Source organism: the organism of the source record quoted next, unplaced genomic scaffold, assembly GCF_019419815.1.
Source record: "Pyrus x bretschneideri cultivar Hongxiangsu unplaced genomic scaffold, Pyrus_bretschneideri_v1 Contig56, whole genome shotgun sequence".
NCBI lineage: Eukaryota > Viridiplantae > Streptophyta > Magnoliopsida > Rosales > Rosaceae > Pyrus > Pyrus x bretschneideri.
Genome location: NW_025999794.1, coordinates 1131567 through 1203655, shown reverse-complemented (window position 1 = coordinate 1203655; position 72089 = coordinate 1131567). Strand labels below are relative to the sequence as shown.

At 37.3% G+C, this 72089-nt stretch overlaps 2 protein-coding genes across 14 annotated transcripts; one reads left to right on the top strand and one right to left on the bottom strand.

Moving 5' to 3' along the window:
• Nucleotides 1-13362: 13362 nt before the first annotated feature.
• Nucleotides 13363-16733, top strand: LOC103941108. Of its 8 annotated transcripts, XR_007253356.1 has the most exons (8): nucleotides 13367-13734; nucleotides 13816-13904; nucleotides 14141-15062; nucleotides 15188-15266; nucleotides 15437-15541; nucleotides 15656-16447; nucleotides 16544-16628; nucleotides 16713-16733. XR_007253356.1 is itself a non-coding variant. In XM_048570958.1 (7 exons), exons 4-7 carry the CDS (start codon nucleotides 15025-15027, stop codon nucleotides 16400-16402), a joined length of 969 nt encoding a protein of 322 aa, XP_048426915.1. In that variant the 5' UTR covers nucleotides 13367-13734; nucleotides 13816-13904; nucleotides 14720-14838; nucleotides 14931-15024; the 3' UTR covers nucleotides 16403-16500. The 8 variants fall into 8 exon arrangements, 5 of the variants coding, with proteins under 5 accessions (XP_048426915.1, XP_048426913.1, XP_048426914.1 ...); XR_007253358.1 differs by having other exon boundaries at nucleotides 13363-13734; nucleotides 15390-15541; nucleotides 15656-16628; XR_007253357.1 differs by having other exon boundaries at nucleotides 13363-13734; nucleotides 15178-15266; nucleotides 15390-15541; nucleotides 15656-16628.
• A 26661-nt stretch (nucleotides 16734-43394) lies between these two features.
• Nucleotides 43395-47760, bottom strand: LOC125471066 (bifunctional 3-dehydroquinate dehydratase/shikimate dehydrogenase, chloroplastic-like). 6 transcript variants are annotated; one of them, XR_007253350.1, is made up of 12 exons: nucleotides 47577-47760; nucleotides 47091-47353; nucleotides 46593-46698; nucleotides 45490-46055; nucleotides 45315-45378; nucleotides 45068-45176; nucleotides 44823-44990; nucleotides 44363-44511; nucleotides 44110-44272; nucleotides 43953-43997; nucleotides 43795-43876; nucleotides 43395-43695 (listed from the first exon to the last, which is right to left on the bottom strand). XR_007253350.1 is itself a non-coding variant. In XM_048570933.1 (11 exons), the coding sequence occupies exons 1-10, from the start codon at nucleotides 47595-47597 to the stop codon at nucleotides 43954-43956; spliced, it is 1653 nt and encodes a 550-aa protein (XP_048426890.1). In that variant the 5' UTR covers nucleotides 47598-47760; the 3' UTR covers nucleotides 43395-43876; nucleotide 43953. The 6 variants fall into 6 exon arrangements, 4 of the variants coding, with proteins under 4 accessions (XP_048426890.1, XP_048426888.1, XP_048426889.1 ...); XR_007253349.1 differs by having other exon boundaries at nucleotides 43795-43997; XM_048570933.1 differs by having other exon boundaries at nucleotides 43395-43876.
• Nucleotides 47761-72089: the final 24329 nt, after the last annotated feature.

The window sequence follows — 72089 nt, the reverse complement described above, 5'->3', positions numbered from 1 at the left end:
TTTGTAATGGATAGCTTATGCTTGAAGCAAAAGGAATGGACGAAATTGAAGACCTAAAGATGTTAGGATTCCTAATCAAAGAAGGATTCCTAATCAAAGAAGGTTTCCTACTTGAAGTAGGAAAGTTAAGCCAAGGTTTCCTATTTTGGTTTGACCTTTCCTAATCCTAAAAGCCCTTAGTTCCAGCAACATTTAAGGTTTCTTATGCATTTTAGGACACAAACTAAACCTTCCTTGCACCATTCTAACCCTTGTTGTGGCTTGCCTTAACTTGTCCCTTCCTAACCGTGCAAGGGGATAGCTTATTCCCTATTTTGTGTCCCAAGATCACATTCCTTTCTAACCATATTCAATGCCGCACCTTACCTTCCTATTCTATCCTAAATCCTTGCCTAATTTCAGCCTTAAATCACATTCTCTTTCCTATACTTCCTTGCCGCAAGTTCCCTTCTTTTTCCCTTTGAATTCTGACTTTAAGTCTCTTTTTCGTTGTGGATTTGGGGTCTAATTCTTTACTAAACCATTTAATAAAAGTTAAGATTCTTTCTCTCAAATAAAGAACCCTTTGCCACACCCATAGAGAACCCTATTCATTCATATACACAATTAGCCATCCTTCACCTTGGACACCACTTTTTGTCGCAGCCTTCATTCACTCTTACACCATTCCCATACTTTCATACCTTCAACCATACACTCATACATCATTCCTCTCCTTTGCCGCACTCCCTTACCAACCCAAATCCACTCCTAACCCAGAAACACATCCAAAATCATCCCCAAACCTTTGTGCCGCAGCATAGCAAGGAAGAAGAAGAGAAAAAAAAGCTTTGGACGTTTTTGCATTCAAGTTGGATTGTTGGAACGTTTTTAGGTGTAATCTATCTTTTGTTTTCAATGTTTAATTCAAGTTTTCTTTGTTTTGTTGTGAACATGAGAGGCTAAACCTATTTTAGCTAGGGGAGGCTTTGAAACCATGATTATGTTTGTGATATGAATTGATTAATTTCAGTTGTGATTTCATAAATTGTGATTGCAATTTACTTAACCGTTTGATTGAGAACTTATTCTTGTATGTTGATTAGGGAGGCCTACTTAATTTGCATGCTTGAATTTGGTGCTAGAATATAAGGGAGTTTCGCATAATCGTTACAAACTTATATTCACAAGTAGTTAAGATTGTTTTCACAATCATGTTAAGTTAAATTCCTAGCATGAGTATCATGATGTCATAGTTACGAACGCTTTGTCAATACTTATGATTTTCATAGAACGTAATGATCATTGATTGTATCTCTATTATGATGTCATGTAGGGAACTTTTGAAGAATGCTTTGGGTTGTCGAATGATGTCATCCAATTCAATAACTAAAGGAGAATCTGAGGGTTAATTAGTGATGTCACGGTTAATCTGGGGTGTTGAGGTTCATAGTTTATTGAAAAAGCAACTGGAAATCAATTTGTGTTCAAATGCATCATGTGTGGAAAAGAATCCTATAGCTAGCTAATCATCCATAGTTTTTCCCTACATTCGTCCAAATCTTGTTTGAGTCTTTAAGTTACTTGTTTTCACTTTAAATTCGTCCAAAAACCCAATCCCCTTGTCTTTGTTGTGTCTAAATAGCTAGAATATGTCCAAATTGTGTTTTTAAGTGTTTTGAGTCAAAACCAATTCTATTTTTATCCAAATTAAGTCCTAGAGTCTAGTTTGAGTCTATTTGATTGCTTTGTGTTGTTTTAAGTCTTTGTAGTTTGTTTTGAGTTTTATAAGTTTAGTTAAGAGTCTTTGAGTCTATTTGATTGTTTTTAAGTTTAGTTTTATGTTTTTGAGTCAGTTTTTATTAGATTAGCAATCCCTCCTAATCCCTGGCCTATAATGATCCCTACTTACATCTTTACTACAATTGTCAATAAGAGGGTTTAATTTGAGTACTATTATTTATCACATCAAATTTTTGGCGCCGTTGCCAGGGATTAGCAACTTTGCTAATCCCCCGTTGTTTCTTTTTGTTTCTTTTTCATATATTTTGTTTTAGTTGCTGTCCTTGTTTTCTTTTCTTGTTTGTAGGTACTAGTTTATGACTCGTAGCTCTCAACTTGTTCGTGCAAACATCTTGGACTTTGATGACGATTTTGAGAGCACTTTGAGAAGGAAGAGGAAGGAGCTAGAACTTAACCCACCAAGTTCTAGCTCGAAATCTGATTTTGAGGAGGAAGAGGAGCCCACGGCAAGAGAGGAAGAAGAGGTACAAGTCATGGCAATGGACAATGCCGCACCATTATGCATCCAATACCCTAGGGCAGCTCAAGATAAGACCGATGAGTTTGAATTGAAGTCTAGTTTGTTGCACCACATCCCAAAGTTCTATGGGCTATCCATGGAGGATCCAAACAAGCATTTAAAAGAGTTCGAGGTGGTGTGTTCAAGCATGACTCCAATTAATGTTGATAGCAATATTTTGAAGATAAAGGCCTTTCCATTCTCTCTTTTGGAGAAGGCTAAAGATTAGTTATACGAATTAGCACCTGTCACTATCACTTCTTGGGAGAGTATGAAGAGAGCGTTTCTAAAGAAATTCTTCCTTACTTCAAGAGTCATTCTCTTGAGGAAGAAGATTAGCGGAATCCAACAAAGCCAAGGAAAGTTTTTTCTGGCATATTATGAGCGTTTTAAAGCCCTTGTCGCATCATGTCCTCAACATCAAATGAAGGAAGAGCTTCTACTTCAATATTTCTATGAAGACCTTCTTCCAATTGAAAGGCAAATACTTGATGCTTCAGCAGGAGGTGCATTGGTGGACAAAACTCCTATGGCAGCCAAGACCCTAATTGCAAACTGTGCTTTAAATGCACAACAATACGAAGGAATTGGGCAAAGAGACCCCCCACGACAGCAAGTACATGAGGTAAGTTCCACATCCGACATTCAATTTCAATTAGCTAATCTTACTTCTATTGTGTCTCAATATGCTCGATGGAACTCCTAGCCAAGACCCTAATTGCAAACTGTGCTTTAAATGCACAACAATACGAAGGAATTGGGCAAAGAGACCCCCCACGACAGCAAGTACATGAGGTAAGTTCCACATCCGACATTCAATTTCAATTAGCTAATCTTACTTCTATTGTGTCTCAAATGGTCGAAGGAATAAGGATACAAGGACCAAGTGTATGTGGCATATGTTCTATCCAAGGACACCCTTCTGAAAAGTGCCCTCAATTGATTGAGAATGGGGGATGGGAGAGTGCAAATGCTATTGGATTTCCAAGCCAAAATTAGCCACGAAATGATCCATATTCCAACACATACAATCCGGGTTGGAAAGATCACCCAAATTTCAAGTGGAGGGAACCTCAACAACAAGGAGGATTTAGGCAACAACACCCGGGCTTCTATACCAAGCCATACGCACCAAATCAAGCCCAAACACAACCTGTCCAAACAAGCTCATGTACGTCTTTGGACAATGATACACTTATTAAGTTACTTACCAATTTGTCTCAGGGGCAAGAGAATCAAAACAAAGCAATGCAAAATCAAGACAAAAGGGTGGACCACTTGGAGAAACAAATTGGGCAGATAGCGGAGTTTGTAGGACAATTCCGAGACTAAGGCAAGCTCCCTAGTTCAACCATTATCAATCCAAAGGGAGGATTCGAATCTGCCAAAGCAATCATATTGAGAAGTAGAAAAGAAGTTATCACTATTCCAAAACCATCCAAATCAAGTCAAAATGAAGATGGGAAGCTGCAATTGAAAGAAGAGGAGCAAAGCAAAGCCACGGCAAGGGTAGAAGCACCTTTGCCGCAGCCACTTAAGGACCCCAATTCATCCAATTCATCTAATTCGGCCAATATAGGTAAGTTGGGTTCAAATTCTTTTAATTCTAACCCTATTACACCCAATGTTCCTTTCCCTCGCAGATTTATGCAAGCAAAGAAAGAGGAGAATGATAAAGACATTCTTGAGACGTTTAGGAAAGTACAAGTCAATATTCCGCTCCTCGATGCCATCAAGCAAGTTCCCAAATATGCCAAATTTTTGAAAGAACTTTGCACCACAAGGAAGAAGGTTTCGAATAAAGAGGTGGTAAGGGTAAGTGAAAACGTTTATGCTGTTTTACAAAGAAAGTTACATCTAAAGTGCAAAGATCCAGGTAGCTTTACAATCCCTTGCAATATTGGCCAAACTAAGTTTGAACATGCTATGTTAGACTTAGGAGATTCAATTAATGTCATACCATACTCTATTTATGCATCTATGAACCTAGGAGAACTGAAAAATGATGGGGTGATTATTTAATTGGCTGATCTATCTAATGCCTATCCAAAGGGAGTTTTGGAAGATGTCTTAAGTGCAGGTTAATAACTTGATCTTCCCGGTGGATTTCTATGTTCTTGAGATGGAAGAGACCACCCATTCCACATCCTTGGCTGCTGCTTCTTGGGAGGCCATTCATGAAGACAGCCCGCACCAAGATCGATGTGTTTAAAGGGACTTTAACGATGGAATTTGATGAGGAAGTGATTGATTTTAATATTTCTAAAACCATGAGATTTCCTAATGATGATCATTCATGCTTCTCTATTGATATCTTTGATTCATTGGCGCATGAACATCTTGACCAATTACATGAGGATGCACTTGAAACGATCATTACAAGTGGAATAGAATTGCAAAATCAAATGGAAGCACCAATTGCACCCCACGACACCAATCTGGAATTCCATGCCGTGCCCCTTTGTGATGATGTACTTGAAGTGGTGGCTGCCCTAGAGTCATTGCCACGACTCAATTGTAAGTCCTCAATCCCAATTTCAATTCCAATTTCAACTAACAAGTTGTTTCCTTCCATAGTACAACCACCTACCCTTGAGCTTAAACCGTTACCAAACCACTTGAAGTATGTTTTCTTGGGCGAACAAGAGACATTGCCAGTCATTGTAGCTTCCTCACTCATGGCACAAGAAGAAGACAAGTTGGTGAGGGTTCTCAAAGAGCACAAAACAGCCATTGGGTGGACTTTGGCCGATATCAAGGGAATAAGCCCAACTACATGCATGCACCGTATACTCATGAAGGAGGGGGCTAAACCATCTAGAGAAGCTCAACGCTGACTCAACCCTCCAATGATGGAAGTCGTGAAGAAGGAGATTATCAAACTCCTTGATTATAGCGTTATCTATCCCATCTCAGATAGTTGTTGGGTTTCACCAGTCCAAGTAGTTCCAAAGAAATCCGGAGTCACAGTGGTGAAGAATGAAGACAATGAGCTTGTGCCCACACGCATCCAAACAGGTTGGAGAGTGTGCATTGATTATAGGAAGCTAAACGCCATTACAAGGAAAGATCACTTCCCTTTGCCATTCATTGATCAAATGCTTGAAAGGTTAGCCGGTCATTCTTTTTATTGTTTTCTTGATGGTTATTCGGGATATAATCAAATTGTCATAGCTCCAGATGATCAAGACAAGACCACTTTTACTTGTCCATTTGGTACTTTTGCTTATCGTCGCATGCCATTTGGTTTAAGCAATGCACCAGCCACCTTTCAAAGATGCATGGTAAGTATATTTTCTGATTATGTTGAGAAGATTATTGAGGTATTCATGGATGATTTTAGTGTGTTTGGTGACTCATTTGATGATTGTTTACATAATCTCACTTTAATCTTGAAAAGATGCATGGAAACTAACCTTGTTTTAAATTGGGAAAAATGTCATTTCATGGTAAAACAAGGCATAGTTTTGGGTCATATCATCTCTGAAAAAGGAATTGAAGTTGATAAATCAAAAATAGATCTTGTACATTACTTACCCTCTCCTACTTCAGTGAGAGAGGTTCGTTCTTTTCTTAGACATGTAGGATTCTATAGGCAATTTATCAAGGATTTTTCCAAGATTGCACAACCCCTTTGCCGTCTCCTACAAAAGGAAGTGTCCTTTGAATTCAACGAGGAGTGTGAGAAGGCATTTAAGCACCTTAAGGAGATGCTTACCACGACACCAATCATAGTCCCACTAGATTGGAGCATGCCTTTTGAGCTAATGTGTGATGCATTCGATTATGCATTAGGGGTTGTTTTAGGCCAAAGGAAGAACAAGCAACCACATGTCATCTATTATGCATCCCGGACCTTGAATGATGCTCAATTGAACTACTCTACCACTGAAAAAGAACTTCTTGCCGTTGTGTTTGCTTTAGATAAGTTTCGTTCATATTTACTTGGCACTAAAGTTGTTGTATATTCTGACCATGTAGCTTTGAAGTACTTATTCACCAAAAAGGAGGCCAAGCCAAGGCTAATTCATTAGATGCTTCTCCCCCAAGAGTTTGATATTGAAATTAGAGACAAGAAAGGGAGTGAAAACGTGGTGGTTGATCATTTGAGTCGTTTGGTGTGCAATAAGGAGTCTTTACCCATCCAAGAGACATTCCCTGATGAGAAATTGCTGTCCATTAAGGTAAGTGAACCTTGGTATGCCAATTTGGTGAATTATTTGGTGTCAAAACGAGTTCCAAACACCATAACCAAGCACCAACGTGATAAACTCAAGAAAGAGGCACGATTTTATGTGTGGGATGACCCATATTTGTGGAAATATTGTGCGGATTAGATTCTTCGTAGATGTGTGCATGATTGTGAGTTTAATTCAATTTTAACTTTTTGTCACACTTATGCATGTGGATTTTATTGGCCTACAATCTTTAAAGATGCTAGAACTTTTTGTATGACTTGTGATCGTTGTCAAAGAATGGGCAATATAGGTGCAAGGGACCAAATGCCGCAAACCCCTATATTCAATGTTGAAATTTTTGATGTTTGGGGCATTGATTTCATGGGTCCTTTTCCTTCTTCATATGGTTTCACTTATATTTTGCTTGCGGTTGATTATGTCTCAAAATGGGTGGAAGCAAAAGCCACTTGTACTAATGATTCTAGAGTGGTTGCAGATTTCATCAAATCTAACATCTATTCTAGATTTGGGATGCCTAGAGTGCTCATTAGTGATGGAGGGTCTCATTTTTGTAATCGCACCATCGAGGCGTTGTTGAAGAAATATAATGTCACACATAAGGTTTCAACACCTTATTATCCTCAAACCAATGGCCAAGCCGAGGTTTCCAACAGAGAAATCAAGCAAATTTTGGAGAAGACTGTTGGGCCAACAAGAAAAGATTGGAGCTTGCATTTGGAGGATGCATAATGGGCATATCGTATGGCCTACAAAACACCCATTGGGATGTCCCCCTTTGAGCTTGTCTATGGCAAACCATGCCATCTTCCAGTGGAGTTAGAACATATGGCACATTGGGCTATCAAAACATTCAACATGAACATAGATGCGGTTGGAATGCATAGGAAACTTCAATTGAATGAACTTGAAGAGATTAGGCTTGAAGCTTATGAGAATGCTTGCATTTACAAGGAGAAGACCAAGGCCTTCCATGACAAGATGATTCGTAGCAAAACATTCTCCATAGGGCAGAAAGTGTTACTTTTTAATTCTCGCCTTCGTTTGTTTCCCGATAAGTTACGTTCTAAATGGATTGGCCCCTTTGTTATTACTAATGTTTTTCCATATGGTGCAGTTCAAATCCAAAGCTTAAGGATTGGCCAAGAATTCAAGGTGAATGAGCATTGTTGGAAGCCATATTATGAAAGTGTTGAAGGGCAGATTGTGGAGGAGGTAACCTTCCATGCCGTGGGTTCCAATTGAGCCTAAGAAGAGGTTTCGTCCGGCTGTAAGACATTAAAACAAGCGCTTCTTGGGAGGCAACCCATGCATTCAAATAAAGAGGCCTTAGGCAATCCACAACCAGATTTGCGTTCCTAAACTCCTCTCTTTATTGATTTTATTTCGTCATGCTAGTTAGTTTATGTTGTTTGTTTGAATGTGAGTCTTTGTTTGAAACATTGAGGACAATGCTTGATTAGAGTGTGGGGGGGGGGGGTGTAAACAAGCTATTTGTGCATGATTTTCGTGGGATTTTATCACCTATCACTTCTAATGTTGTTTCTCACTGTTTTTAAGTGTTTTTAGTGTGTTTTGAAGTGTTTTTATATGTTTGGATCAGAAAATACGTAAGTTTTGAAGAAAATATTGAAAACAGTTTTGAAAAACCCAAAAAGAGTTGTTTTAAAGTTGTTTTTGTGTGTTTGTTTGTGTCTTAGGGTACCTTCCAACACAATGATGAGGATTTGGTTTTTAATTGCATGACTATTAAAGAAAGTTATAAACATGGATGGAAGTTTGATTTACTCTTTGGTTTATGCTTGGTTATAGTTATAGTTTACAAATTCACATGTAATCACATGAAAAAAAATCAGTTTTTGTAACATGGATGGAACTCAAACTAATGCTACATCCCTGAGAGACTTGAGCCTATAACGTTCTTTGGAGAGTTATAAATCTGTGATTTCTTGTTTTCTAAAGTCGTTGCATGATCTCATCATTCTTTACTTAGTTGCTACTTAGAATGCGTTTCATCATTATAGTTCCAAATACTAGAACTCATGCCCATTTCATTCAAAGCATGATATTGATTGCATAACATACAATAGGATGAAGTTGTTTAGTTAAACCAAAGCCAAAAAGCCTAACCCTTTTGCATATGTATTGTAGGATTACCCCTTTTGAGCATTACCAAGCCTAATTTCTTTGTTAACCACATTACCCTCACCTAGCCTAGATTAGGACTTTCCATACCCTTGTTCTTAAAGGATAGTGAAGCATGACTTAGAATGAATTCCTTTTGATCAACATATTGCAGAAAACAAGTGTGGGGGAATGTAAAAGGGCACGGCAAAGAAAGAAAACAAAGAAAAAAAATGAGAAAAGTTGTGAAAAGAAAGAAAAAGAATTGAGAAATAAGTGAGAATGAACTCACAAGTATTGGTTGTTGAAGAAAGGGTCCAAAAGTTTGAATTTGACCCTAAGTTTTGTGTCAATCTTCCCTTTGTGTTTAAAAGATGATTTATGCCATCAAAAGTGAATTTAGGTGTCAATTTCATTACTTTGCTTCCTATTGCTTTAAGAACCTTTGTTTATCCTTTACCCTTCTTTCTTAGCCAATACCTTAGCCTCATTACAACCCTCAACTTCTATCTTGATGTTATGTGTTCAATATGTGGAGTTTGAAATTGGTATGAGCATATGGAATCCCTGGTTCTCATTCTAAGTAGTAGCATTCCATTCATGAGATCATATACATGTCATTGTCATAGTTCCAGAAAGTGCTTTCTTTGTTATAACATATGTGAGTGCTAGTCTACATGTTTACATCAATCTTCTCACATATACCTAGTGTAGGGAGTGTAGTCAGAAAATCTGTGTGAAAATAGAGAGTATTCTAGTGAGGAATTGAGGAAATTCTCTAAGGCATGTTATTACATTCAAAATGTTGTTTTAATTGATTAAATGTGAACTAGTAAGTGGTAACTATGGTTAAGTGTTTGTTCAAGTGTAAGGAGAGCTAAAAACCGTGGGAGTAGTGTTCTTTAATGTGTCATGTTCATTGGAAATCCCTGAGGTAAATGTTGGAAGGTCTAGAGTGTTTTGTTTTATTTCTTTTGTTTTGTTTTGCTCGAGGACTAGCAAAAGCTAAGTGTGGGGGAATTTGATAGGAGCATATTTAGGCGACTTAGTTAGCTTGTTTTCTTACATTTATGTTGTTAGTTCATAGTTATTTTAGTATTTTTAAGCTATTTTCGTTTGTTTATAGGTCCTTATGGTTAAAGTAGCAAGAAGGTGCATTTTGGAGCCTTTTGGAGCAAAATTGGACTTGGAATGGATAGCTTATGCTTGGAGCAAAAGGAATGGACGAAATTGAAGACCTAAAGATTTTAGGATTCCTATTCAAATAAGGATTCCTAATCAAAGAAGGTTTCCTACTTGAAGTAGGAAAGTTAAGCCAAGGTTTCCTATTTTGGTTTGACCTTTCCTAATCCTAAAAGCCCTTAGTTCCAGCAACATTGAAGGTCTCTTATGCATTTTAGGACACAAACTAAACCTTCCTTACACCATTTTAACCCTTGTCGTGGCTTGCCTTAACTTGTCCCTTCCTTGTCGTGCAAGGGGATATCTTATTCCCTATTTTGTGTCCCAAGATCACATTCCTTTTTAACCATATTCAATGCCGCACCTTACCTTCCTATTCTATCCTAAATCTTTGCCTAATTTCAGCCTTAAATCACATTCCCTTTCCTATACTTCCTTGCTGCAAGTTCCCTTTCTTTTCCCTTTAAATTCTAACTTTAAGTCTCATTTTCGTTGTGGATTTGGGGTCTAATTCTTTCCTAAACCATTTAATAAAAGTTAAGATCCTTTCCCGCAAATAAAGAACCCTTTGCCGCACCCATAGAGAACCCTATTCATTCATATACACAATCATCCATCCTTCACCTTGGACACTACTCTTTGCCGCAGCCTTCATTCACTCTTACACCATTCCCATACTTTCATACCTTCAACCATACACTCATACACCATTCCTCTCCTTTGCCGCACTCCCTTACCAACCCAAATCCACTCCTAACCTAGAAACACATCCAAAATCATCCCCAAACCTTTGTGTCGCAGCACAACAAGGAAGAAGAAGAGAAGAAGAAGCCTTGGATGTTTTTACATTCAAGTTGGATTTTTGGAACGTTTTTAGGTGTAATCTATCTTTTGTTTTCAATGTTTAATTCAAGTTTTCTTTGTTTTGTTGTGAACATGAAAGGCTAAACCTGTTTTAGCTAGGGGAGGCTTTGAAACCATGATTATGTTTGTGATATGAATTGATTAATTCTAGTTGTGATTTCATAAATTGTGAATGCAATTTACTTAACCGTTTGATTGAGAACTTATTCTTGTATGTTGATTAGGGAGGCCTACTTAATTTGCATGCTTGAATTTGGTGCTAGAATATAAGGGAGTTTCACATAATCATTACAAACTTATATTCACAAGTAGTTAAGATTGTTTTCACAATCATGTTAAGTTAAATTCCTAGCATGAGTATCATGATGTCATAGTTACGAATGCTTTGTCAATACTTATGATTTTCATAGAACGTAATGATCTTTGATTGTATCTCTATTATGATGTCATGTAGGGAACTTTTGAAGAATGCTTTGGGTTGTCGAATGATGTCATCCAATCCAATAACTAAAGGAGAATCTGAGGGTTAATTAGTGATGTCACGGTTAATCTGGGGTATTGAGTTTCATAGTTTATTGAAAAAGCAACTGGAAATCAATTTGTGTTCAAATGTATCATGTGTGGAAGAGAATCCTCTAGCTAGCTAATCATCCATAGTTTTTCCCCAAATTCGTCCAAATCTTGTTTGAGTCTTTAAGTTACTTGTTTTCACTTTAAATTCGTCCAAAAACCCAATCCCCTTGTCTTTGTTGTGTCTAAATAGCTAGAATCTGTCCAAATTGTGTTTTTAAGTGTTTTGAGTCAAAACCAATTCTATTTTCGTCCAAATTAAGTCCTAGAGTCTAGTTTGAGTATATTTGATTGTTTTGTGTTGTTTTGAGCCTTTGTAGTTTGTTTTGAGTTTTATAAGTCTAGTTAAGAGTCTTTGAGTCTATTTGATTGTTTTTAAGTTTAGTTTTATGTTTTTGAGTCAGTTTTTATTAGATTAGCAATCCCTCCTAATCCCCGGCCTAGAATGATCCCTACTTACATCTTTACTACAATTGTCAATAACAGGGTTTAATTTGAGTGCTATTATTTATCACATCAAGGAACACTTGACTTTGGGATTGAATATGTGATTGGAAAATCTGCCTTGTCGATTGGCTATTGTGATAGTGACTGGAATGGATCTAAGGAGGATATGAAAACCTCCTCAGGGTATGCTTTTTCATTTGGGAGCGGAGCATTCTCATGGGCTTCAGTTAAGTAGCACAGTGTAGCACTTTGAACTACAGAAGCAAAGTATGTTAGTGCAGCTGAAGCAACCTCTCAGGCCATTTGGCTTAGGTTTGTGCTCGAGGACTTTGGAGAAGAGTAAGCTGCTGCAACTTCCCAATTCACTTCAGCTATATCCATGTCTAAGAATCCGGTGTTTCATCAAAAACCAAGCACATTGGCAGGAAGTTTCATTTCATTCGAGATTTAATTCAAGAAGGTGTGGTCGATTTGATTTACTGCAAGAGTGAAGAACAGATTGCAAACATCTTTACCAAGGCTCCTCCCAAGGACAGATTCAACTACTTGAGAAGCTTACTTGGTGTGAAATCAGTTAGCAATTTAAAAGGGAGTTTTGAAAAGTAAATTGCTTACTAATTTCTTGTTAGTAAATGATTTACTTATTCAATTTATCTTTGTCCTATTGTATAACTGTTTTTTGTTGTGCAACTTGTGCTCATATGCCAAGTGTAGGGTCTTAGATCAGTTTTCATTTTCAATGGCTCACATGCCTTGTAAGTGCCATGTGTCATAATCACAATGGCTCATTTATTTGAATGGCTGTGATGACTGATGTAAGAAAATGATCTATATGAATGAAATGCATCATTCTGCAACGGTTAGAATGTTGCAGGGATTATTCCATTTCTCACTCTAGCTTTTCACTCTCTCTCTACATTCTCTTGCTCCCTTCGTAATCCAAGAGTTCATAAATGAAAGACTACTCAAATCTCAACAATGGAGGGGTTTGACAGTAGGCCCAGTACGGAAGTATTCAAGAGACCCAATATAGGGTTTAGGTGTCCCAATATGGGTTTATTAGTACTGTCATATCAAATTATGATTACAATTACCATAAACATAAAATAGTGGCTATAGTTCTATATGGCGTCCAAATTTCAGTTATTTTTTCAAATTTCCCAAAATATTGTAGCCACTGGTCACAAATGGACAAAAATTTGCTTGAAGAGCAAACTGCATTATTTACACACCACACACATCTGGTGCAGGTGCTAGAGTGTGATATGCATGTGTGTACATAAGGGTCCACCTATATGCGTTTTTAGTCAAATTAGTAGGGTTGAATATCCAAATCAAACTGATCAAATCATAATAATCGATAGATATTTAATTGAATCAAACCAACTTTAATCCAATATAAGTTTGTTTTTTTTTCCAAATTTACACCTTAAGAGAAGAGAAATTAAAAGAAAACAATTTTTGCACAAACATATATGTCTAATACACCTTAAGATGATATTAATCTGGAGGAGACCATGCATTAAATAATGAAGGGATAAACCGAAACACTGGTGGGACTAAGATCATTTTCAGATAAGAAGATGAACAATTTTGTGTATGAAAATCACGTGGGACTCCATGGTGTTAATCCTACTTGGTGGGCCTTTCTTGTCCTCAACATCGATCAATTATATAGGGTCCATTACATTTAACCCTTGTATCTATAAACATCTAATATAAACCCAAATTTAAAATGTGTAGCTCAATTGAAAAACAATTGACCTAGTAATACAATAGTATTACACTTCTACCACTCATCCTCAACATGCGTTTCAGAATGCAACCCCCAGGCGTTTCAGAATATCATCCCATGACCGTTTCAAATCCAGCCGTTTTGCAGAAAACCATCCATAACAACATCATTGATTTCAATAATTACTACGTTTATTGGGAGAGATTGACAATCAGAAAATCGAACCGTTTTTGAGATTTGAATCGCACCATTCAACTTAAATGGAGATACTTTCAAACAACATGGTGTGTAGTGGGTCTTCAATGAATCCGATCATAATCTGTGCATTTAAACAGGTGATTATGATACGTTTTTACCTATTTATTTTATGAAAATTTGTATGGGTTTCATAGTATTTAATTTCGTTTGTTTCGTAGGTACATTATATACCGTTGGATAATGATAAAAATTTGGAGGAAGTAATCTATTCCAAATCGTTCATTCATATTCGACCAGAATTTCACTTGTAAGTATACTATATTTTTTGGTATGACGATTGTGTTGTTTACATTTCGGTGTGATTCTATATTGTGCGCTCATAATGTGTTTGAGGAAAGTCCTGAATGAATTTTATATGCCATGTTGGTAAATTGGCATAGTCTCATTCAATTTAACTAGTCTTTTGATTGTAACATGGAATATATCTTGTAGGTACATTCATTGTCTAACTGTTTTGGCTTTGTTTTGTCTTTTTCACTGTAGATTTGGGAATGGAAATAAACAGGAAACAGTTTGGAAAAATGCAATACCGAGCTGCATTTGGTCCATTTTTGAATGTTTTGAATGTTTTGAATGTTTTGAAATTGAAAATTCAGGAAGAACATCGAGACATTATAAAAGGAACATCATTTTGGGGTCTTTTCAAAGCTTATGATGGAGGGTTGGTTAGCGATGATATGTGTAGGAAGACTTATGTAGATATAATTAGAATAATTAATTGTTTCATTGTCGAGACATCTGAATTCAAATTTGGTGATAGGTGTGAAAAGTTAACAGGGTTTGAAGTTGAGGAGTTGCTTGGATTACCTAACTTTGGTCGGGATATAAATCTTAATGAACGTTGTTCAAAGTCTGAGGAAGGTTTCATTAAAAGAAATTTTAAAACAGTTGACAGAGTTACTAGGCAAAATATTGAATCTGCTATGATTACAATAGTAACAGGGAAAACACAACAGAATCGTGAGGATTTTGTATGCCTAATGTGTTTGCATCTTTGTATTACATTATTATTTTGTAATAGTGGTAGTACCATCTCTTGGAACATAACTTCCTGTTGTCAAGATGTTCGAACAATGGCGGGCTACAATTGGGCAAAAGCAACATCGGATTGTTTACAAAAACAACTGGTCAAGAATTTTGGAAAACCATCACATGTATCTGGATGTGTTGTGCTGTTACCGGTATGTATTGTACACTAATCGGGTGTGTTAATTTATAATTCATTCTTTATGCTTTGTAATTCGATGACCAGTTTATGTTTGTGTGTCAATAGTTTTGGTTTTGTGAGATAAGTTCATTGGTTGAACCTGTAAAAGGAAGAATGGATTTGGCACCCAAATTTGTGAAGTGGGATCTGCAGGTACTGCATGAGGCCATGTCAGCTATTGAATTTGATAGGCTACAGGTACGTTAAAATTGAACTTAACATTTTTTTTTTTTTAATTATTTTTTAATGCATGTTTGGTGATTTTGATATTAATGTTTTGACGATGGTTATCATTTTGGCTATTTTAAATTAGCGTGCATCAGAGTACACATGAATAGAAGTTTGAGGTGTGAACTTCACATTATGGTGTCCCCACACAGAGACAATGATCAAGACTTTCAGGTATGTCAGTTTTGGTTTTAACCTTTTGTCTCATGTTTTTAACGAATGCGTATTGTAATTTATTGTTTACTATATATCACAATGTATATATGTATTTATACACACACACACACACACACACAGAGGATGTAAATGATGTGCATAAGACCCCCGCCATTTGAATTTTGAAGAGCAAGTTTCGTAGCTATGAATCTCAACAACCAATTGCGGCCCATAAGTCTTTAGCGAAAAACGTGACCTCGTCAGTTACAGTTGCTAGTGTTACATCTGAAAAGGTAAAATTACTAATTTTGTGGTGGTATGTTGTTTGAAATTCGTTATATATAGAATAGTTGTATGGTGTAATATGTGTAGTAACTTGTTTACACTCTTACATGTTGGAACACCAGAAAAATTTTGATGTTGCGAATCATCGTTTGACAACCAGTGTGAGTGGTGGTTCTAATTTTGATGAGATTCGAACGAAAGAGGTGGTGAGTACTACTTCCAAAAAAGAGTTCAACCCGTCCAAAATGTTTCAACTCATCAGTTCACAAGACAATCTTTTCCACAAAGGTCTTAGCGAGTGCGAACTCGTTGAGGCACATCATGTACCGAAAAATTCTGAACTTAGTGTGGAACGACGACTGGAAAAGCTACGTTCAGAGAATAAGTCATTGAAGGAAGAGATAAAAAAGTTGAAAATTGAAGTTGAGGTAGCACAAGTGCATTCTGTTGTGTACCATGAAATGTGCTGCGATACTGAAGCTCTTGTTGCAGATGCATACAATCAGTATGATGATCTGTTGTCGGACCTTACGCATCTATTAGAATGCATAGAAAAGGAAATGGGTGAAAACAAACATGCCTCATCCCCTGAGATCGCTACATGGATTGTAAGGTTGAAAAGGAAACAAAGGAAACCGAAACGCTTGACTGGGTTTGTTTATGATGAGATGAAATCTTGGAGGGAACCCAAAAAGGCGAAGCTTAATGAGATAGTACCTAGTGTTGTGAATCCCGCCGAAAATGATGAGATTGTAGACGGCTCAGATAGGATCAGAAGCTATTGGTCGTCACACAGTCAAAGGGAAACAAAGAATTGGTATAACACTCGACCCTTCATGCATGTCAGTGTGGATGTACTTGTCAAATGAAGAACAAGATAGGATGCATCAATATTTTCTTTGTGCTGATTCTGGGTGAGTTTAAACGTCATTATAAATGTCTTATATATGATAATAATATTTTTTTACAAGGATGGGGTAGTGAAGAAAAAAAATATACTACGAAAACAGGGTTCCCTTCTGGAAAGGATCATACTCGGCTGTATATAAGGATGATTTGAGGGACCTGTTAACGGGGTCTGCTATAACGTGTAATGTAATTTGGATTAGTTAGTTTAATTAATATTAATTGCACTTATTTGATTAAGTTTTTTTCTTTAATATTTATAATCTTTTGTAGGTCATTGATACTTTCGAGGAATCATAAGGGTAGGTAAATTAAGAGTTGCCACATATGCAATCCATGTAAAATGAGAAATGATGTTAAAAAAATACGAAGAATCATAATTTACCGACAAAACGCAAATCCCTCTATGCAACCATGGAAAGATACGAATATCCTTTTAAATCGGGAAGATTCCGATTCGCACTCCAACACACAATGTGAGCCAGATTTGAACTTTCAATTGCTCTGATGTACCAAGCCAAGTGATTGTATGACAATGATTCGTCACCATGCATCATTTTTTTGGCTGATTCCTTCCCATACCACGCATTATAGTACGAAATATCCAATCCATAATATTTCTTAAAATCCTTTACGATCTCAGTAGGCTTCAACATTGGCTTGGAAGAAGCTTGCTCCACGAGAACGGATGAGACCACTTTGGATGACATCATGCCACCTTTCCGTTCACGAATCAACCCGCTGCAAGTGTGTGTGTTGTTCAACGTACGAATATAAAAAAAACCATTGGCATGACACAAAGTGGCAGTGCACCCGCCACATACAACCTTCAGATAGTTTTTTAGAACACTCAGCTATCACTCTCTCCTTTTCATTTTTTAAAAAAGCTATCCTAAGTTTGTCTCTAAACTCAAAGACCACCACCCCCCCCCCCCCCCCAAAAAAAAAACCTTTGCCCAACGTGATTAATATAGGTTTTCCATGGGTGAGATAGATAAGTTTGTGGCAGTGGTGCATCATATTTTCCAATGAAGTCATTGGTATTACTAGGTGTAGCACCATCCCAAACGTTGAAGGAAAATCCATTCCTATTAACACCACTATTACCTTCACATGGTGATTGACACTCGTTAACAATAATAGTCACTGAATTTTGCTTGTTATTATAACATGACAAATGTAACACACGCACATCTAAATCAGATTTTAACAAGTAGGGAGGATGGTCAGGGACAACATAAGTCATTTGGAATTCCCCAACTATGAGCTCATCAAACCATGAACACACTTCAGAGCACAATCCCACGAAAGAGGTATCGGCATATATTAGAATTGCTGCTGATGTGTTTTTGGAAACACATCTTGCAATGATGGGTCCCTCCCTTTTACTCCTAATAGTAAAACAACAATGAAATATATGTCAGTTGGTGAAATATATGGTAGGTTAATTAACAAACAATATGAAGAAAACAAAATGAACATAGATAAAAACAAAGGATACAAATACGTTGTATCTTTTTTCTGCCTAATCCGTATTTTGATAACACAATCACTCAAAAACCGCACTGGACTCAAGTATAAATGATCAAAATATAGAAAAAAAACCCAATGTGAGACCAACCTAATAAACTTTCGAATTTATATAGAACTAGAACTACACTAATTTCAGGATAAACACATGCAATAAAAGCAAAAAAACCAAAATTAGTGCCTTTTCATGTTTTAAATTTGGTAAGAAGATAAAAAATTGAAATAAAATGCCTAATTTTATGAAAATTTAAAAATATAGACAATGAATTCAAAAATATGCATAAATATTCAAGTCCTACCTTTATCTCAAAACACTCCTTATATGGAGTTTGGAAATGGTAAATAAAATGTATTCCAACTATTATGTTAGTTTTCAACATGATATATTATGAGAAAAATATGCATAAACATTCAAGATTTAATATATCTGATTCTTTAATTTCTTTATTATTGAAATTGAGAAAAATATGCATAAATATTCAGGATTAAATATAGTCATTTAAATTAATAAAGTCATTCAATACATAAAACAATTCAAAAATCGTATAGTTTTTAAGACATTCATTCTCATATTCCATGTTAATATGTAATTAGTTTAAATGAACCATTGATTCGGCTATATCTATATACACATTATGTGACAGCCCGTCCGAACTTTTCGTACCGTAGGGGTGAAATGATGGTTTTGCCCCTAGTAGGTTTGTTTCGTTGTGTGGTCGTTTTTGGGTTTTGGTTGGTTGATTTTGGACCACACACACACCCACGCTCATTTCTCTCTCTCTCTGCCCTGTCCTGAGACCCTCTCTCCCCCCCTTTCCTATCTTCTTCATACGGACAACACCCAAAACCCTTGAAATCGTCACGGATTGAGGAAACAAACTACATATTTGTGCTCATGAGGTCCTTAGGAGTTCAACCATACCCATTTCAGGTAAGGGAACCTTCATTTTCACGTCGAACCCGAGAGGTGTAAATCGGGTATTGTTCATGCACACGTTAATTCTTATGTTTTTGGAAATTTCAAGCTTGTAGGAAGCTTGGTGAGGTCCTTAGGAGGCTCGGGGTGGTTCTTTGAATGTTTTGGACGTCGGGATCATGAGTTGTAGGTTTGGTCGAATGTGGTGGAGTTCTGGCGAGATTCCGTTGGTTTTAGTGCTTGAAAGTGGTAAGGATTTGTTCCTCTTGTTGTAAGCTTCATTTTGTTACCAATTTTGTGAAATTTGGTTGAAAAACGAAGGAGATATCAAGTTTTGAAATTTTCCCGGTTTTCTGGCACCGGTGATGGCGCCAGAGGTTGGCCGGAGAAGATGATGGAATATTCTGTCAGTTTGGACGAAATATTCCTAACGGCGTTAACAAAATCAGTTAGACTTAACGAAATATTCCTGACGGCGTTAACTGACGCTGTCAGTGTGCCAGACACGTGCCTGCGTGTGTGGCCGTGCCTTGGCCGGCGTGTGGGGGCTTATGCGGTGTCAAAAAATTATTTTAAAAATATAGGGATGTTCGTGAGGTTGAGTAGATCACATTGGTGTATTCATACACCCCATTTGAGCATTGTACGAGAAATTATTTCGTAATGTTGGTTATGTGCTTTAAAATTAACGTTTTTGTAGTTGTTTCGCATATAGGTGAGACCTATCCCAAGGACGAGTGCGGTCACTCGAGGTAAGGGGGTTACGACTGATGCGAAAATAGTTAAGCACACAAATTAACCCTCTTGTTGTCAAATTGTAGTAAGGATGCAAGTAGGGATCATTCTAGACCGGGGATTAGGAGGGCTTGCTAAAACCTCTAAACTGACTCAAAAACATAAAAACAAAGTTGAAAACGTTCACAAAGACTCAAAGGACTCAAAACAGGTTCAAAAGACTCAAAACTGCCTAGAAACACTAACTAGGCAGTTTCTGACCTTAAACACAATTTTTGACGAATTTAAGATTATAAGTTGATTCAAAACACTTTAAAACACAAACTAAACAGATTCTAAACACTATAGAACAAGAAAGTAAAGGGGGGTTTTGATTTGACGAAAATTGAAATAACAAAACAAGTTATAAAACTAGGCAGATTGTAAAACGAATTCCTTGAAAACAAGATGATGGATGGATTAGTTAGAGGTCCATTCTCCACACATGACACATTTGAATATGAATCGATTCTCCAATTGCTTTTCACTAACTATGATGCTCAACACCCCAAGTTAACCGTGATGCACTAATTAACCTTCAAATTTTCCTTATGTCAATGAATTGGATGATGCATGCGACAATTCATATTATTCTCCAACGGTCCTCAACATGAATGCATAGAAGAGATACAGTGAGAGATCATTATGCTCTATGAAAATTATAAGTGTTGACGAGGCAATTGTAACTATGAATGCATGATACTCTTGCCAAGAATTCAATTAACGCGGTTGTGACTAGCAACCTTCACTACTCATGTTTATAAACTCGTGACAATTAGGTGAAACTCGTTTATAAACTAGCATCAAGTTCATGCATGAAAACTAAGTATGCATCCTTAATCAACATACAAGAACAAGTTTTGAATAAAACAGATAATTGAATTGCAATAACAACTTAACAAATCACAATTGGAAGAAATCAATTCATATCCCAAACATGTTCATGGCTTCAAACTTTCCCCTAACTAATTAGGGGTTTAGCCACTCATGATTACAGCAAACTTAGAAGGTAATAACAAAGTAAACATTGAAAACAAGAACAAAGTACACCTAAGAACGCTCCAATCTGCAAGCATGAAACGTTTAAGGCCTCCTTCCTCTCCTAGTTGCTGCGGCACAAGGGATTATGGTGAGTTTAGGGGTTATGGATGATGTAGAAGGATGGATTTAGGGTTGGGATGGATGTAGGGGACGGCAAAACTTAGTTTTGGGCAGAAAATATGGAGAATTATGAAGTATGGATGTGTTAGAAGGATGGGATGAATTTCTGGCGTGAATGGTGAATGAATGGAGAGTTTTGTGGCTGCAACAAGGATGTTTATTTATATGATTTCAGGAATTAAAACCCTAGGTTATTTAGGTAATTAGAAATTAAGTCAAAGGCTCTAGAAATAGGAAAGAACCCTCTCCCTTGCACGGCAAGGAAGAGGAAAGTTTAAGGGAGGTGCACGGCAAGGCTTGCATAGGAAATAAGTAAGTGTTTAATTCCCCAAATCAATTCTAAGAATCAGGAATTAAGTTAAATCCCTCTAGAATAGGTAATTGAAATCAGGAATTAGGGGAAAAAGGGCTAAGTCTTGCGGCGCAAGGAGGAAAAGAAAGGGAAAGTGCAAAACTTGCAGATTTTGGGTGAAAGGGAATGTATAGGTGCGGCTAAGACTTTTAAGAGAGGGATTGTGACATAATCTTGCAGATTTTGGGAAATAAAAGGAAGGTAAGGTGCGGCACAATTTAGGACATGTCTAGGGCTTCTAGAACATGTGATTTAGGCAACCAACATTATTTGGAAATTTGCATAATTGGAAACCTTTCAAGAATAGAAACTCCCCATAATTGGAAACTAGTTTCCAATTCTTGATTCCTCCTTCTTCCTTCAATTCTAGGCTCACTTGGCCTTCAATTTCGTCCAACACTTTGGCTCCAAGCATAAGCTATCCATCCTTAGCCCAAAAGTGCTCCAAAAGGCTCCAAAATGCACTTCTTTGCTCCTTTAGCCCTTAGAACCTGAAAACATACAAAAATGGCTTAAAAGACTTAAAGAACTGAGAAATAACAACGTAAATGCACAAGAACAAGCCGACTAAGTTGCCTAAATATGCTCCTATCAACGACCCTTCTACATACCAGTGAGTGGGCTTTTGGTTTTCCGTATATACCTATATACTTGTGTTTTTCCCAGAAAGTGAAATGAAATGTTTATATGTTTTATATGCCATGCATTATGTTTGCCCGTTTAATTATGCATTATTAGTTTCATATATATATATATATATGTTTGGTGTTGCGGACGCACAGGTAAGTGCCAGGTAAGTTATGGTTTATGTTTACGTTTAGTAATGATTTGAGATGCATAGAGAGCTCATAACCTGCACCCCCGGTGTTAGTGCTCCCGCCCAGAGTTGGGCACAGTCCTTCACGTGATGTTCACCTCCCGCACCACATGCTCATCTTGGATCCAAGTTAGGTGCACAGTCCTGTCGTACAGACCACTTTAGGTGGTTCCGACTCGTAGGTGACCCGTGATTATTCGCCCAGTCTTCACGTGATTGTAGCACTTGAGCGTACTTATTTTACACCCAGTCCTGTCGTATAGACCACTCTAGGTGGTTCCGACTCGTGTGCAAGTATAGTTAGTGAGTTGGAGATTTGAGCTCTAGTTTCAGCCTTATAGGTCACGTTAGATGACTCCGTTGGCAGATTACATAGCATTGATTAGCATTACCTAAGTACTTGCATTTTATTTTGAGGCATTTGACATGGCATATTCCTGAGCATGACTTATATATATATATATATATATGTATATTATATTTTTCTGGGAAGTATACAGGTTTTACGGCGAGGGGTTAGAACATTGTTTATGAAATGATTTTTGAAAAGCTTTGTTTTTGCCCACTCACGCTTTCTGTTTTGCACCCCTCCAGGTTCTAGTTTGGCTAGCACTTTTGGTGGCTCCCCAAAGGATTTCTCGGCATATCTGACAGATTACCACCAGTGTAGGACCACCTTTGGGTGTGTTTATTTAGTGTTGTTTCTCCCGGACTGCACTAGGTCTTCCGTGCTCTAAACTTTGTTTTTCACACTTACGCTTGCACATGTATGTTATGTACTTTGTGTATAGCTAGGTTTGTTACTTTTCGTACATTTATTATTATTTCTTAGCTTCCGCACTGTGCACATGACTACGTCACTTCCACGTGACGGCCAGCATGCCCTGATCTCGGTTGGGGTGTGTCACATTAATTTCGCCTCTTGTGCGTTCATCTCCATAATTTCGTACATTAATGTTTTTTTTTATTTATTTATTTTATTTCTCAAAGTCATTAACTCTCCCATATAATTTGCATGTAATTAATTTTTATAAATCAAACATACAATAGGGGTATTTTCGGCATCCAAAATATGTAAAATGTGTCAAGTTGAATGTAATTAATGAAATCACTTATGTGGATCCTAGTCACTGGGTTTTTCTAGAGTAAAAAAGTCACGTTGGGTTTTTTATGTGTAAAATTGAATTCTAGACACTAAAGTCATATTTTCAGAATTATATACATAAGACATGATTGGTTATGGTTATGGGGGCAATCAAATTAAGCTTAAGATATATAGGGATAATATTACAGGACAGCTGAGAATAAGCAAACTCAAATTACAAATGGTTCAGTATTATCACAATAACATGTGAACAGTGAGTACATGGATGATGAATAAATGAAGTAATCTAAAGAAGTTAGATTAGAGAGACCTTTTATCCACTATCACATCCTAGATAGTTCTTAGTTACAGTATTATCAAATGCACACATAAATCAGAAAGACCGGTAGGCATAGTGTCCACTAAATTGAGAGGATGGCTAGCCTTAGCCATTCGTGTGTAGTTACTAAATTAAGTGTTTAGGTGCTCAATAGAGAGTAAGTTCAGTGAACATAATAAATCAAGTGTTATTGCATAGATTTTTAAATACATGTAGCAAGAAACTCTAAGAATTGCAATAATGAAAGTAATCATTTGACCTGAGATACCACAATTATTTTGCGAATTATGACATTGGCTATTTGATGATGCAACACAACCACACTCCACCATAGTGTCTTCCACGCATTTTTTGTGGTTCTTAGCTTGTGCACAGAGGCATATGAGTACAACATGGGATCTTTAACCTTAGTAAAAGAAGGAGATTAATCTAACAGAAGTATCAAGCGTGATATAGGAAGGAAATCCTATGTTCACATAAACTAGTAAAGTTCTAGGATGGTACTAATCTAACCTAGAGGGGGTGAGAATAGGTTCCAAATTAGAAAATTCAATGTCAATTTTAATTTCAAGTTAATTTCCACATTCACATCACGTATGAAAAAATCCTACTCATTTCACTACAAATAAAACACCTCTCCACATAGAAAAGTTTCGTCGGCTCAAAGCTGCTTTTGTTGCCATAAACTTAAGCCGATAGAGGTTCATTAGGAAAAATTATTTGGGCAAAACCCGTCGCTCAAAGTCTGACACGATGAAAATCTATTCCATCAGGCCAAATGGAGTTTGGCCGATGAATAAAGTCGTCTAGCAAACATGAGTTAACCGAATTGACCTGACAAAACCATGATGCCAAACAAGATTAATTTGTAACAACTTTAAAAAAAAATTGTTTAATTACATTCAAAATAAATTGTTCGTACAATTATATTAAAAAAATTAAACAAATAAACATAAACTACTCAGGTGGTTGCTGAGGTGGCTAGGGGAATGGCTCCTGAAGGTCGGCTGGCAGCTCAAGAATCCTTATGCCAGAAGCTTATAAGGATTGGGCTACCATAGTGGTGTACATGCGCATTAATTCTTAGATGCACGTAATGGCTTATGCCAGGCGCACCACTTCTTCTTTTTGGCGCGCTAACTCCATCTCCACTTACTGAAGGCTGGAGTCAATCTTGGTCGAAGGATTAGAGCTTGCTGGAGAAGAAGACATCCTAAATTCCCAAACCTGATCAACTCCTAGGCCACGAACTGATGGAGTAATTTGTGAAAACAAGTTCATTTGAGCAACATCTATGCATGCAATTAACAATTAAAGGTGGAATCATGCTTTTATGCACTCAAAAACAAAACTTTAACCATGAAATTCAAGGCCTAGTTGTTGTGGTGAACCAATACTTAATTCAAATCTTAAAGAAAAGAATTGAGAAACTTTTATACCTTTGAAGCACCTCTTTACTTAGCAAAGGATATTCACCCATGTGAGGGCCTTCTTTCCTTAGTCTCCTTGCTCTTTGGCTCCATGGATGGGGATGGAGGAACTTTGCTTCTTGGCTTCATGACTTCTTGGATATGGATGAAGGAATGGATTCTCCAAGTTCCCAAGAAAGGAGCCTCTAGTTTCCACACCAAGGAGAGCATTGAGGAAGAGATAAGTGACCTAGGAAGAGATGGATGCTAGTCCATTCTTCCTAGGGTGGCCAGCCTCCTAAGAGAAGAGAGATTTTTTTTTTTGTGTTTTTCTCTTTTCTCTCTAGAAAACCCCTTAAGAAGGGAATGGGTTATAATTTCCTTTCTATAGCCACTTACATTGAGTGACATAATTGAAATTAAAACCAATTCTCCCTCACACTCTCTATGGCCGGCCATGTGGGTTCATTGGGCCCTTTGTATTTTCAAGTTGTCATACAACTTGAATTATTGGACTTGACATTCGAAGCCATTGGGCCTTGAGGCCCAAAACTAACCCGAGGTCTAAAACGAACTTAATCATTTGGTTAATTAACATATTAATTAATTCTAGCCATAAATAATTAAACCATTTAATTATCATTACTCATTTCCGTTGTTTCTTCAATCTCTACCTTACACAGTGTACGATCCATTAGGTTCCTTTTAGCGAGGCAATGGGAGATTAGAACTCTTCAAATCGATTGTGAATTGAAACTTACTTTTCAATTCTCTCTTTAGTGATTATACACCTTTAGGGCTTCCATAAACCATGAGTGACACCTAGCAATATGGCATGGCTACCCAAGCTAATCAAAAGAGGTGGAGAACCTATTTAGTTTGGGATTACAATGTAATACGGTCTTTCTTTAATACAATACTCTTGACCACATTGTTTGATTTGATAGTTTATTCATGTCTACTATCCAATGTGATTCTCTTACTTATATGATTACCTTTAATGTAATTTGGAACAAATTCCTAAATGCATTCATACTCTAGCCAGAGATTCTTAATCATATCATAAAGTATTCTCCTTTAAACGGTTTGAAGGTTAGAGATCCCTTGTTGTGTATTCACTTGCCTCCATGGCTAAGTGGCTTAACCCTAACTATGTCGTGGACACCCTTTGACGGAGTGACTTTGACATAGTCAAAGATCAAGGACCTAACCATAAGACAACTATGATGCCTCAGGTCAAATAATTACTTTGCATTATCCCAACCACGAGTTTTCATGTGACATGAGTATTAGAACTACTTGTTGATCGCGTTCAGTGGACTCATTCTCTATTAAGCACTTGCATGCTTGTCTTGGTGTCAGTCACACCAACAACTCGAGACCAGTCACTCTTTTTAAGAGAAGACATAGCACGTATTGATCTTAATAGACTGTCAATGCTTAATTGGCAATCCTATGATTAGGAACATTTAGGATATGTATACAAAAGAGAATGGTCTCATGAATCTAACTTCTTTAGATCACATTCTCCCAATTACATATTCCTTAGACTTATCGTTTAAGCATATAACATTTATATGAGACGACTTTAAACAATAATCTTTGCCCTTTATATTAAACTAGATTAGTTTAACATGTGAAATGTCCGTAAAGTATCATCATATGATTGGGTTTAGGTCACATTTCCAACACGAACTTTATTGCATTTTTACCGCCCAACCCCATCCATCAACAACTATAGACACCTATGAATCAAGTTTCAATTCCTATATAGGTATGTCCAGTTGTTAATGGGAAAGGTTAGTGAGGTAGTTGTCCTTCTGCATCATACAAGCCTATAAAAAAAACAAAGGAAATCAATTAAGATTATCGATCATAATTTAAACCTTATTTATTGTAATTGTGAATTTTAAACTTCTAGGTTTTGCTTTCCTTGTCAACATTGTAATATGTACCACGCATGCACAAATTAGTTTTAGGACATACTTTGCAAAAATGGTTGCTATTGTTGGAAATATTCACATCAAGATTGTGGCACATCACCTCAAAAGGTTTGTTCATGCATATGCATTCCATGTTTAACATATTGATGGATTTTGACTAGTGACCTTGTCTTATCAGAATTTCTTGCTGGTGTTTAGCTAGTTGGGCATGCAATTTAAGATAGTCGACATGGGCTGACTAACGCCTTTCATACGAGATTAAGCTTTTCACCATTGATCTGCTCAGATTACTTGTACATTTGACAAGTGTTCCTTGTCCTTGTTGCTGAAAAAAAAAATCCCCTTTTTGCTTTAAACTCCAGCTACTCTCATTTTGTTTTTGGAGAGAAAATTTATAATTTTGAGAGAGTTTGTTTTCCTCTCCATCTCAAATCACTCTAGGAGCATCAAGCAATTTTTTTTTTTGGGTAATATTCTTCTTTGAATATTTATAAATCTCTAAAAATGCTTGCCTAAATCTTCTTTATGCTCAATTGTTTTGGCCAGGAAATGTTACATTTTCAAAGAGTTTTTAAAACCTTGATTTGCCTCTTGTGTTGATCAGTAGAAACCTTAGCCATAAAACCATGTTCATGCATTAAACACATAATCACTGCATAATAGGGTTGTATTGTTATTCATGGTTTTATTTTCATTTTGTGGTCAAGTTCTTCAAGTTTGAAATCTTTAAACTGGCCCATTTTTTTTATTCTTGTCAATTTATTCTTTCAATTGTTTGACTGCAGAAATTGACTAGTCGTTGAATCCAAATTTAATTTGATCATTACCATCATATCATTTGGCATTTGTTGGTGTTGGTCTCGGTGCCACAAGGTGAACTGTTCAGGAGGAGTTGCCATCTTGTGAAGACTAGAGACGACTCCATTTCGGTGTCACTAGGTGATGAGCTCAGGAGGAGCTACCACTTTGTGAAGATCGAAGGAATCTTCAACTCGGGTAAAGTAAGGTTGCACAAAGGTAAAGCTGCTTCGTAGATTAGATCTACAAATTGAGTTTTGTGTGGATCTTTGTATGAGCCTTATTTTCATTAGTGGATTGGACTTAGTGGAGAGTCCTCGGTTTTTTAACCCAGAGATTAGTTTTTCCGACCAAAAACTTATTGCATGTTTTGTCTCTTTAACTTGTTCACATATCTTATTTACTAGTAAACGTTTCTTGCATCCTTTGAGTTGTTAATTGATATGTATTTGTGACTAAGTTTACACTGCATATTATGTGCTATAAATTGAATTGTTATTGACTAGGATAACTTGTAGTGAACTAAGTTTGATTCGTGATTTGCGTTTAGTTAACTAACAAATCTGTACTTAGTTGACTGATAAGCTTGACTAGTCAATTCAGCATACTTTAATTCATAATTTCTTTGTCACTGCTGTTTGAATTGATATGTATATATGTTCAATATTTGGATTTGGTGTGGTGAAACTGATCTGAGCTAACTTTGATTAGTTGGATGTACTGGCCAACCTGGATCCATTCTTACAAATGACACTTTCTATCACTAACTAACTTGTAGCTAGTTGACCAGTTCATTTTGGTTAGTCTATAGTGCAAAGTTAAAATTTCATTTGTAGGATATTCTATCTGATACTAATTTTAATTGGTATCAAAGCCTTGCTTTAGATATACATAGAGTGATCTTTGGAGTTACTTGTATTAGGTGGAATCTCACCTTAGATTGTGACTGATTTGTTGGTCTAACTCTCCTCCCTTGTTCAATGTAACGGATTATGTTGCTTGGAGTGAGAAGTTTCAAATCTTCTTGGATGCTCAAGCTTTGATTGCCCTTGATTCTCTTACTCTTGATAGGGAAGATCTAGATTGGAAAAAAAAAAAAAAAAAAAAAAGGAAGGATGTTGCTTTCCAAGGGGTCCAAAAAGCTAGAGCTAATGTGAGATCAAAAGATCTGGAGAATCTTCCAAAAACCCAAAGTTTCAATCACAAGAAAATAAGCCTTTTGGCAAGAAGCGAACAAAACTTTTCAATCTTAAGGATACATTATCTTTGAGCAAGTCTAGACCGTGCTTTACTTGTGGTGGAGTTGGTCATCATTCTTATGTGTGTGCCAATAACTTTAAAAGACCTGTTTACATAGAAGATAAGGCTAAGATGGAACCTTCAAGTGTTAGTAATAGTGAGCACTCTCCACCATCTGACCAGTCATCAGACGATGAAGTACAAAGTGTTGCTCCTATTGCTTTAGTGGAAGAAGGCCATCTTAGTGATGATGAACTTGTGTTTGATGTTTTTGAGGACTTGACTGATGTGGAGTTGTGTCTTAAGTATGACTCTTTCTTTGATTAACTTGTATTGCATAAGTGGATAATATTGAGTTGACTAAGAAGGTCTTTTAGCTACGAGAAAAAGTTGAGTCTATCTGACCAGTCAGAACGAAACTGAGTGAGAAAGCTACTTTTCATGATGCTCAGCTTCATGTACTAAACAAAAGAGCCTCTATCACTGATGACGAAGATGAAAGAGATGATCTCATTGCTTCCTTTGAAGCTCATGTTTAGGAATTGATGATATCTCAAGAAAGACTACTACAACATGTTCATGTGATGAGGGCCAACAATGAAATGTATCATGAGACCAACTTGAAGCTATCATCTGAGTTGAATGTGGCTATGTGGAAAGTGGATTGCCTGAATGCTGATTCTGAAAAATCAGACAAAATGCTAGGTATTAGAAATCAATTTGAGTCAAGAATGGTCTTGGCTTTGTAGAAAAAGGTTCATGTTCTATGAACACAAATACACAGGTTTTGGAGGAATCATTACCTATGACTCTTAAGGTTAGTACTTCCTCAGAGATTCATTCCTACATGTTATGACTATGGTGAAGTGGGTCATATTTGACCAAAATACTGGAAGCTTCATTTTGGAATGAATGACACCTTGAAAGATTAGATTGATTGACTGGTTGTTGAAGTCAATATGATTGCACAACTTGTTCAGTCATCTAGTTCGAATCATGTGAAGCCAAGCTCTAAACGGATCATGAATGTTTTTGATAATTGTCTTGCATTCCTCAACACACATTCTGTTACCAAACTAAATATGTGGGATCTTGACAGTGGGGGTTCTCGTCACATGACCAGAGACAAAGATGTTTTCTTGTCTCTTACTTCCTTTAATGGTGGTGACATTGCGTTTGGTTGTGGAGACAAGTCTCAAATAACTGAAAATGGTGCTGTCAATATTCCTGACCTTCCTCAGCTAAAGAATGTTAGTTATGTGGATGGGTTAAGGTTAACCCTCATCAATATTTGTTAGTTGTCCAAAGGAGGCTATTGGATTGTCCATAAAATTGGAAAGAATATGCTTGTTTTCCCAAGGTTCAAAGACAAGTGCTATATCCTTGATGCTTCTAAAATTCGTAAATTTTCAATGTTTGACCAAGCAAATGATGAAACGAGCATGTTGTTTCATAGACAACTTGGTCATGTGAACATTAGGGATCTACAAAGATTATCCAAGAAAAAGGTTGCTATGGGACTGCCACATCATTTTATCTCTAACTCTTATGTTTGTGGATCATGGTTTTTGGGGAAACAAACTAAGGTGGTCTATAAGGATTTGTCTAACATTGGAACATCCATGCCTCTTCAAGTAATACACATGAATCTTGTTGGTCCAATTCTGTTTTTATATTTCAACTTGAAGGTGTTAACATTGATGATATCTTCACTCATGTTGCTTGACTTGAATCTGCCAGTGCATACCATTTGGAGGTCAAATTGTTCCAAATGGTTGACAAAATTGTTTTTCTTATTGGGTATCTCCCTATCTACTATCTTTATTTTTCTTTTGTGGCTTTGTGAGTTAAGTTGACATTTTGAAGAACCTTGTCCAACAATCAAGAACCAAACATATTGGCATGCGACATCACTTCATTAGAGATCTCATGAAGGTTAAAATTTTTACTTTAATCCTTGTGCTAACTGAAAAACAACTAGCTGTCTTTGTGCTAAATTAAATAGGTTGAATAGCTAATGGCTATTTGGTATCCTATTTGAAATTTTTTTATCATTTCTCAAAACATTTCTTAAGAACATTTCTTGAAAACAATTTTCTTTAAGACTCAAAAACTTGATTGGTTTGCGATTCAAAATTTTTAAATCTTACGACTTAAACTAGACAAAGAGATCTAAAAAGAGGGGGTCGCAGGATATGGAGAAAAATGAGGAGGAAATAAAGTAAGAGATGATTGAATGAAAGAGAAAGAAGAGAGAGAATCGGATGAGATATAAAGGAAGAGGAGTAAAAGAAAGAACCACGAGAATGAAGAGAACTAATTGGAGGAGAGATGAAAAAGGTAAAAGAAAAGAGGAGAGAGAAAGAAGAAAAGAGAGAGATAGATTTGGAGTGAGAGGGGAGGAGGGAGAGAAAAGAAAGGAGTGAGTTTAAGTTTAAAAACTCTAAAAGCTCACTTTTTATGTTTTTAGAGAATAGACTATATTTTTGAGTTAGTCTTGAGTTCAATTTTTGAAAATGGCCCTACCAAACAAGTTTTTAAGGCCTAAAACTTGAAAATTGTTTTTGAGTTTAAAAAAGTTGATTTCAGTAGAGTACCAAACAGACCCTAAGCTTCCAAGTTTTTCTAGTATGTCTAGTTTCTATGCATGTTTCTACCTTGTCAGTTGACTCATTAGATAATTGTATTTTTCTCTTAGTAAGCATCTCTTAACTGTCATACATTGTTAGTATTTTGTGGATTAACCTTGGATAATTTTTCTATTGTGATGTCAAAGGTTCTTCCTACTATGGTTGATAGTCTCTGAAAAATCATTTTTCCATTACACAAAAGCTTATGTTGATTTAGAGGTTAAGTTTGCTTTGGTCTTGATTGAGTTGTAGTGACCCCACTTACTCTATAATTTGAACTTTGTATCAATTCCAGTGCAAAATTAACACCACTTGTCTCTCTCTTGTTATCATGATTAGTGCTCCTCAAAATAAAATCCTTAATATAGGCATCAATCGAGAGAGAGTTAAAACCCCATATGCTCTCATTTTGTTTTTTTGGAGAGAGAGTTTATAATTTTGAGAGGGTTTGTTTTTCCTCCCCATCTTAGATCTCCCCAGGAGCATCAAGCATTTTTTTTTGGGTAATATTCTTCTTTCAATATTTACAAAACTCTAAAAATGCTTGTTTAAATCTTCTTATATACTCAATTGTTTTGGCTAAGAAATTTTACATTTTCAAAGAGTTTTTAAAACCTTGGGTTGCCTCTTGTATTCTTCATTAAAAACCCTAAGCCACAAAACCATGTTCATGCATTAAACACCCAATCATTGCAAGATAAGGTTGCATTGTTATTCATGGTTTTGTTTTAATTTTGTGGTCAAGTTCAAGTTTCAAATCTTTAAACTGGCCCTTTTTTTTATTCTTGTCAATTTCTTCTTTCAACTGTTTGACTAGGGAAACTGATTGGTCGTTGAATCCATATTTAATTTGATCATCAACATCATGTCATTTTGTATTTGTTGGTGTTAGTCTCGGTGTCACAAGGTGAAGAGTTCAATAGAAGCTATCATCTTGTGGAGGCTAGAGACGACTCCATTTTGGTGCCACAAGGTGATGAGGTCAAGAGAAGCTGCCACTTCATAAAGACCAAAGGAATCCTCAACTCATGCAAAGTAAGGTTGCACAAAGGTAAAGCTACTTCGTAGATTAGATCTAGGGATTGAGGTTTGTGTGGATCTTCGTATGAACCTTGTTTGCACTAATGGAATGGACTCACTGGAGTGTCCCCCGTTTTTTAACCTTGTTCACATATCTTATTTACTAGTATATTTCATGCATCCTTTGAGTTGTTAATTGATATATGTATGTGACGAAGTTTACACTGCATATTATGTGCTATGAATTGAATTGTTATTGACTAGGATAACTTGTAGTGAATTAAGTTTGATTCGTAATTTGCGTTTAGTTAACTGATGAATTTGTACTTAGTTGACTGATAAGTTTGACTAGTTAATCCGGCATACTTTAATTCATAATTTCTTTGTCACTGTTGTTGAACTGATATGTAAATGTGTCCTAGTTTAGGATTTGGGGTTGTGAAACTGATCTAGGCAGACTCTTATTAGTTAGACATACTGGTCAACTTGGATCCATTCTTGCAAATACATTTTCTATCACTGACCAACTTGTAACTAGTTGACTAGATCATTTGGCTAATTTACTGTGCAAGTTAAAATTTTATTTGTAGGATATTCCGTCTGGTACCAATTTCAATAATGAAGTTTACAAAATGTACGTGGTTCACCCTATGTTGGCCTACATCCACGAGGGTAGAGGAGTTCTCATTAATAATGTAGATTTTACATAATACAAAGGTTCAAGCATAATCATCATTAGTGAGTTCTAATAATGAATTAAGTACAATAATGGTTATTGGAACTATATTTTGCACACCGCCGTAAGTGGTAGAGATGCACAAATCTGAGTGACTTGCAAACCAATAAACAACTGTGAACAAGCCTTAGACCAGGGGGTGTGTGTGCCAGCTAAAGGCTTTCCTATGGTCAAGTTAGTAAGCAAGTATAAGACTCAAGCAATGGGCAAGAGAATCAGAGTGCTATGATTGCATTACTAGAGAGGAACCTTAAATGGGTGTATATATACCAGTCAGGAAAAAGACCTTTATAGGATAAAATTTGCAATGGGTAGCTATTTGTAATGATGAAGAGTATTGTGTGTGCATATTTGCAAGGGGTAGCTATTTGTATCTTTGAGTGACTTCAGTCTTTGTATACACCAATCTCAAGGTGAAAACCTTCATATTTGATGGTGAGATCCATTGATACCATGTCTTTAAATAGCCCCCTCATAGTTGAGGCTTTTCATATTATCTTCTTTCCTTTAGTCTATATCATGAAGCCCTCCTCTTTTGCATCATGACCTTCTTTCCAAACCTAGCTCTCTCTTTGAGCTTTTGATGTTTAGGATTCTCAAACCAAAAACCCATTTTTCCAATATTAGTCATTGTCAAGTATGATTAGGCAAGACAAAGTTAAACCATAATCCCATAGTAGCCTCCATTTCTTCTTGCAACTTGTTCCATAACATTCATCCCTCACCCTCCAATATGCGACATTCTGCTTGCAGTCTTAACATATAGGTTCAACTTCAAGAGGGCATTCTTGAAAGGGTTTTTCTTCATTGGAGCATTCTCCGCCTTCTCGTGGGCATTCAACAATGACGACTGAACGTCGTCAGAGTTGATGATCTTGGACAAGTCTGCTTTGTAGTCTTCATAAGAGAATTTACATGCTAGGGGTGAGCGTGTGTCCCCTCTTGCCATATAGTTGTACTTTTTGTCACTATCCATTGCTTCCTTGTTCATGGACTAAAACTTTAAACCGGTAAATCTTTAGAAAGTAAATGAACTTTTAGAGAAAATGAGTAATGGAGCGAAACATGAGTAAGCTTATGGCCCAGAATAGAGCTTGAAGCCCCCTGGCTAATGTTGATTCGAAAAAATGACACCTCCCAAACTAAGTATTTATAAAGATTCCCATAGCGATAATCGGAGTACGACCTTACTCTAGTACCAGATATTAAACCTATGCAAAACCTTTTGCTCCGTACTTGCTAAAATGCATTTATCGGATTATAAATGAGAAAACCTTGAATTGTACCTGAAATAACTTGAAAAAAAATATTTTCATCTTCCTACCTTACCCCACTTTCAAGGCCAAAGATCTTAATAGTTACAATGTGATGCCAAGTAAGGATTCACTTCTTAGTTCAATTTGCTTGTCTGTCTTCAGTGAATCTTAAATGAAAGTTCCTTGGAGACTTGGTCGCCTGCATGCATGTCAGAAACACCTTTAGAATCTGTTTGTCGGACCTTATGCGTCAAACCTAAGTGTTTCCTATCAAACTATCTTGGTTAACTTGGCCAAAACATTTCTGCATATCGGAGCTCCATTAGAATAAAAATCCTCTTGGGGATTGCCTAGTCTGGTGCCTCTTCGGACCTGCTAAACACTTGGTGTCACAGAACATACTTGACATAGCATGTTGATCTAGGATGAAAGTAGTCATACTCTAGGTTGGAGTTTAGAGTCACCCATAGATGATTTCTGGATTGCCATTTTGACTATTCCTTCGAATAGCATAGAGCCTAGGTTTGAATGTTGTAACCTACAACTTTACTAGTTGTAAAACTATTTGAAGATCAGATGGTGCATTGGACTTCAAGGTCAAGGCACCATGTGCGTGCTCTTAGCCTGCCAGTCGTGACCGCACTTATTACAGCTTAAGTCTCTTACGCTGCTAACTGAACAATACGAAATGGGCTAAATGAAACTACATTGACAATATTACTTTGAATTTTTAGACTTGCAATCATGCGAAGTTTCAAAGTTGTACTTTGCCCAAGTGATTGAGGTTTAACTTGCATCACCAAAAAATGATAGAAGAAATAAACATTGATCATAAAATAAACAAACTTCAAAATATCTTTATTGATAAAGGAAATGGGGTTGTTGACAAGGGGGTGTGATTGAATCTGGAAATGTTTGCCTACATGTCTCTAAGATGGAGAAACAAATTACCGGTGTAGTTTTAAGAAAATATGATATAACATAAGTATTGCATCATGGATCATCTTTGATGAACAACATATGACTGGACAGTAAGGGGATGAGTTCTCTATGGACTTGTCTTTGCGTAGACGGCAGCATTACAATTGAGTACAATGGATGGCCTATATATCCCTGGAAGGGGAATCAAATTGCGTGTAGTTTGGATGATGCTCTAAGGGTAGTATTTTTTAAGCTTGGCGATATTCCCTTTTTTTGGTGATCCAAGTTCCATCCATGTTTGCAGATTATAAGTTTCTTTGCCTCCTACTCCGACAACCCTGTGTGGTCTTTCCCAGTTTGCTTGATGAGCGCACATTTTACTATTTATTTTCTCTCGAAAGCTACATTTTATTGTGATATTTTGGACTTAGATGAAAGGAATTACATAGTGTTGTGCTTTTATAGTTATATTAATGAGGTGGAGGAAAATATCATGTTAAAATTCCTTATTTTTAATTAAACCAAGTGGTCTGTTCTGATTTAAGTGTCTACCTATTTGACTTTATAATATACTTGTGATCTACATTCATTTTCTTTTGATTTATGTGCAGTGCATGTCACTTGTTGGAATTGGAGAAGCCTTCAGCACATGTTTATTTCATAGATCACAAGTCTATGCAAAACTGAACTGATAAGGAAAACAAAAAAACAAAAGAAAGCTGCATATTTCCTTTCCCATTTTTTAGGGTTAGTCTCCATACAAAACCAGAATAAAGAGAGATCTTAGTGAAGTTAAATTAGAGAGAAATATGATGAATTACCTACACAAAGTAGTTTCAAATTCATGGGTCTTTGCCAAAAGCATAAGTTTGGGATATTTGGTTGCACAATATGTTTAATTGTTGAGGAAGTCTGATCAGCTGTGGTGGATATCTATTTGGAGATGAAACTTCAATTGAAATTGAGCGGATAATTAAAGAAGTCACAGAGGAGGTTAGAAGCAGCAAGTAGACCAAAGGCACAAGGGAAAACATTGGCAAATGGAGAAAGTAATCAAGGTGTGTTTATTGTACAAAGTGGCTAGTAGATAATTGAAGAGTCCTTCGGTTTTCTTTCCTTCTAATGTTATCAATAAATGGGTTTTAACTCATTGTCGGTTACGGAGAAGAAAATTAAAATAGAAGAGGAAAAAGAAAAGGGGACTGATCAATTATTCAACAGAAGCAGCAGAGCACAAGGATTTTTCAGTGCTTTTTCTAAACTCAATATTCTTCTCATTTTTATTATGAATTCAATAATATTTTCGATTATGTTTCAAAACTAATTTTCCTTAGCTAGGGCTACGATGTAGCCATGACTATGAATGCTTATATTCTCAAGTGAATCATTTCAAGTTTTCAGTTTCATTGAGTATCGTTTGCTATGTTTATATGCTTGGTTTTAGTCTTGGTGATTAGCTACCATCTTGACTTTTACTTGGTAAATTTGACGCAAGTTGTGCAGATGCCATGTTTTCAACTTGAGAGTGATAGCTTCTTGCAAATAGATACCATGAATTACCTAGTAGTAGATGCCATACTCTAGGATTTGTGTAGTCTTTATATAAATCTCCACTAATCGTAATGAGTTTCATGATGTTAAACTATTCCAGATGCCATGGATGGTTGCAAATTGGGATATACGTAATAGTCTAGATGCCATAGATATTACATGTGTTAGGGAAATTTGACTATCAATGAGATTGAGTACTTGTTAATAATTCGTTGCAGGAAATAAGTAGAATTGGTTATGGTGAGTCGGACGCTTTAGTGTTTTACTCGATTGAATTACAACTTGTTTTTCTTGCTGCCACTTTTTGCATTGTGATCAAACTTTCTTGTTTTCATTTGATTTTACTATTAGTTTCAATTCTCAAATCCATCTTTCATCAATCTTGGTTAAATTTCACTACGTTGCAATTGGATTTAAGTTAGTTGATTAGAATTAAATCATTTTCTAACGGACGATATTAAGTGCTTGCTTTCTATACTATCGAACAATTCGTACTCTTGCAAGCATAAAATTTGGAACTAAGTTGGACTAATTTCGGTTAGTTTAAACTTCGCAACATTGCTCCAAGCTTACCTTCTTCGGAGACCTTCATATTTTCAAAGACTTCTCTTAGAACCAGATCTCTAACTTGTAGGTTTCGAGGTTTGACACCTTTGTTGTAATACAACATGATCTGATGTTGGTAGGTGGCAAGTTGAACTTGAGCGCATTCTTGGTGTTTCTCAGCAAAGTCGAGGTCCGACTTGAGGGTTTTCGGACTGTTATGCGATACGCCAACAAGATCCTAGGCAATTCTTCTGGCCATTTACTTTTCTTCTCAAGTATTTTCTTCAAACATCGTAGGATGATTTTGTTCTAAACTTTTGCCTGCCCATTGCCTTGCAGATATGATGGAGTGGAAGTAAGATGACGAATCCCAAGCTTTTTATACTAATCGATGACTTCAGAACTAGTAAATTACATCCCATTTCTATGAGTATGGTATGTCGAATACTGAATCGGTATATGAAGTTCTTTTAGATAAAAGACTTGACAACTGCAATGGTGATCCTAAACAAAGGCTCATCTTCTATCCACTTCGAGAAGTAGTATGTGGACACTATCAAATATTCCTTGTTTCCATGGACCTTTTTAAGAGGTCCAACAAGATCGATGCCCCGTTGCATCAAATATTCCCTGTTAGAGTATTAAGTTTTTCTACATGTTAATGGTTCATAAGAGCAAACCTTTGGAATTTGTTGCAAGTATGTGCATAACGTGTGGCATCATGCCGCATAGTGGGCCCATAATATCCTGTCATCAATGTTTTTTGTGGTAGCCATCTTCCTCTGGTATGATTACCGCATACTCTGGAGTGAATATCATTTAAGATTTCTTGACCCATCTCCAAATAGACACATAGAGCGTGAGGTTTAGAATATGAGCGTTGATAAAGTTTTTTACGAATGATTATGTATCTTGAGGCCTTTTAATGTCGATTTTCTGGCCAAGTGGCAGTCTTCAAGTAACCTTCCTTCGTGGATGTAGTCAATGATATCATCTATCCAATTTTCCCAAGCATCAATGGTTGCAATTATTTTTGGTTCTGGTTCATTGACACTCGGAGCAGTGAGGCATTCAAATGGGATAGTTCGCCAGAGAGAGTAGTGAACGGTCGAGGCTATGTTTGCCGATTTGTTAGCGTGGCCGTTTTCTCCCCTTGGAATTTGTTGGATTTCATATTTCTCAAATCTTTTGAGCAGCGACTTAGCCTTGTTCAGGTAAAGCACCATTGTAGGGTGGTGTGCGGCGTAATCTCAGTGACTTGGTTTATTATGAGCATCGAGTAACAATGGATTGATAATTTTCTCACTTGGACTTCCACTGCCACCCTAAGCCCAACTAGAAGCATTTCATATTCTACTTCATTATTACTTGCCTTAAACTCGAGCTTTAAAGCTTGCTTGAGTATGGAGCCGTCTAGCGTTACTAAGACCATTCATGCTCCTACCTCCTTTACGTTCGACAATCCAACCACATAGAGCTTCCTGAGGCGAGGGTTCTTAGGCACTTTTCAGGAGTCTACGATGCTTGAGGTATCTTAGGCTATTAGCATGAACTCCAATACAAAGTTTACCAACGTTTGGGCTTTGATCAAAGTCCTAAGCCGATAGATAATCTCGTGTTGTCCTAGCACAATGGCCCATTTAGTGACTGTAGATGGTGCATCGGGACTGTGCTAGATGGATCGAAGAGGATGCTCCGTTATGTAAACTACTTTGAATGATTAAAAGTACAGTTAAAGCTTTCTGTTACCAATGTGAGGATAAGCTTTTCCATTTTCTGGTATCTAGTTTGAGAAAAGCTTTGATACATAGTACACAAGTTTCTGATCCTCGAGTCTTCTCGAATTCGAGCTGCACTAACCGCGCAATTTGATACCGCCAGATATAGTTACAAATCTTCTTCATTCACTGGCTTGGACAATGGTGCGAGATTGGACAAGTATTCTTTTAACTTTATGAAGAACTTTTCACACTCATCTGTCTAGAGTAGGCCTTTACTCTTCTTTACTGCAAAAAAAATGGTTTGTACCTATCAGTAGACCATGAGAGGAATCAGCTGAGGGCAGCAACTCTTCTTGTCAAGCTTTGTATCTCATTCATGGTCATAGGCGACTTTATCTCCATGATTTCCCTGATTTGATTTGGGTTAGCTTCGATTCCATGTTTGGTGACCAGGTAACCCTGGAACTTGCCCGAGGCTACCCCAAGGGTGCATTTTTTTTCGAATTTAATTTCATATTGGACTTTTGGAGCAGAGCAAACGACTCATGGAGGTGGGTCAAGTAGTCCTAACTTTTCTTTGAAAATTCGATTGACAAAAAGCCTTCGATAGGTTGCCCCTGCATTTTTAAGACCAAAAGGCATAACTTTGTACAATACGTACCTCATTCGATAACAAAGAAGGTTGCTTCCATGTCCGCCTCGTACATTTTTATCTGATTGTATTCAGAGTAAGCGTCTATGAAGCATAACATGCCATGCCTTGCAGTTGAATCCACCACCTGTTTAATCTACAGGAGAGGATATGGATCATTCGAGCATGCCTTGTTTAGATCTGTGAAGTGTACACACACCCTTCAAATTCCCATTTTCTTCTATACAAGCACAATGTTGGCTAACCAGTCTGGCTGGTGTACTACGATGATGAAGTTGGTGTCCTTAAGATTGTCGATCTCTGCCTTTATTATCTTGTTTCGTTCTGTTTGGTGATTTCACTGACGCTGGATAACTGGTCTGGCAATTGAATCTAGGTGGAGGTGATGCAAATCATGAAGGATTAATCCAGGGCATACCTTCTACGGACCAAGCACACACATCTTTGTTAGCCTATAAGAAGTTAATGAACAATTATTTCTCGAGATCGGTCAGTTTTTATTTGATCTTGGCATTGCACTCCGACTTTTTTTCAGCATCAAGAATGATATACAAAACGTCCTTATCGACTTTTGACTTCGTAATGCTACCATCTTGGGGGTGGTCTAGGTCAAAATCCTTATAGCTCGTTTATCAACCCTCAAACTAGGATTGCTATGCTGATTCATCCATAGAAGTGTTAGAGCTCCGCTCTTCCTTCTGGATCATGTTCATGCTCTTGACAGCAAAGCAGCGCGCAACTGCTTGGTGTCCTTTTATTTCCTTTACCCCATCTAGAGTGGGGTAGCAAAGCAGTTGGTGGTGGGTTGAAGTAAAAGCTCTCATCTTATGTAGCTAGTTCTGACTAAGAATGATGTTGTGAGGAGTTGAGACATAAAAGGTCACTAGATGGTTGTAAGGTGCTGCTTGAACCGCCAGCTTCCACCATTCTCAGAGACTAGATAGGGGCCCATTGACTATGTGGAGCGTAGTTTTTCCTTTGTTGATGCTATCAAGAAGACCTATCTTATCAGCGGCATCTTTAAAGAGGACGTTTACACTTGATCCATTGTCCACCAAGACTGGGCTGACCATGACGTTAGAAATCTGCACCTTGACGATGAGGGCGTCGTCATAGGGAGAGTGGACATCTTCCAAATCTTGATCAAAGAACATTAAGATGTTAGAGTTGATGGGCGGTGGTTTATTGATTGAAGCCACCATTTGGGGGTTCTTGCACACTGCTTTTCTTTTGCTTCAAGTCTTTTCTAGATACTCTTATTCCTCCCTATATGCAGTTGACTCTGGAGAGTGTTTTTTCCCAAAGCATCGACTAGACAAATACCTTAAAGCTTTCTGGATTTTTTGTGTCGCATTTCGGGAGTAAGTCGTTGGGACTGTGCACCTGGGCTCAAGGCAACAATTATTATTGGGATCTTGGCAAGCGTTGCTTAAACCATTGGCTCCTTAACGGGAGAAGGTGTTTGAAGGTCCTTCACTTGCATCTTAAGGTCGGTGAGTCTCGTTGGTTCTTTGGTTTGCGGGCTCTTTTGGATACCTTCTAAAGATAAACATACCTCCATCAAATTCTCCCATATCTGATCTATGACAAAAATTCAATTGTTCTCGGGGTCAATGTCATGCAAGAGACGGCATGGTGACAGCGTGATCGCTTAGCTTGCCTTCAAACGGGTAAAATGATTTGGTTTGACCGTACTGAATCGCCATAAGTTAACGATCTAGAACGTGAGTTTAAGCCAGTTCAATAAACATAAGTGCATGTTGTTGCGCCCTTGTTGGTCTATTTTCATTGCCATTTGTGAAGCGGATGCTGATGGATACAAAAGTTTGTTCAACATATATAGAAAGAGAAATTTTCTACTTAATAAACAAGGGCAATGGAAAAATAGGTACTCAGTGCTCAATTTTTATTTATTGCAATGATATTTTAACCCATGTTTTATTGTTTAAAAAAATAATAGACATGTTATTTAATTTTGTATAGAACTATATCTATAAACCTATTTTTATCTTCTACACACTCCTAATATTCGATCGTTGGATCGAATAAATTAAAGATGATTAAAGGACAAAAATTAATAAGAATTGTGGAGATGTAGAAAAAGATATGTGGATAGTATTCTTAATTTTTCTTGGGATTTACAAAACAAAGAACATGCGACATTTTTTTTTTTATTGGGCCATATTAAAAGGTGAGTATATGAAGTGCTTACTAGTGATATATTGTACCCAATATTGTAGTATGATACATTCTACCTAATGTTGTTACTTTTATGGTTAATTCTCAATAAGGCCCAAAAAGGATTAAGGGTATTTTAGCCACGGCAAGTGGTCTGGTGGAAGTGTGATAGGATTCCAAGTTATGGAGGCTCCTTGGTCATGGGTTCGGTGAATAACAAAAGTAATTTCCTAGTTTAAAGCTTTGGGAGGATGCGTGCCATTTTACTGTGGTCAGAGGTGGGCTGATATGCCTTTAGCCTTCCGAGTCCTACTGGAGATTAATCCTACCCTTCATGGTGTAGAATACTTTAGGCTTTGGCAAAAAAACAAAAATAAAAAAAATTCTATTTTCAGAATATATTTAGTATTTTTTTTATTTTTATTTTTTCATTTTTTTTCAAAAAAAAAACAAAATAGGAAACATATGATATATCTCTAAACATTATTTTTGTAAGTGAAGGTGAGTTCGAATATTTAAGTAAACCGTTTTGCCTGGACTTACGCTCCCAGGTTCTGTAGCTACGGCTACGTCCACCTACCCATTCGGGCCTAACACTTGCTCCGACAACAGTGTATAAGTCACGCGCTTCAACGCCATCCATTTGCGGATCTGGCTAATTCGGCAAGTGAGTTGTTACACACTTCTTGATTTCGAAATATGCTTATACTACTTAGTATTATGGTCTAATAGTATTCTTCTTCACTTGTAAGTGAGAAGTCTTAGGTTCGATTCTCGTCAAAGGCGAACTTGAACCACGTTATTGCTAGCCCATTGTGAGGCTTAGTCCATTTCCCACCACCTTAATATAGATAATATCATTTGTTCTAAAAAAAATATGCTTATAACGTCATTTATATTTTCTTTGTAACTAAGCTGAACAAAACCTCGTCCTTAATTTTTTGCAATGCGTACACCTTATTCGATATATTTTTTTTATCTCATTTAACAAATACTCTGCTGTCTTTTAAAGTGTTTGATATTGTTGATTGCCTGATGGAGATCTGAAACTTTTGTTGAACCCATTGTTGCAAATCTGTTTTACTAGAAGAGAGAATGCTCATTTTTATAGTGGCACAATGCTCTCCCTCGTCTCATTAGTTAATGTAGACTGGTTTACTCCCTTCAAATGACATGTCATGGAGATATGTTTTGTGTACATGAAACATCTCTTTTTTCACTTAAATTTCTTGGGCATTAAATTTGAAAACACTTAACCTTCTAGTTCTTAAATTATCTAAAAAATTTGAAGTCATACATGTATTTTTGTCAAAAATAAAAATTAATAAATGAACAAAACAAAAAAGTCCTCTTAAACTAAAAAATATTTATTTCAATAAAATTAAGGCAATAAACATTTATTACGAAATGATCATGAATGTATATTAAACAGACATGTCGAACGTAACACTACAATTTCACAAGCACAAGCACAAATTCATCGAGAGTACAAAACAATTTTTCTATCATGGAGGACCCGCATCTAACCAACAAGATAACATTCATGTGGAATAAACCTTGTAAGTCTTACAACCACCACAAAAACATCTTGATGAAAAGACTGAACTGCCTCTAATGATCTTGTAGCAAAAAAGCATTTCTATGAGTCACCTTCAATAAACGCCGAGTTTCCTCCTTATTGTCTTTTGTCATGCGGATAAACCAAAAGAAAAACAAAAATCACCACCTAACTCTGAACACCAATCACGACCAAAGATTTGAGCTTAATCAGTAAGTCATACATGTTTGAAAGGCTCTACTCCACATAGTGAGATATCGACCACAACCAATGCACATTTGCATTTTGGGTCCAAATTAAGTTTCCTATTAAGAAAACTCAATGGAGAATTGAAACTCGAATATTTCGGTAAGGCAACAAAAATCAATTAGCAGAACTAACCTCAAGAGTGATTTTCCATGACTTTTCTAAAGAGTTCCTTAGGAGCTGCAATTGACAAATTGTATTTATTATTATTTTTTTTATAATAAGAGTCGATTAAATATGTTACCATGTTGCTGGTAGAACTTTAAATTTTCCTTGATGTAAATTATTGTACCTGGCAATCCAGTGAACTTCTCAAACTGTTGATATGCCTGTCCAATGAACATCTCCAACCCACTCACAATTGTGACACCACATTCTTTTGCTTCCCTCAACAGTCTCGTCATTTTTGGTGTGTAAATAGCATCGAAAACCAGTGAATAAAATTTCAGAGCATCCTGCAAAAATGGAAAGCCATTTAATTCTGTTATATGAGGCTGTTCGTATCGATAACGCAACAATACAAATGTGAGAAGCAACACACAAACCTTGGAAATGGGTGTGTCACCAACATTCGGTTGCATTCCAATAGATGTTGTGTTTGCAAGAATCATGCCGTCCTCTGGAGGGATATTACATAGATCAGCAAGAGATAATGCGTCACCACCGACGGTGTCTGCAAGTTCTCTGGCTCGATCTTCATGAACACGGTAAATATATAAATAAATTGTTAGCGATATCAAGAACAAATAATTAATCTCAATGCTGTTTTCTTTCTAAAATACATTTATAACCTAAGTGAAGAAAACTAAAAGCAAAAGTAAAAAAGCTTCGTTCCCATTATGCAATCGGAAGCAATCCCATTCTGCTTCCGATTGCATAATGGGAACGATTTTAGAGCAAAAGTGTGTCTAAACCATCAAAATGGAAGAATAGTTTTATGGAATTTATAAAAAAAAAAAGAAACAAATAGTTTTATGGAATATAAAAACAAAGACAAAAGTAAACCATATGTGCGATTGGCAATTAGAATCCTTGCTCCCTTCTGCTTTGCACCATAAGCAAGTGCCTTGCTCGCACCACCAGCACCAATGACAACAAACAGCCTTCCAGCTAAAGGTGAACCAGTTACACTGCCACCATTATGTGAACCTGTGACAAGAGATGCGTGTAAACCTACAGGAAGGTTCTTACAATCACAAACATGGAAGAAAGAGTAGAGCTAGCTGCTACTAATATATAGGAAACCGAACCTTTCAGTCCTTCCTCAATGGCAGAAATAGCACCAACATAGTCCGTATTGAATCCATATAACTTCCCATCAGCTGGTCTCCTTATAATGCAGTTTATAGCTCCGATTGACTAATATGGCGATCAAGATTGATTCAAGTCAATCAAGTACAAGTAGTACAATTCAAGAAGAAAGCGGATAAATACGCGATTTAAAAGAGGTCAGCCAATTCCTCCAAAATAAACTGCAGCATCATAGTAGAAGATTACCTTTGCAACTGGATCAACCTCATCACAGCACTTCAGGGCGGCTTCCTTGTGAGGAATACCAACGCTGCGTCAGAATTGAAGACAAGAAGCTGTGATCTTGAAGGAAAATGTCCAAGAACAAACTGTATATTGATATTCTACTATTTAGACTAAAATACTCAACATGAAATTGAACCTGAATCCAGCAAAATCCACGCATGAGTATGTCTGGAAAAATTTTTCAATATCGTCTACCAACAAATGTGCATAAACGCCGTTGAAACCGATTGACTTGAATACTTCATTGTACAACTTTGGTGATTTGCTGTGACTGACAGGTTTGCTAATGACGCCAAACACTTTTGTGTCAGGTCCTATCTGTCTGAAATTGTATAAATGTAATAGATCCTTGATTGTAGGTTGAGTAGGCGCAGAAACCATTCCCGACTCCAACGTACCATAAGTAAGATAACCCCAAAATTTTGCAGAAAGTATCCGTGAAATCAAACCCCTCTCACCCAGTACAAGTCCTATCAACGGAACTTGAGACTGAACGGTAATTTGAAGAGTGCGTGCTACATCTGTTATATCCAAGGAAGTGGTTGCAATCTTCACTATGTCAGCTCCAGTAGCTTGTATTCTTGCTACAAGATTGCCAAGAGCCTCCACAGATGGGGTATCTTGAAAGTTGTGAGAAGAAACAATAACTTTAAACTTTTCTGGCTTCTTTCCATTTATAGAGTTGATGAATTCACGAGCAACCTTCAAAAAGAAGTAATTAGATTAGTACAAGGTAATTCATATGTATTTTACAATCTTTATGAAAAGAAGTGAATTTCCTAGTATGTTTGTGATGATGGAACTGATAATAATAGCTTATCTACATTTTAGGTGGAGGAGAATGTGTAACCGTTCTTCATCAATACTATTTCAAACATCAAGCGGAGTTATAACCAGCAGCGTTCACAAAACCGACACCAGTTGTTTTCAAGAACAAAGCACTAGCAGTGAGCCTCTTTGTCATCCATGAGATACTACGAACAATTTTTGAATCTCTTTGATGGTTTTTACCTGTGTTCACCTATATACTATATCTGTTTGTGTTTTCACCCTCATTTTAAAACTACTTTCACCTGCATTTTAAAAGTACAAATCATCCCGACAAACAGAAAGTATCAAATGGAAAAATGGGTTTATTAGAATTTTCCGCAGCCATTGTCATCATGTTTACACTAGTGATGGTCCAACCATGGCAAACAACATAAATGATTTGAAGTGGTACATTTGAAAGAGAGCAACCTGAAGCTCGACGTCAATGTAATCAGCTCCGAGCTCCATAACTAACCGAAGTGCATCCAATCGAGTTTTTTCATCACCATCGTACTGGCCACCTTCCCATTTTGGCCTAGAAAAGTACATAACACTGTCAGCTGATAGCACCAGACAGGGAGATTCTTAGGGGAGATCATGATTAAGTGTATGTATTGTAGCACATAGCGAGCTTTCCAGAAATTAATTAATGCCGAAACAGAGTATTCCACTGAAAAGAACCTTTGTCAAAAGATAATGTATTGTAGCACATAGGGAGATTCTTAGGAAAGATAATGTTTTTGATAGGATTTTATCGATTACACCTTTTTAACTGTCAAAAAATAAAGAGCTTACGGAAAACTCGAAAGAAAATACCAAGTCATAAACTAAAACGGAGAGAGTGGGGCTTGTGACATTATTCGATGATTCGATATAGTCAAGCAGTCCAAATGTTGAATATTTTTAGAAGGCAAGGCAATGTGTCACCTATAACTGAACAGTGTCGGCAAGGGGCACTCTTTCACTAGACGCTTGAGATCTTGATTGTGATTGAAAACCTTAAGACAATCCAATCGAATCTCCACAAGGTCAGCACCAACGGCTTTTGCCTTGCCCATATCGATCACCATCTGTTCGACAGTTTCAGCCATTATCGGAACACAAAGTAGGGTAGAATTCCTCGCCGTCATGGCGTTACCTTTCACTTCCAGTCCATCAGCAGCAGCAGCAGAAGAAGAAAAATCATCAAGCTGATAAAAAATTCAGGTAAAAAGATTATGTCAGGTTTTTTGTAAAGAAGCTTGAGTTTTAGGTGCTAAAGTCATATTTTCAGTTAAGAAAATTCAGGAAACTTTTTGTTAAGTTAAATATAGTTCCTCCATTTGCAGCTGAGTAAAACTATGTACTCTTTAAACTTTTCTAGTTAAAAAGTTGGAAGATAAGAAAGGAGTAGAGGATCCAAGTCGGTGTTACCGTAATTTGATGAGATTGCATTGCTCTGAGCTGCTCCTGCCTCTTCCAAATGCCTGGTACGTGAGGGTTGATGTTTGTTCTGAAATGTAAGACGACAGGGAGAGGGAGAGGGAGAGGGAGAGTATGTATGTAGGTCGGTATGGGGGTGTCCGTGTCAGAATGGATAGTCGTAGTTGGGAAGTGCACTGCACAACGCTTTTTAAAAGAGAGATTGATTTTTTTTAATCAGTGTTATTAAGAGGGAGATTTGTACACAACACTCTTTACTCTTTAGGTAGTCTAATGGACACGTGGCATTACATGGTTCGAATGTCGGATTGTTTCCCTATCCTCGTTTTGCTCATGGGAAGGACTCTGTCTAATTAATTATTGCACTACTCTTGATGCCGTGTGCATATCTACTGCTTGTGATACTTAGACATGAATAATATTAAGGAGAATAAATTTTTTAAATTAAATAATATGATTATTGATAATTGAATTATTACTTAAATATTAATTAACGTGTTTATGTTTTATTAGTAACGTAAAATTTAGTTTGTAAATTTAATTTAAATTTTTAGTCTTTTGAACATTATCCGACTAGAACATGAGTCTATTAAAGTGGATATTATTGAAAAAGCAAATGTAGTACAAAATAAGAGAGAAGAATTCAAGGGTGGAAAAATACGCATTCAAGAAACAATATTCAATGAACCTAAACAAAGAAGAAGAATAATTAATGAGCAGTGAAGATGGGTTTTTAAGCCTAAAGTAGAAGCCGCCAAGAGCTGAGTTTTTTAAGCTAAATTTTGACAGTCATTGGATAAAAACGAAGAATTTCGTGTGTTGGTTGTTAGATACAAATGACCATGGGTTTGGTGGCAGCTGTTGCAATGTGGCTCAAAGCTTGTCATCTGTCCTTGTCACGAAATAGTATGCTTTGAAGGTTAGGCAAAACTTTCATTGCACATGCTTTACCCAAAAAAACCCTTTCATACGATAATTTTTTTATACGACTCGTTAATAATATATGAAAGTGACACGAAAATAATGAATTTCGAATTAACATAATAACTATTCGAATCGTTATCAGGTCATCCATTAAGAACTCGTTAACGGGTTTGTGAATGCAAATTTCAGTCATCTATTCATTTGACAAAAATGCACCTGCAAAATAATAGCACATTCGATAAGGGTCAAAATCCTCACGCGCCAATAATGAATTGGGGGGTTTTGGACGAAGAATCTCCAATGCCAAAATTAGAATTCTGAAAAGAAAGTATTTAAGAGCTTGTGGGTAGCCCATGGCTTAGCATTTTAGTGGAATAAAATGAGTGTTTATAGGAGAGTGACCGGTCCTTTGGGTGGAAAGTGGCCGGCCATATATGATGTAATTGGGTGAATAATTGCAGGATATTATGTGAAATAATATCTTGCAATTAACATGAGAATTATTCCTAATTTAGATATGAAGTTTTGGGAGTTATCATCTAAATAAAATCAATAATGGATTGATGAGGAGTGATGAGAGGAATATGAAATAAATTCCATATTGATCACCTTTGACTCTTCCTTGATTGACCCGTTATTGTCCGCTGCATGCACAAGGGAATTTCGGCGTGCCTCGAGGGTAATCTCGTCCTTTTTGTCCAAAAAATCCACGTGTCACTTCCATGATTTTTGAGATTATTTTTGGCTCCATAAATGCCCACACACATGCTGGTTTACTCACAGGAAAGGGTAATAGGTGTAGAGATCTCCAACTTTGATGCAGATTCCCACTTGGACTTGGAATTAGATTCTTCTAGGAAAGGGAAATAAATCGCCATCAAAGCCTATTTAAGCCTACCTTAATAAGGGATTAAATCCACTTCGGAGGGCAATTATTTATCCCTACAAGAAAGAGAGAAAGCTAGAGGATATTTGTTCCCCCTCTCCCACATCATTATTCTTTGCTTGCCTGTGCAAAAAACCATCTTCCATTGATTTCTTTGTCTTCTCCGTGTCGCACCAAGGTAAGAAAAACTTAATTTTCTTTGTCATTTTCTTGAGTGGTGCTGTTGCGGGGCAGCCGTCGAGATGGTGCGGCACGTCAGTTGGCAGAGGCTAAAAGTCGACTTGGCATGAGCCAAGGAGGTGGTGGGGCAGGGGCCATGGCTTGGCTGGAGCCAAAGGCTGGCTAAGCATGGGTCGAGGAAGTGGCGTGGCAAGGGCCACGATTTGGCTGGAGCCAAAGGCTGGCTAAGCATGGGTCGAGGAAGTGGCATGGCATGGGCTACGGTTTAGGCTGCTTGGCCTAGTTAGAGCCAAGAGTAGCTGCGCAGCTATGGTCAGGGCTTGAGGTGTTGGATTACAGTGCTGGTATGTTAACTTGCTTACTAGACCTTCAGTTGAGAAGAAATCATTCGGCTACTAAAAAGGTGTCAAAGTCTGCTTCTTCTGCTGCTGCCACGTCTGTGCTACTTGCCAAGAAGAAGGAAACTGCTTAAGTTTGATTTCTCAGTTGCCGTAGATAGAGCAATCGAGGATGGTGCTGCCAAGATCGAAGCTACTTGAAGATAAAGTGTCGAGTAAGCAAACTATTAAGTGCGAAGCGGCTGCTGAAGGCATAATGGTTGTTGAAGAACCCAAGATCATCCAAGCTGCTAAATGAGCAGTCTTCTGTGTTTAGCTTATGTCGGATTTCATCGACCTTCATATAAGTTTATTAATTTGCTAGAAATTTAATAAACTAATTTCTTCGCTTCATTTCATCTTTGTTTTTTTTGAAACTTTGCTTGCTTGATGCCTATTGCAAAACTTTTAGCCATAGAACCGTCGGTCGGGCACGATGCTTCGAAAAAAGCTGACGATCCCACAGAGGTACTATGGTCGTGAGTTTTGGTTTCTTGGGGCGTTGAGCTATTGAGTTTAGCATCAGCTGCTGCCCCCTGACCATTGCTACTTAGTTGGTATTCGAGTATTTGATCCTTTGAGCTAAGTGGCCTGTATCACAACATGCTAAAGATCTGTGGAATATGAAAATTGTTAACTAATCACATCAAAATAAGTAGTTGTGTGGAAATTCATGGGCAGCTTTCCCCCTTTCATTGAGGAGTGAACCCAGATGAGTTCGGACAATTGGTTTATCCTCTCACACTAGAAAGTTTACTCAGATGGGTGTCAGGGATTTGGTTTACCTTCTCGAACTGGAGAGCTTACCCAGATGGGTGTCGGGAAATTAGTTTACCCTCTTGCACTGGAAAGCAATTATTTTACCTTCTAGCACTGTAAAGCTTACCCATATAGGTGTCGGAGAATTAGTTTACCTATTTCACACTGAAGAGCAATTAGTTTCCCCTTTCACACTGGAGAGCTTACCACGAGGGTGTCGGGGAATTGGTTTACCCTCTCACATTGGAGAGTAATTAGTTTACCCTTTCACATAGAGAGATTACCCGAATGGGTGTCGGGGAATTAATTTACCCTCTCACACTAGAGAGCAATTAGTTTACCTTCTCGCATTGGAGATCTTACCCAAATGGATGTGGCAGGATTGGTTTACCCTCTCGCACTGAAGAGCATGAAAGTCGTTGTCATGAGTGCAACTGAGGAAAGCTGGACTGTTAGACAACTGAAATAATCCTCTGCCTATGAGGTCTCATTTGGCGATCTTCTTGAGACTTTGAACTGCTTGTGGAGCCCACGTAAGGGTGTAAGTTTGAAGCGTAGTGAGTTGCTTCTGGACCTTCTCCAAGTATTACGCCATCCTTAGATGTTTCATTGTGTGTTCTTCTAAGCCTTGGTTGGTGGTCAGTTGAGATTTTGAATGAATTGCAAGCTTCTTCACTGTTAAGTCTTTCGCCAGTAGAGGCTGCTAGTAAAGTCTAGTATTCTACTCCGTCTTTTGATGCTTTGAAGTGTCGTGGGCTTGGTCGGCACGGTTAGGAGCTGCAAGGCAAGATCAGCACAGTTGGGAGCTGTGGTGCAAGATCGGCATGGCTAGGAACCATAGTAACAGATCAAGGGCAGCTAGAAGCTGCAGAGCAGGTTTCGGCATAACTAGGATTCGTGGTGCAAGATAGGTGCGGTTGTGAGTCGCAAAGTAGGTAAGTTCAGCTGTGAGCGCAGAGCTAAGGTTGGCTTCGACCAGGTTATGTGTAATAAAAGGAATTGGACCACTAGGTCCGTGGTGCTTGGCTACTGGCGATGTGCTACCCCAGTATTGAATCTTCTGAAATGATGAGAACGAAACCTGCCCCTGGTTCTTGGTAGTTGGGTTGGTGTGTCCTTCTGGTACCCATCTGCCCCCGGTGAGCCATTAGGCTAAGTGGCTACTTACTTGTCATGCATGCTTTCAATGATGTAGTACTTTCCCCAGGCCAGGGTCAAGCTTCACATGTATGTTTACATCGCACCGCACACTCACCTTAGATCCATTGTAGGTGCCAGTCATGTCTTAGGTTGCAATAGGCAACCAGGACTTGTATGTGATGCGCTTAGCACCAGTCTTCATGTGATTGTAGTACTAGAGCATATATTATGATTACACCCAGTCCTGTTCATGTTTGAATTCCTCTGCATGAACTCATGTTTTAGCATAGATTGATGAGCACCCAATTTTCTTATGCTATGAATTGAGATATCATGACTTGTGTGTTTCTAGCATTATTGTTGATTTCCAATTGATTTCATACTTATACGTAGTATGATTTTCTGAAAACTATACATGTTTTACGGCGAGGGGTTAGTATGTTCAGAAAATAAATGTGTTTTATAAACCTTTGTTTTTGCCACTCACCCTTATGTTTTTCGCCCCTCCAGGACTTAGCTAAATTCTCTATGGCGAACGAGGAATCTCCGGTGGTTCTGGCATATCCCTAAATAATTGTAGGAACTTATATCCGGTTGTGTAATAAGTACCTTAACTAGATTCGACTTCTCTAATTATGTCGTACTGTCATCTATGCTCTGACTATTTATGTTTATGGGTTCTTCCCACTACTACTTACTCTATGTATTAGTTTAAATAAATGTTAGCTTTGGTTTAAATTTATCCATATTTTATACATCACATTCCTTTTGGCTATGTCACCTTCAGGTGTCGGCAGCATACCTTGACTCCGGTCGAGGTGTGTCAACTTAGATTTATATTTAACCGTCAATTGTCATTTAAGCTTTATTCTTTTACTGAATTTTATTTTTCAAATTTTCTTTTTTGAAAACATGGTCTTTTAGCAGGTGTAGAAAATGAACAGTATGGATCATTGATTTCAAATTTCAATTTTTACGGTTAACTGAAATATGAGTCGATGTTATATTGTTTCTAAAGACATTATAAACTCCGAGCAATATTTTCACTAACGATAAAACTCTTGACGTAATATCAACTATGAACCGTTCAACTTCCTGCATCCTTTAAAAGATCATATTTTCAAAAAAGAAAATCTGAAAAACTAAAATTTGGTGAGAAGAATGGAGCATAAATGTTATCCACATTCAATCGTTAAATTTTGATCTATTGTTTATGTGATTATAGTAGCGAATTTTGAAGTTGAGTCTTTCACGAAAGTTGTAAAGCTTGTCATTATGAGCGTTTATATATATTCATGCTTCTAAATTAATTAATATTTATGTGACTATGTGGTATGTATATACTAATTTAGCATTATATTTTTCATTTGATTATTTTTTTTAAAAATATATTTTCTTCAACAGGTAGCAGGTCGGGCCGTATTACCCGTTAATATTAACTGGTTGAGTTCGAGTTAGGTCATATTACCTGTTCATTTTAACGATGTTGCACGACACTACTCGTTAAGATCAATATGACGCAAACATGAGAAACTAAACAGTAACCAAAATTATATAAACAAAAAATTATTGAACTTTTCGGTTCGGTTTTGTTAAGAAAATTTCGTATTATTATTATTATTATTATTATTATAATAGTTAAATTTTGTATTTCTAGGAATTAAATTTATTTTTGTTAATGTTAAAATTATAGTTAATAAGTAAAATTTATTTTTTTGTGGCCAATTAGGAGCGACCCACATCTCTATTATTATTATTATTACAAAAAATTATAGAACCTTTCAGTTCGGGTTTGGTAAGAAAACCTAGTAGTTATCAAACTTTTATTATTATTATTATTATAAAGGTAAATTTCATATTTCATATTTCTAGAAATTAAATTTATTTTTGTTAATTTTAGAATTATAATTATAGTTAATTAGTAAAATTTATTTTTTTGTGGCCAATCTGGAAGGACCCACATCTCTATTATTATTATTATAGTAGTTATGTCACATCCCGACCCGGACGGGACCACTTCCCGGGCTCGAATCCACCGTAGCATGATATTGCCCGCTTTGGGCCACCAGCACACCCTCACGGTTTTGTTTCCAGGAACTCACACAAGAACTTCCCAGTGGGTCACCCATCATGGGAGTGCTCCGCGCATTACTCGCTTAACTTCGGAGTTCCAACGGAACCCTAAGCCAGTGAGCTCTCAAAAGGCCTCGTGCTAGGTAGAGATGGTGAATATACATATAAGGCTTACAAGATGCACTCCCCTGGACGATGTGGGATGTTACAATCCACCCTCCTTAGCGGCCCGACGTCCTCGTTGGCTCACCTTCAGCCAGGGATTGGCTATGATACCAAATTGTCACATCCCGGCCTGGGCGGGACCACTTCTCGGGCTCGACTCTACCGTAGCACAATATTGTCAGCTTTGGGCCCCCAGCACACCCTCACGGTTTTGTTTCTGGGAACTCACACGAGAACTTCCCAGTGGGTCACCCATCATGGGAGTGCTCTTGCGCACTACTCGCTTAACTTCGGAGTTCCAACGGAACCCTAAGCCAGTGAGCTCTCAAAAGGCCTCGTGCTAGGTAGAGATGGTGAATATACATATAAGGCTTACAAGATGCACTCCCCTGGCGATGTGGGATGTTACAATCCACCCCCCTTAGGGGCCCGACGTCCTCGTCAGCACACCTTCAGCCAGGGATTGGCTTTGATACCAAATTGTCACATCCCGACCTGGGCTGGACCACTTCCCGGGCTCGACTCCACCGTAGCACAATATTGTCAGCTTTGGGCCCCCAGCACACCCTCACGGCTTTGTTTCTGGGAACTCAGACGAGAACTTCCCAGTGGGTCACCCATCATGGGAGTGCTCTCGTGCGCTACTCGCTTAACTTCGGAGTTCCAACAGAACCCGAAGCCAGTGAGCTCTCAAAAGGCCTCGTGCTAGGTAGAGATAGGAATATACATATAATGCTTACAAGATGCACTCCCCTGTGCGATGTGGGATGTTACAAGTTAAATTTCATATTTCATATTTCTAGAAATTAAATTTATTTTTGTTAATTTTAGAATTATAATTATAGTTAGTTAGTAAAATTTATTTTTTCGTGGCCAATCTGGAGCGAACCACATCTCTACAACCTCGACCTAGTTCCTGTGCGCATCCTTCCAACACCTTTTCGACATGCTCCAATGATGAAAGTCATCACCACCGCCACTGTTTGGTTCCTCTTGCCATGACGAACAAAGCCTAGCGAAACTTAATCCTATTTGGCCACGTCTTCAATAGGTTGAGTTCAACAGTCTTCGATCTTAACGACGAACACGTCGTCTCCGTCCACCTCGAAGTCAACTACTACCCTCAGTTAGTAGCTCTCGACCCCAGGAAGTTGACCCTGGGCCTTGATTGCTCGTTGGAGCAGCCATGACGGCACAACAAAACTACACCATGCCGGTGATTTGCAGCATTTGTTATGATTTTCCCCGATTTCCATCCAGTATAAAAAATACTTCCCTCGTTGTAATCTACCTTCTAGTAAATTTGAGCAATTTTAATGACTGTTGAAAATTCTGGCAAGGCGGGGCTGCATGGCCCTGAATACACTTTGACAGTCTGTTTGATGTGATTTCGTTGTTTGAGCCTAGTTTTGTAAATGGCCACCACATAGCTGTTGTAGTAAACGAAGATCCAACCGTTGGATGATCACAAAATTATAATAAGCTAATGTATGTATTCTTTAGGAAAACTAACGAAAAAGGCTTGAAAACTTTTGAGTTTTAACAATAAGGACAAAATAAAGGGTTCTAGGATTAACTTTTTAGTGTAAAAATGTGGTTATTAGTTAAAGTGAACAGTTCCGGGAGCTTTTCATTAAAGTTCCCTATTTTTTTAGGACCTTAGAAATTCATGAATTAGTAATCTGATGTTTGGATCTTTCTAATTGATTTACACAGGGTTTTTTACCCTACTGCTGACCAAGTTGAACGAGGGTTGACCTTTGTTTAACATGCTCTAAACCATTCTTAAATGGTTAAGTTAATATTACTAGGGCCCTATAGAGCTAAGTGGGCCTACTTCGGTTAATGGGTCATCCTAGGGAATGTACATCTCAGTTTGTGTGCAGGTGGCACCTTATCGAGATTCACTTGTTTATTGAACTCCTAGGTGAGATAAATGATATGTGTATTTTCTCACAATGTAAATCATGTGTCTAGAGGTGGGATGTAGGATGTTTGACACAAGTTGCATGGTATGTGATGTGACCACACCATGTAGTAGTGTGGTACATGGAAAGTCTTGTCTAGTTAATCCGCATTGGGGGATCTTAAGCATTTTAGGGGCGGCTCCACTTGGTTAATCTACCTCGAAAGGCCACTACCTACCTAGTTACATTAGATTCATAGGTGGTCCTACTTTGTTAATTCACCTTGAGGGACCACACTATCAAATGAATACCTATGGTTTCGCCTGGTTTGGGGACCATACACATTCTAGACTTGGATTTTATTAAGTGGTTTGGAATCCCTTTCCCAAATTGATTTCATTGACTGGTCTGGAACCATTATGCTGAAGTTCTGTTAAGTTGTCTAGAAAACCTGCTTTGCCTTGATTTCATTAAATGGTCCAGAATCGTGTTTTGTTCAGATTCAATGAGTGGTCCATAAACCCTTTCCAATTCGGTTTTATTTTGCGGTCTAGAACCATGTTCCATTGGGGATCTGCTAAGTGGTTCGGATCCCCTACTCCATCTTGATTCCATTGAGTGAATATGAATAGTGTTTTGTTCAGATTTCATTGAGTGGTCGGAAATCTCTTCCTGTGTTAGTTGCGTTAAGTGGTCCGAACCATGTACCGCTAGGTTTCCATTGTGTTGTCCAAATACTCGATTCATCTTGATTCCATTAAGTGGTCCGAAATTTTGGTCTGTTCAAATTTTGTTGAGTGGTCGCGAATCATGTTTTATTCAAATTTGGTTGAGTGGTCCAGGTATCGTATTCTATTCAGATTCCCATGTCAGTTTTATTGAGTGGTAGGCACCGTGTTCCACTAGGGTTCTATTGAGTGGTCTAGGTACCTAACTTTGTCTTGATTTCGTTGAGTGGTCCGAAATCATGTTCAGTTCGATTCCTTTTTGCAATTCGATTCCATAGAGTTGATCTAGAATTAGATCCCTAGAAATATTTTCGGTTCCTTTGAGTCGGTCTAGAATGTGAAAATATAAGAGTTGTAGGCTTCAGCTGAACTATGTCATTCTAGCCTTAATTTTCAGCATGTTTATGAACGAAAGATTTGATAATCTTTGTGAATCGATTTAGAAAGGAGGATGGATGTTTATGTGATTACTTCGGGACCTAGTTAGTTTATTTATGATTTTATAAAGTATGAATGATTTTGATCTGATTAGTTGATCAATGTGGTTAAAGATTAATGTTGTGCGTCGTTGGTTCATGGGAATGTTATATGTTGTTGATTGTGGTTTGTTGTTGGGTAATGTTGCGACTATGTGGATGACGAAATGATGATTCTAGTTGGCGTATGTTTTTTTTATATAGTCTGGAACCTAGTGAGTCATGCTCGTTGAATTCCTTTCAGGGATTATGGAACTCTAAGTTCTTGCTGGTTAATGCCATAAGAAATGTTAGATTTATCAATTGTGAACTACAAATAGCTTGATCCCCTATTAGGTATGTAGGGAATCTAACAGGAATGTTAGTTGTAGCCATGTGATAAAAGAAAAAATTACTACGCTATTGTCCCGTTGATTTGGTTTTGGTCATATCTCGAAAGTGAGGCCTGACAGTTAGATAGGTACATTCTAGCATCATGTGTTGGTCCCAGAGGTATCTCGGGATCAAGGAATGAAATATTAATCTTATTTTTTTAGTTGTAGCTTATTATTTCATTTGGGTTGTAAGTTTGTAACCTATTATTTTGGTTTTTGGATGTAACTTTCAGTTTCGCTAGTTGCCGTCTATTTCAAGTTTCAACTTGAACTTAGCTTATTTTTTTATTTATTATTCCTTTTAAATTTTGAAATTACATTGTCACGCCCCGATCCAGACATACGTCCAGGATCGACACGTGATGTCATCCAAATACTCGTATAACTCACCTACCCTGTCTCAGGAATATGGCAATCACAATTCGAGAATCAATTTGCAAAGAAATCTTTCGTTTACCTTACGGCTGCATCTAAACTCCTCATTAGACTGCCTATGTACCCTCAAATAAGGATTAAGCCATTCGTATTTCATTTCCACAAACCAGACATTTATTCTACTAAGTTCAAGCAGAGAAGCATAACATTCCTCAATCATTTATTATAACCTGACAACAGGTAATTCCTAGACTTAGGCTACATAACCAACCCCCATGAAAACATGATTTCTCTCCCATCCAACATATAAATCATTATGTCTCATCACGATATCGCAATTCACAACACACATTATATTTAAGAGCCGACGAAACACAAAACCATTCTCTAGCCGCATTAATTAATTAATTTGATCAAAGTAATAACAATCATTCCCATATCTTCTAAATTCATGCCTTACGAAATCATAATCAAATCATAGAAAATCCCGAAGGAGTCACTCAGATGTCCAACATCTTTTCTAACTCAATTCACAAGACTCTCGAAACCATTGACAAAAAAAATATATATATATAAAACTAAGGCTAGAGTGACATAGTTAGGCCAAGCCTACTTCTCCAAACAATGGGATTTTAGGCCACTCCACGAAATTCAACAACCTCGGGTTCCGGACCACTCAATGGAACCAAACCAAGTATGATCGCCTAAAAATGTACCATGTACAACCAATCATCATCACCTCTAGAATGTGTATGGTCCCCCATTGTGGATATACAAAGCAAGACCATCCATGTACCACAACTACGTGGTGCAATCTCATCATCACACATTAAACATAATTATACACATACCTACTATTGATTCCATATATCAACCAGCATCCAACTATATGGAACACAACACAAGGAATTCCCTTAATTACTAATTCTACTAAAAATCTAATAAAGTACCCAACTCATCTCCTGACTTCCATCTTCATCTCATGCTAGGTAGTAATGCCAAGTTCACATAGGTATTCAGTTAGCAAGCATATCCAAATAATTATCAAACAATATTTAGATCCTATAATTGTCATAACATTCATCATAATTATCATTCACATTATTAAAAAGTTAATCAAACACACACACACACACACACATATATATATATATATATATCACAACATCAATACACAAGCTAAATCATAGTTAATTAGCATAGGTCTATGGCTAAATATATAAAATTCACATTTCAATAGAAATAATAATTATAATACCAATTCATATTCGCAAATGATACTAATATAAGAAATTAAGATAATAACCATATCACATATGTTAAAGTTTGGTGACGTTCTAACGACCGGATCGTCGATCCACACTTTTACCAATTAACGTATCGTAGAAAATTTAATTTAGGTTCCAACCATCAACTTATGTCATACAATTACCAAAACTGAGCTCAAGGCATATAATTTAGCCTAAGAGTGACATCGACGGCCCCCTGGCCACGTGCCGCCGCGGGTGGCGGTCGGCCACCCCGACTCGCCGGAAAAATCCAACTATTTCCAAAAATTACCAAAATTTATAGGAATGAAGATCTCAATGAGTAGAGTAAACTTTATACCTGCAGCCAAGGCCAATTTGGCTGGAAAACACCCCAAACTGGCCACGAACCGCCGGAACCTTAAGGTGTGTGTGCTTCGAATTCGGCTTCAAATCGACTCCGACGCCTCCAACACCGCTTGGACTTTGTTCCTGGGGTTGAGGGGAGCCTTTTGGTGGTGGTCATGGATGGTGAAACTTGCCGGAGCAACCGGGAAAAGGGATAAAGCCGCTGGAACACCCGTGGGTTTGTGGCTTCGAACTAGAAAAATGGGAAAAAAATTGGGAAATCTAACACTACAAAGATGTAGGGCTCATCAAGGGCTTTCCATGGACACCAAGATCACCCAAAACAGAGTTCAGATGAAGGAGATATGGCTAGGTCAAAAGTGGAGTATCACGAGTCAAAAATGACCCAACTGGGGTCTTTCTCCTTCCCCCTCCTTGCCCTCCTCTGAATGGGCTGTTTCCCTTTCCATAAAATCTGATTGGTTCCCTTTTTTCCCTTCCCTTTAACCGGATTTGGATCCTCTCCGGAGCCTAAGGAGAGGATCCTCCTGACTAACACACATAGGCCGTTGAATTTTCATCCAACGGCTATAATTATTATAACATTAAAGGAACCCTCCTATTTGTAACCATTAGATAAAAATCCAACGGTCCATGTATGTTGGTCAGGATGATCCTCTTCTTGGGCTCAGGAGAGGATCCAAATCCCCTTTAACCCACATGTGGGAATTAAATAATTCCCACAATCTATAGTTCACAATTTCAAACGTCCGTAACTATACCGTTATAATTCGGACTTGCAAACGGCTTTCGCCTATGCGTTCGTGGGTTCGAGATCTATTCGAAAACGTTACTTGTGACTTCAAAAGGTCCACGAGTAAATAATAATTTTCCAAGCTTCACTGTTCGTAACTAGTTTAATTGAGATCTAGTTTCAAATAAATTAGTATACTTTCTCGAAAAATAATATAAAATCTCAATAATACAAATACGTAGATTATAACAGTGTAATCCGGGAACGAGATTTCACATGCATAAAACTTTGGCACTCAAATTCAAACTCCCAGACTCGCATAAAAATTACACTAAATTTGGCACTCAAAGTCACTTAAATATGGGCTGAAATTAGGAGGGCCCAAATAATTTGGCTTAATAAACAAGGTCCAATCCAATTTTTTAGTTCACCAAAGAAACAGAAACCAATCCAATTTTTCAATATATCAAAATTTTCAGGTTCATTTCAGTTTGATGATTTAGTTAACCGAAATTTCGGTTCGATTCAATTTCGGTGTGATTACCAAACTGAAAAACCAGATCTACTTAAAACTCTTAGAACATTTGCTGATTCTTGTATTTTTGGTACAAATTAATGTTTTATCCGACCACACTAAATAAAATAATTAAACAACATTAATTTCTGGGGTCTAAAGAAGGATGCATCCAACATTAGGTCTGTCAATTTCTTACATGACCCATCAACTCAACACAAAATTAATAGGTTTCTGGTTGACACGTTAATAAATCGGGTCATTATTGGGTAACCCGATAAACACATGTTAATATAACGGATTGGTCCATGTATACACTTGGGTAAGCCGTGACACGATTAAAAGAAATATTAATTTAATATTTTAAACTGCTAATAAAACATATTTTTAAACTACTCATGACACACCCCAACCTAAATCGAGGCATGCTGGCCATCACATGAGGGTGACGATCTTGGATTGGAAGGATAAGGTTCTTAGAAATAAAACTGCGCACATGGCTAATTGTCACATCCTGACCCGGGCCCCCACCACATCTCGGGCTCGACTCCACCGTAGTACGATATTATCCGCTTTGGGCCCCGACCATAACCTCATGGTTTTGTTTCTGGGAACTCACGCGAGAACTTCCCAATGGGTCACCCATTCTGGGATTGCTCTCACATGAACTCACTTAACTTCGGAATTCCGATGGAACCGAAGCTAGTGAGCTCCAAAAAGGCCTTGTGCTAGGTAGAGATGGGAATATACATATAAGGCTTACAAGATCCACTCACCTGAGCGATGTGGGATGTTACAATCCACTCCCCTTAGGGGCCCAACGTCTTTGTCGGCACACTCGCACCACACAACAAACTGGCTCTGATACCAAATTGTCAGGTCCTGGCCCAGGTCCCTACCACATCCGGGGCTTGACTCCACCGTAGCACGATATTTTCCGCTTTGGGCCCCAACCACGCACTCACGATTTTGTTTCTAGGAACTCATGTAAGAACTTCCCAATGAGTCACTTATCTTGGGATTGCTCTCACGCGAACTTGCTTAACTTTGGAGTTCCGATGGAACCCGAAGCTAGTGAGCTCCTAAAAGGCCTCGTGCTAGGTAGAGATGGGAATATACATATAAGACTTACAGGATCCACTTCCTTAGGCGATGTGGGATGTTACAACCCATGTATACACGTGGGTAGCATATATTTACGTAGCAATGTGGTAGTACAATTCTATAAAATATATCTTTCTTATGGAGAATTTTGATCTAGACTCTTGGGTTTTGAATTTCTTAGACCAAACATCTAAGGCATTTATAGATTTTGATCAAACTACTTTTCTATAGTTTTAATTAATTTACAAATTAATTTCAAATTCCACAAAGTGTTAATATAATTAATTTACTAACTAAATCCAATATATAACAAATTTCTAAAATCTTGCAAAAGAAGATATTGTTAATTTATGCCCCATTAATTCCATATATTTCAAAATAATAATAAAAAAAAGGAATAAAATTTCTATATTGGTGGAAAAAAGACGATTTTTTTTTTACAAAAAAAAAAAAAAAAAAATCAAACGATAAACGTACCAATGTGCGCACGCGCGCGCACACACACACACACATATATTAAAAAATTAGTGTACCAGTAATTTGGTACATTATCAGTACGTTATGCAATCCAAATTTCTTTACAAAATAAGTATTTTGATATGTTATTTATTTTTTCTTTAGATATGTGCCAAGCTACTAATACGTTTATATTATCATAATTTTAGTATGCAAAAAGCTAACAGCAAGTTATGTGTAATCCTAAAACCTATCGGTACGTTTCAAGCCAATACAGGAACATTTCAATTCAACATGGGTGCATTTCAATTTAGTAACCATAAATTTTAATTCGGTATGAATACGTTTTAATTTAGCATAGGTATGTTTCAATTTGAGAATAAATTGTGTTGATACATGTCAATGCTTATTTTTTTTTAAACGATGGTACATTTCAATTCAATCATACTTGAATTCCTAAAGACGAAAAAAATAAATGAAAAAACCATTAACAACAATAGTAACAGTGATGAAGAAAAAGGTATAACATGACCTTTTAATTTTAATTTCAATTTTCTATTTTTTTAATGGGTCAGGTCATTTTACCTGTTAATTTTAACAAGTAAAATGACCCGACCCATGAAGAACCTATTAAGATAATAGGTATCACACACCACTACCCGTTAAGATAACATGTATTACATGAAAACAACACAAACACAATAAACACAATCTATTTGTTCGGCCTATCTAGCATCCACCCAAACTTGTATGGAGCTGCCAATTTTTTCCCTGAACTTTAGTTTTAGCCAATCACTCCTTGAACTTTTTAAATTGACCAATTTCCCCGCTGAACTTTTATAATTGGCCAATTTCTCCCGGAACTTCAATTTCCTCCCTAAACCTTAAACCCTCAAATTCAAACAAAAAGTGTACGTAGTGAACTAGTGGAAGAGAAGAAAAAAAATATATATGTTGTCCACATTAGGTGTCACATCCTGGACCGGGTCCCCACCACATCCCAGGCCCAACTCCACCGTAGCATGATATTGTCCGCTTTGGGTTCTGTTTCTGGGAATTCACACAAGAACTTCCTAGTGGGTCATGCATCCTGGGATTGCTCTTGCGCGAACTCGCTTAACTTCAGAGTTCCTATGGAACCCGAAGCCAGTGAGCTCTCAAAAGGCCTCATGCTAGATAGAGATGGGAATATACATATAAGACTTACATGATCCATTCCCCTGGGCAATGTGGGATGTTACATTAGGGATAAAATTACTTTTTGCAATTATAAAATTAAAGTTTAGGGGGAAGTTGGTCAATTATAAAAGTTCATGAGGGTAATTGCCTAAAATTAAAGTTCATAGGGGAAGTTGGCAACTCCTTACAAGTTCAAGGAAGAATCGACAAATACCTCTAATAAAAAAGAATATCTAAAATTTAATATAATTTTTTTTATGTATTGCCAATATATAGTCTTATGACTCTTATTATCTTGGGAAATTGATAGAAATCGGCCATTTTCTTAATCTTGGGACCAAAATAGAATTTTTTGAATATGCACAAGATATGCACATGCCATGCGGTAAGACAGAAATAGGATTTTCTTTTACAGATGAAGAAACCAAATTGCCCTCTCACATAAATGGGTTAATTGTCCAACCCAGTCAGCATTTGCACCTTCTCCGAAAATCTCTCTCGCCCTACCCCTAGCTTGAAGAACCATAACCCCCAAATGGAGTGACCCTTTTACTATCCAGTTTCCGAGCACCAGCCAACTTTCTAATCCCTTCTATAAGTTTGGCAACCAAAGCAAGTTTGTCATTTATCGATTCAAACAATTGCAAGGGAAAAAAAATGGCATTTTGAATTCAAATTTCATTATTTGAACTTAGGTTTTCTCAATTTAGGAATTTAGGATTTTGGGTGCGATTTAGTGTTTTGTACAGTTAATTTGGGGGAAGTTAACAAACTAGGCTTTAGGGTTGTGTCATTGCATGTATTTTAAAATTACTTTTGTTCATGGTTTTTTTTTATATATTCATTTGTGCTACTATGTACTTAGTATGTGATTGTGCTTTTGATAATGGGATGTGCGTATTGTGTACATACTTTGTGCATGAGTTTTTGATATTGGGCTGAGCAAATTCTAGACAAGTTGAGGGTCTATGTTTAATTAATAATATAAAAATATAGGTGTGTGCACATTTATGTACCTGCACAACTACTAAACTTATTATTACCACAAATTGGCACAATAACCAAAGTAAATAATTAAAAAAAAAACCCCGAGCATGCAAGCACACCGTCAATCATGATTGCCCACCAAACCCTAGCATTGGGTTTAGCACAATCTGGACAACCCAACCGATGCACATTATACGCACATCATGGGCATCATGCACATGTCATACACATGATATGAAAAATTTATCCAGAATTTCTTAATTAATTATCATAATACAGGGCTTTTAAATTGGAGTAACTAAAGTTTTGATATTTTGTGATGTTATTTTAAGCATAACTAAAAGCATACAATGGGTGTTTGAGCGTGCATCTGTGTGTTGGAAATGTGCCCTAAAGCCGATCATATGATGATACTTTACGAACATTTCACATGTTAAACTAATCTAGTTTAATATAAAGGGCAAAGATTATTGTTTAAAGCCATCTCATATAAATGTTACATGCTTAAACGATAAGTCCAAGGAATATGTAATTGGGAGAATGTGATCTAAAGAAGTTAGATTCATGAGACCATTATCTTTTGTATACATATCCTAAATGTTCCTAATCATAGGATTGCCAATTAGGCATTGACAGTCTGTTAAGATTAGTACGTGCCATGTCTTCTCTTAGAGAGAGTCACTGGTCTCGAGTCATTGATGTGACTGACACGAAGACAAGCATGTAAGTGCTCAATAGAGAATGAGTCCATTAAACGCAATCAACAAAGAGTTCTCATACTTATGTCATATGAAAACTCATGGTAGGGATAATGCTAAATACTCCTTTGACCTGAGGCATCATAGTTGTCTTCTGGTTAGGTCATTGATCTTTGACTATGTCAAAGTCATTCCGTCAAAGGGTGTCCACAACATAGTTGGGGTTAAGCCACTTAGCCATGGAGGCAAGTGAATGCACAACAAGGGATCTCTAACTTTCAAACCGTAATCATATAAGTAAGAGAATTACATTAGATAGTAGACATGAATAAACTATCAAATCAAACAATATGGTCAAGAGTATTGTATTAGAGAAAGACCATATCGCATTGTAATCCCAAACTGAGTAGGTTCTCCACCTCTTCTTATTTGCTTGGGAAGCCATGACATATTGCTAGGTGTCACTCATGGTTTGTGAAAGCCCTAAAGGTGTATAATCACTAAAGGGAGAATTGAAAGGTAAGTTTCAATTCACAATCGATTTGAAGAGTTCTAATCGCCCACTACCTCGCTAAAAGGAACCTAATGGATCGTACACCGTGTAAGGTAAGGATTGAAGAAACAACGGAGATGAGAAAGGATAATTAAATGATTTAATTATTTATGGCTAGGATTAATTAATATGTTAATTAATCAAACGAATAAGTTCGTTTTAGACCTTAGGCTAGTTTGGGCCTTAAGGCCTAATGGGCTTCGAATGTCAATTCTAATAACTCATGTTGTATGATAACTTGACAACACAAAGGGCATGAAAGCCCAATGAACCCACATGGCTGGCCATAGAAAGTATAAGACAGAATTAGTTTTAATTTCAATTATGCCACTCAATGTAAGTGGCTATAGAAAGGAAATTATAAACCATTCCCTCATTAAGGGGTTTTCTAGAGAGAAAAGAGAAAAACACAAAAAGCTCTATCTTCTCTTAGGAGGCCGGCCACCCTAGGAAGAATGACTAGCATCCATCTCTTCCTAGATCACTCATCTCTTCCTCAATGCTCCCCTTGGTGTGGAAACTTAGAGGTACCCTTTATTGGGAACTTGGAGAATCCATTCCTTCATCCATATCCAAGAAGTCATGAAGCTAAGAAACAAAGTTCCTCTATCCACATCCATGGAGCCAAGGAGCAAGGAGACTAAGGAAAGAAGGCCCTCACATGGGTGAATATCCTTTGCTAAGCAACGAGGTGCTTCAAAGGTATAAAAGTTTCTCAACTCTTTTCTTTAAGATTTGAGTTGAGTCATGGTTCACCACAACTACTAGGCCTTGAATTTAATGGGTAAAGTTTTGTTTTTGAGTGCATACAAGCATGATTCCGCCTTTGATTGTTAATTGCATGCATAGATGTTGCTTAAATGAACTTGTTTTCACAAATTATTCCTTCATTGTGGAGTGAGTACTGTCAAGGGTGTGCTTTCAATAGGTGAACTAATGCATGAGTGGGAAAATGGAGGCAAAAAGGACATGTGTGGGACTATGTGTTGTGCGCCTAGGGACTCTCTTAAACACTTGCCGCCAAAATGACTCTATAAGACTCAGGGATAAGACAAGGTAGATATAGGGTTTAGCGATAGATAAGGTAGATATAGGCTCCTAAATTTGATTTGCACACTTGCATGGTAATGATGACACATTGGGTGCTGTCTATTACTACCATAAATAGATGATTTTTTGAAATTATGTAAGCTCATTGATGGCTAGTTTTTCAGGGTCCTTGATGATTTTTTGCAAAAATGGATAATAGAAAGGCCATATAATTAGGAAGAAAAAAGTACATGAGAAAAGTAAAGGAAAAGAAAAGGATGTGTTGGAATTTAAATGCTACTATTACAAGAAAATTAAACTAAAATAAACAAACTTAGTCTACCTATATTTTACGACATACTTCCTGATGTCATCTGCATGAATTACAGATGTTGAATTTTTCATGGTCAACGAAATTATAATGTAATTGGACTGTGAAAGAACATGTGGACTTCCACAATTGTTGCATGCATCCATGGCAGCATTATTTCCCTATCCACCCAAAGACCTGAAAAACACCGCTAAACCATATCTCTACATTCCATTATGCTCAACCATCTTGATTTGTGATGGTTGAGAAAATATAGAAGCCTGAGGCCTTCTTGCTTCAAATCGCCCTGTAGCACACCAAGATCACACCGTACACGTATGTTGCTACTTCATGACCCTTTGAGATCACCTTCTTCAGAGCCTCAATTCCGGCTTCTTTCTTATTATCTTCGAAGAAGTATGTCATCCCTAGCATGAACTAAGTAGGTTGAACATGTCATCCCTAGCATGAACTAAGTAGGTTGAACTAAGCGGTCATCTTGGCTGATTTGGTTAAAGCCTTCAAATTCCCTAATGTTGATGTGTTTGAATGTGCGGTCGTCTTGGCCGATTTGGTTGAACTTCTTGCACACCATCTTTGTTGAAAACAAGTCCTTAAAAGATCGGGAAGCAACGACAAGAAGTTCGTCCGGAAGAGATTGTATAGGCAATGAGGTGGTTCTGGCTTCCTCATCTTTTTGAACTTGTGGGTTTGAAATAAAATAGTACAAACCCTTAACAAGACAACTTAAATAGATGGTTTATATGTTAAACAAGAAGGAGAAGAGATATGACTCAAAGAGTGAGAACAATTATACATTAAAATTGAACTGCTTTGACAAGAAAGAGATTTGATGAATATATAAAGATGAAATACCCTTTGAATACAATTGTTCAGTTATATTCAACAGTCATATCCTTTAGAATTAATTAATTAAACAATTATATTATTTCTTTATTAATTAACTAATCTATTTCATTACAATCATATGTATATTAGTATAACAATGTTATGGTGTACCTTCACACATAATTACACATATTATGAAAACCATGTTATCATAATCATATTCCAACACAAATACATGACTTATAAATTCACTAATTATAGAATAATGGTCAATTGTTGGTTATGTATACAAATCCATGTACAAATACATGATATGTGCACCCTATGCACATGATATCCACACAATATGCACATCGTATGCACACTATATGCACATGATATGTAAAAAACTCCTTGGCCAGGTAGCTGCTTATGGCATTTCTAAGACATATTAGCATGAAAAATTTTAATCAAATAGGAGACATGGAGTTTTAAAGTATATTTGAAAATTTTAGAATTGAGTCGATTATATCATAAGAACAAAACTTCTTTACGAGCTTTATGTTTAAAAAAAATTACCGCATTAAATTTGAATTAAAAAATTAAAGTCATGATTCAAAACTATATTACTATGAGATTTTCTTTCAACATAATTAGATCTTCCTCTAAATTGTGTAGAAGAAAAAAGGAATTGAATTTTATATGGTAAAAGATAAAGCTGGGTTAAAAAAAACAAAAAAACAAAAAAGATGTAAAACCTAGCAATTTTCGAACCCATGTCTAGTGAAACTATCAAACTATACTCACCAACTGACATGACGCTCAATATTGTTTAAACTTGCACACAATTTATATATGCTAGAAAAATTCTAGTATGGGCCTGGATCAACCCAAGCCTTTTATGTGGCTCTGCCATTGATCACATACATAAGGTTGATAATCTATACGATATGTTGGAAATGAAGTAGCAGGAGGGACAAAAAAGGAGCGGTGATCACGTGACACACCCTGACCAGAGTTGAAGCATGTTGGCCGTCACCTGAAGGTGACGTAACCAAAAGTGTAAATGATGTAAAAATATGAATAAATTAAAACCAAAACTAGAACTTATTTAAACTAATAAAGTGAGTGTGCAGTAGTGGGTAGAACCCATAGAGTACAAATATTCAAAGCATAGATGACAAAAGAGTGTGCAGTGTAAACTAATTAAAGTGCTTAATACACAACCAAGAAAAGACCCTACATTTATTTAGATATGTCAAAATCCATTGGAGTTTCCTCGTATGCCATAGAGAATTTAGCTATCTAAGACCTAGAGGGGTGAAAAACAGAAGGTGAGTGGGCACAAAAACAAAGGCTTATAAAACACATTTATTTTCCGAACATACTAACCCCTTACTGGAAATCATATATAGTTTTCAGAAAATCATACTATGTATAAGTATGAAAACAACTTTAAATAATCAATAAAGCCAGACTCCACCGAACTACAATATCTCAATAACAATAATGCTAGAAATACGCCAAACTACAATATGTCAACAATAGCATAATGAAAACAGGTTGCTCATTAATCTACGTTAGCACACGAGTTCAGGCAGATAGTTTATGACATGAACAAGACTATGGTGTAATGTATAAGTACACTCTAGTGCTACAATCATGTGAAGACTAGCGATAATCGCGGTCATCTACAAGTCGAAGGTGCCTAATGCAACCTGTAGGACAAGACTAGCACCTACTTGGATTCAAGGCAAGCATGCGGTACAGAGGTGAACATAACGTGAAAGACTAGCCCTGGCCCTAGGCGAGCACTCACACGGGGGTGTAGTAATGATAAGCAGACTACACAAATATAACCATGCCGTAACAATTCAATAATTTCTAATCAACATAGTAAGCTTACCTGAGCATCATGTAGGATTATTTTAGTGTTTCACGGCATTATAACATTTCTTATAATATATTATAATTGCAGGCATTGAATAAATCAATTCAAACACATTTGTGGAAACTATAAAGTTTATATATATACAAAAAAAAAATGCCCACTCACTAGTACGTGGTCGAATCGTAGCCTCCTAGCCTCTCTTGACCTCGTACGTCCTTAGGATAATTTTCACCTATATGTGAAATAACTAAACTAATAAATTAAATAGGACATATTCAAAAAGGCTAGGTAAATCTCTCATACTTTACTCAAACAGATGGTTTGAATATACGAAAATGATATACACGAAGTCATGGACCTTTACATGTCAAGCACTCGCTGGTAGTTGGCCGGACGCGCCCTCACGCGCCGCCTAGCCCACAAACACACACGCGCCCACGCCCAGGCCACGCACCTGATAGAGACTGACGAACGTTAGGAATATTCGGTTAAATAGTAATGATGTTATCTGACGCTGTTAAAATATTCTATCAACTTTGATGGAATATTCTTTGTCTTCTCCAGTGAGTTTGTCATTCACTGCTGCCGTCTAGTTAGCCGGTTTTTGGAAAATCTTGTCGGAAACTGTGAAAATTTTCGAACTTTATATGGATTTGAAACTCTTAAGGAGTAGAACAATTCTATAACTTTTGGAAGTCTAAAAATGGACGGGAAATGGCCTGAAAATGCCTCAAAAGTCTTGGCCTAAAACTCGACTCCTCAAACTCGCTTGTTTCGACATCAACTCGACTCCAAACCTAGTCTAGACCTTAGGTCAGTGAGAAGAGGAACACAACATGCACAAAGTGCATTAAGTCGACCGTGAGATATCCTACTGAGAGCATCTGCTACAGTATTTGCACGACCAAGATGGTATTCAATAGTGCAGTCATAATCGCTGGATCAACTCCATCGCTGCAGGAGATTGAGTTCTTTCAGAGTGAAGATATACTTAAGGCTTTTGTGGCTGGGGAATTCGACACGTTTCCTTATAAAGATAGTGCCGTCAAATTTTCAAAGTGAAAATGATAGCTGCCAATTCAAGATCATGAGTAGGATAGTTCATCTCATGGAACTTTAACTATCGCGAAACATACACGATCACATTCCCATGCTGCATCAGCACACCGTGCAGAACATTCAGAGAAGTGCCGCTGTAGATCTCGAAATTCCGATTGTCATCAGAAAGTGCCAGAGCAGGTGCATAAGTGAGATAGTTCTTCAACTGTTGAAAACTTCGTTCATAGTCATCACTCCATTCAAAATTCTCTTTTCCTGGTCAACCTTGTTAGAGGCAGGGCTATTATGGAGAAATCTTTCACAAATCGTGGATAATAGCCTGTAAGACCAAGAAAACTCTGAACTTCAGTGACAGTCTGACGTTGCTCCCAGTTTTCCACTGCTGTTACTTTATGAGGATCTATGAGAACACCCTGAGCTGATATCACGTGCCTCAAGAATGACACCTGATCCAGCCATAACTGACATGTACTAAATTTAGCATACATTTGATTCTCCCTTAGCTTTTTCAAAACTAGACATAAATGTCTAACATGGTCAGCCTCACTCTTAGAATACACCAGAATGTCATCAATGAAGACGGTTATGATCCTGTCAAGGTACGGACGGAATACCTGATTCATCAAGTCCATAAAAGCTACTGGAGCATTAGTCAACCCGAATGGCATCCTAAGAAACTCATAATGACCATATTGAGTTCGGAAGGTTGTTTTCAGAACATCCTTACTTTTGATCTTCAGCTGGTAATAACCGCACCTTAGATCAATTTTCGAGAAAGCACAAGTACCACGAAGTTGATAAAAAAGATCATCGATACGAGGCAACGGATAACTAGTTTTTAATTGTCACCCGATTCAGCTGTCTGTAATCGATACATAGCCTTAAGGTTTCGTTTTTCTTCCTTACAAACAAGACTGGAGCTCCCTAAGGGGAAGTGCTCGGCTGAGTAAACCCTATTTCAACAAGTTCTTGCAATTGATTTTTTAATTCCCTTAACTCCGTGTGAGCCATACGATAAAAAGTTAGAGAAATAGGATCGGTACCTAGAATTAGGTCGATAGTGAACTCTTCACAATCCGGTGGTAGACCAAGTAAGTTGTCGGGAAAAACATCTTGAAAGTGTCTGACTACTCGAACGTCTTCTACACAACTAGGAGTCTCCTCAGTCATTACTACATAAGCT

What these genes read in the sequence shown, in the direction of transcription:
- LOC103941108 (XM_048570958.1), top strand. Translation starts at nt 15,025, where the DNA reads ATGAGGCCATGTCAGCTATTGAATTTGATAGGCTACAG. An exon ending in TTGAATTTGATAGGCTACAG is followed by an intron (nt 15,063 to 15,187) that starts GTACGTTAAAAT and finishes AGCGTGCATCAG; the next exon opens with AGTACACATGAATAGAAGTT. An exon ending in CTAGTGTTACATCTGAAAAG is followed by an intron (nt 15,542 to 15,655) that starts GTAAAATTACTA and finishes TTGGAACACCAG; the next exon opens with AAAAATTTTGATGTTGCGAA.
- LOC125471066 (XM_048570933.1), bottom strand. Translation starts at nt 47,597, where the DNA reads ATGCAATCTCATCAAATTACG. An exon ending in AATTGCCAATCGCACATATG is followed by an intron (nt 44,512 to 44,822) that starts GTTTACTTTTGT and finishes GTGTTCATGAAG; the next exon opens with ATCGAGCCAGAGAACTTGCA. An exon ending in GTGACACACCCATTTCCAAG is followed by an intron (nt 44,273 to 44,362) that starts GTTTGTGTGTTG and finishes CCATTTTTGCAG; the next exon opens with GATGCTCTGAAATTTTATTC.